The sequence below is a fragment of the Cupressus sempervirens genome, chromosome 7 (assembly GCF_028749045.1).
Source record: "Cupressus sempervirens isolate cs-2001-9-10 chromosome 7, ASM2874904v1, whole genome shotgun sequence".
In the NCBI taxonomy this organism is placed as follows: domain Eukaryota; kingdom Viridiplantae; phylum Streptophyta; class Pinopsida; order Cupressales; family Cupressaceae; genus Cupressus; species Cupressus sempervirens.
This window is the reverse complement of record NC_143124.1, coordinates 406,061,478-406,125,468: the sequence shown is the minus strand read 5'-3', so window position 1 is coordinate 406,125,468 and position 63,991 is coordinate 406,061,478. Positions and strand designations below refer to the sequence as shown.

At 32.2% G+C, this 63,991-nt stretch overlaps 2 pseudogenes; both read right to left on the bottom strand.

Moving 5' to 3' along the window:
• Positions 1-4,672: 4,672 nt before the first annotated feature.
• On the bottom strand, positions 4,673-6,390 carry LOC149547243 (G-type lectin S-receptor-like serine/threonine-protein kinase SD2-5; annotated as a pseudogene).
• Positions 6,391-13,428: 7,038 nt separating this feature from the next.
• Positions 13,429-16,304, bottom strand: LOC149547242 (pentatricopeptide repeat-containing protein At1g08070, chloroplastic-like; annotated as a pseudogene).
• Positions 16,305-63,991: the final 47,687 nt, after the last annotated feature.

Sequence of the window (63,991 nt, the reverse complement as noted above, 5' to 3'; positions counted from 1 at the left end):
CTTATTTATTTAAATGATATTCTAAAAGCATGTAATAAGTATTAGTGTTAAATATATTTAATGGGTGCGATATTAAATGATCAAACCATATCATATAAAAATGTGTATTAAAGGGGTCAAGTGATGGATGGATTAAAATTCAAAGCCACCTTTTATTAATACTCCTCCAGGTAGAAACTCCCAAATAGGATATTGGGATAGTCACATCGACACTATACAAGTTAGTTGTCTATACTATGTAATATGCACTACTTATAAATATTAATATGGTAATGTCAACCTATAAAGATGGCAAGTGGAAATAGATCATGGGTAATTATAGAAAATATAAAGAATTTTTTGTTGTGAAATTATCACAAATAATTATTAAATATTGAACTTATTTTAATAAATGCTATTAAAAATATTTTTCATATCATAAAGATTGTACTTGATCTTATGGTATTATGACCTCTAATATCATCACTATTTGAATTTTTATCATGTACGATGTTACTAAGGAGGGCTTGTATAAATCCAATATAGTGGATCTTTTCCCAATAGAGGGTAGGGGTCAGCATTTTGTTTGTGAAATGGGCTTGGACCTGTAAACTTTGAGGGAGTCCATAGATGGTGTCTAGGAAACTTGGATAACATTTGTATTCCTTTGATCATAAATCTAAATAAAGAACATCAATTGATAACCAAAAAAGACTATTAAGAACATTATAATTGATTTAGAAACAATAAACATGATAGACCCAGAAAGGGGACAATATAGTGACTGTCATATTCCCATTTTAAGAAAGAATTTTAATAATAATTAGATAATAAAATATTATTAAATAAATAATAATAATAAAGTTATATTTATAAAACTACAAAATAATATTTATTTAATCTTTATTATTAATGAAACAATATTTAGTATGATATTTTAAATAATTAAAAAATAATAAAATTTCAAATAAATAAAGATATAAAATTAAATACAAGAGACAATATTGTAGAAAGTATGTTAACTTTCTAAATAGAATTTCATAATAAATAATAATAAACACAAATATGTAAGTAAATAAATAATATAACATAGAATAATATAAATTAACTAAATTTAATGAAAAGTCAAGAGAGATTTAACAAATAGACATGACTCCTTAAAATTTAGATATAAAAGGGAGGAGAGTTTATTTTAGAGAGAAGAAAACGAAGAGGAGAAGAGAGGAGTTCAAAAAGGGAAAATCGAAGAGGAAAGTAATATGAAGAAAATAAGGAAGTTAATTTTTGAAAAGGTGTCAATGATATTGAAAGGATGTGAACCCAGTGTTATAATTATAAATAGTTGTGACTCTTCAAAAATATTGTGATTATAAAGTAGTGGGACTTTTCCATATGAAGTGTCATGACTTTTCAAAAGGATTATAATTATGAAGTGATGTGACTTTGCAAAGCATTTATAATATGAAAGGTTTTGACTCTTGAAAAAGAAGAAACAAAAAAAGTATAATCTTGTCCTTTCTTTATAATTAGACATTAAAGAACTTTGGAAATTAAATATAGAGTTGAGATAATCTAGAAGGAATAATTCATTGAAGGGCCAACTAAGGATAGAGCCACATGGACTAACAAAAGAAGAAGGTAAGAAAGGTATGTTTGAATTATATTTATGAATTTATTTATATTAATGAATCATAGTTGTGGATTATATTGTGTTAACCTATGAGGTTAATACCATGGATACTAATGAAACTTAAAGCATGAAGCATGTGAGATATTTAAGGTCTCCATTGTTTTCCATGGCCGATAATCGATGTACCAAAATATTCTGATGTTGTTAAACATATACATACATCATTGGCCTTTGATAGAGGATGCCCATCCAAGAAGAATCTTAAGGAGTGCACTCTCGGGATGAGGATGAGGTAGCTATGAGCTGAGAAGCCCGATATGGAGACGTCCTTAAGATTGGGGTTAACTTAGAGGGTAGAATAATATAGTTAGTTTTATTATTATTGTGATTCTAACATTTATTTTGCAAGTATTACTTGTCCCTAACTAACCCTATTAGGGGGGACATTACAATGGTTCAGAGGACGATCTTACCATCATGTTGGGTTAAAGGGGATTTAGAAAAATAATTTATATGAAAGACATATAGAAATTTAATGATTATTAGAAATTATTCAAACATATCCATGATAACAACCTAAGAATTTGGACTAAAAGAAATATATATTTCAACTAAACATAAGAAGTTATATAATTGGTTGAGGACAACCAATTTGAGAAAGGGCAGACTGTCATATCCCCATTTTAGGATAGAATTTTAATAATAATTAGATAATAAAATATTATTAAATAAATTATGATAATAAAGTTATATTTATAAAACTACGAAATAATATTTAGTATGATATTTTAAATAATCAAAAAATAATAAAATTTCAAATAAATAAAGATATAAAATTAAATACAAGAGACAATATTGTAGAAAGTATGTTAACTTTCTAAATAGAATTTGATAATAACTAATAATAAACACAAATAAGTAAGTAAATAAATAGTATAATATAGAATAATATAAATTAACTAAATCTAATGAAAAGTCAAGAGAGATTTAATAAATAGATGTGACTCCTTAGAATTTAGATACAAAAGGGAGCGGAGTTTATTTTAGAGAGAGACAAAAAAAAGGAAGAGGAGAAGAGAGGAGTTCAAAAAGAAAAAAATGGAACAGGAAAGTAATATGAAGAAAATAAGGAAGTGACATTTTGAAAAGGTGCCAATGATATTGAAAGGATGTGAATGAAGGGTCATAATTATGAATAGTTGTGACTCTTCAAAAATATTGTCATTATAAAGTAGTGGGGCTTTCCCAAAAGATTTTAGTTATGAAGTGTCATAACTTTTCGAAAGGATTATAATTATGCAGTGTTGTGACTTTGCAAAGTATTTGTATTATGAAAGGTTGTGACTCTCGAAAAAGAAGAAACAAAAAAGTATAATTTTGTCATTTCCTTATAATTAAAAAATGAGGAACTTTGGAAAGTAAATATATATTTGAGATAATCTAGAAGGAATAATTCATTGAAGACTCGACTAAGGATAGAGCCACATGGACCATGAAAAGAAGAAAGGAATAAAGCTATGTTTATGGATTATATTTGTTTAATTATATATTTATGAATGTATTTATATTAATGAATCATACTTGTGGATAATATTGTGTTAACCTATGAGGTTAATACCATGTATACTAATGAAACTCGAAGCATGGAGCATGTGAGATATTTAAGATCTCCATTGTCTACCATAGTTGGTAATCTACATACTAGAATATTATGATGTTGTCAAACATATGCATATGTCGTTGGCCTTGGATAGAGGATGCCCGTCCAAGAAGAATCTTAAGGGGTGCACTCCTGGGATGATGATGAGGTAGCTATGAGCTAAGAAGCCTGATCTAGACATGTCCTTAAGATTGGGGTTAACTTAGAGGGTAGAATAATATAGATAGTTTTATTATTATTGTGATTTTAACATTTATTTTGCAAGTATTACTTGTCCCTAACTAACCCTATTAGTGGGGACATTACAATATTTCTTTTATATCTAGATCCTAATCACCTCACTTATAAAAACATTCTATAGTCACTTATAAGGAATAGAGGAATAAATGCCCTGAGAGTATGAAATTGAATTGAACATCTTGAGAAAAGTGTTACCTACTCATACTTATCCCTTTTTGGCTTTGTAATCTAAATGTAATACAAGTAGGAGATAGGCCTCATCTCCTAGTTTACATGTATAAGCTAATTAACCCTATTTCCCTACATTACATTAACCACAAAAATATCCAACCAATTATTATTAAGAACATTAAATTTTAAACACTTTGGATGAAAACCTGTGGACTACATTAAACACATGAGACTCATGGAGACTTCTTGGAGTAGTGATTGAAATTATAAGCCAATACGTGATCAAAACATATAAAGTAGATGTAACTCAAGAAAAATTTGTAAAATTTAAATTGAGACACATATAATGCTACTTTGGTTAGAGTACAAGCCTTGATCAAGTTTAAAGATGATTTACATTTTAATTTAGTAAAGGTGATTTAGGTAGAATTTAGCTATCTTTCTTCCTTATTATTGAAGAAATAATCTTTTGTATAATCATACCAACTTATATTTAGAAAATTTGAAAATTTTAATTGATAAATAAAATAAACAAAAAATTTCCTAATTATAACGTACTATTTTAACAAAATTTCATTGAAAGAGTCTTATTGTTATACTCTTCGGATATAAGATAAGTCAGCCTACATTATTGAGGAATGATGATATAGAATACTTGAGTGTACTTCATATTGGAAAAAACATTGCCAACCTTCTCAAACGCCTAGAATAATTTCCAAATTTTTTTTCACGCAATAAAACTTGGAGGTGCCCTCACCCTCATGACCATTTGAAGCGAGTCGCTCGTTTGACAATGGGGAATATTTGTGTAGAATTTAGCAATGGTTATTTCTTTTCTTCCCAGCATCCTTCATTTTGGCTTTTACACAACATTAATTCTACGTGGAATAAAACTTCTCGTACATTGAATTGAAGGCAACTTTGTTCAACCGAAAACCATACGAGTTTCGTACTGGTAAGCGAAGACTCTGTGGAGCCATAGATATCGGATCTTATCTTTGATAGTAAGAGAGACTTTCAGCTTTAACAATTTCTATCACCATAACTCCAAAGCTAAATACATCTGCCTTCTCTGTGTAATGCATGTTCAACAACTCAGGTGCCATATACCCTCGTGTCCCTCTCATCATGGTTACCACTTTACTTTGCTCTCTGTTAACCAGCTTTGCCAAGCCAAATCTGACACCTTCGCATTGAAATTTCGGTCCAGGAGAATGTTTTGAGGCTTGATATCAAAATGAATTATACGTTCTTGACATTCTTCATGCAAATATGTTAATCCTTTTGCAACATCAAGAACTATTTTGGATCTAGTCTTCCAGTCCAGAAAATATTGATGGCTCTTGTTGGAAAATATCCATTTATCGAGAGATTCATTTGGTAAATGCTCATACACAAAAATTCGATGGGATTTTTCTGCACAGAAGCCCTCCAGTCTTACCAAGTTAAGATGATCAAATTTCCCTAGCATTTCCACTTCTGTCTTGAACCCCTTTTCTCCATGTCCTGCTCTTTCAAGGCGCTTCACCGCTATCTTTGAGCCGTCTGACAGATCACCCTCATAAACTGAACCAAATCCTCCGCTGCCCAAATGAATGCTGAAGCCATTTGTAGCGTCCTGCAATTCCTGAAAAGAGAACCGGATCGGTAAGCAGGCCGGCCAATCAACGTGATCATCATCATCCTCCTCTTCTTTCGGTTGTGCTCTATTTTGAGACTTGTTTATCCATGCCCATAATAAGATAAACAGAGCTATTGCTCCACCCACAGATGCACAGATGATGACAATAACCCGCAAGCGCTTAATGTGCTTGGACCTAGACCTAGGCTGGATTTTAATATAAGCAGTGGAATTGTAAAATCTATCGACTGGGCTGTTACTTTTCATAGAATATACATTGGGTTCAAGATACCAATAACCACTAGAATAATTTGCCCCGTACCTGAGAAAGGCAGCTTTGCAAGAGCAGCCTTAGAGGCAAAGTGTTTTACATTCATCTCTTGACACCAACCCTGGCATTCAAGAATTGTCATAAGCATAAGTAAAATAGGAAACGTGCTTCAGTTCCAAAAAGTGATGACCTTTGTGCATGCTGCTCTGAGAGCACAACAGAGGAACACGCGGAACACATCCGAAACTGAGTTGTGTGACATCACTCGGTACAAAAGCATTGCCTTGTGTTGAACAGCTGCACTTACCATTCGTACAAACTCCATAGTCTCCGCATGTTCTTCGATAATTGCACTCAGCCCCTGTTCTCATGAAGGATTGCAGAAAGTCAGAGGACGATCTTCCTGCTTTTTGTATGACCGAGCAGACCTTTATACGACCTTCTGAATCTGATTTGAAGTAAAGGGAGCCTTTCGGTGCTAGTATAACTATTGATAGCAAATGCCCTCCTTGAGAATATATGTTGAGAGACTCATTCTCGAACTGGATATAAGAAAACTCTAAGCCTAAATGTAGGTTGGGAAATCTAAGATACATTCTAGCCGGTGCAGTGGATGTAAACGGAGCAAAGCCATTGCGAAGCAAGGTAGAATAGAAAAGACCCTGGCTCGTGTTCTTTGGAGAAATGTTTGCAATTAGCTTCTGTCCCACCTTTAACTTCTGACCTCGCAGCAGGGTATCAGTGTGATAATCAAAAGACTGCCAGATGATCCAACCAGAGTTATAGAGAACAAGGTTCCCATATGCTTGCATCTCCATCCTTTGAAAAGCTTGGGTGGATGTGTTTGTAGATCACACGAGCGTGTCATCTGAGTTCCTTAAAAGTTCCCCTTTGGAGGTGAGTGTTAGGGCAGCATTTTCTTGCACCATCTGGTCTCTGTTTGAACTCCACACAATTTGTATATCGGACACCGTACCATAATGGTCGTCATGGACAACGAAGAATGTTCCAAATAGATAGCCCGTGTCACAAGGGACGCCATCGCAGAAGAATCCACATCTAAACTGCAGATTCATATTATTATATGAGATATTCCTAGTCAGAAGGATCGGGCGGACGAGTGCATCTTCGTAAACTGAAGGTGTCAGGAAATCTAGGGACTGGATATTGTTCTTCCAAGTTCTGCCACCATAAGCAGTTGTGGGAGTAAGATTGGCTGAGTAGGAAATTTAAAAGAGAGGACGAAAAACCGTCGGTCGTTCTCATTTTTAAAAAAAGCAGCAATGTCCAAAAGAGAGAGCGCAGGAAAATAACAATGGATGTTTTGAATTTGGAGAGCTTTAATGGCAACGTATAGTGAACGTATGGGTTAAAGCATATTTACCAAGTTCAAGACAGCAAATGATATTGCAGTCAGGGTGTGTTAGTTTCATATTGACTAAGAAACAAAATAAGATGTGAAAAATACGGCTGTGCAAAGTCTTCGAAAACCGTAAGGAAAGGGACCCAAATTGCATTTATTTCATTCATTTAAGTCAAGTGCATGTCCGATTTTTACGCCGTAGGCGTTTACCATATAAGAAATGGGCACTGGTCACCTACGTCAACTCCCTCAGTTCTCTATTTACTTCATTACATTTTGTCACGGCGAGATGCTTGTGCGGGCCTGATAATTTGGTTAAATAAATTTAAGTTTATGTTGCTTTCAATTTTTCACATTGCTTAAATAAAAAAATTAGGTCACAATATTGTAAATAATAAAATAATAAAATTTCTTTAAGGCCTCATTAAGAGACTGGTATTAATATTAGTAACAGTCAAATAAGAGAAATGTAAATTTAAATGAAGATATTTAATATTTAATATTAAACTAACTAAATGTTAATAAAAGCTTATACAATTTTCTTTTAATTCAGAATAGTTTCACTAAAAGAAATGTATTTCTTATAGTTAAATATTAAATTTGAAATAAATTTCAATATATATTTTTTAATAATAAATAATTGTTGCAATTTATTTTACAATTCAAATATTTTGTTGATTTAGTATAAATTTAGAATCTATTTTTATTTTGTTTTGTTTGATTCTTCTTGATTTAATAAATGTTCTAGCAAATCAAGTTTAAATTTAATAATTACAAAAATATCTCATAAAAAATTAAATAACAATAAACATGTTGCATATAAAAAATATTTTAAAAATATATAAAATAATAATATTATATTTTAAATTGATCATTTAAAAATAATATTATACTTTACAAATAATATATTATTTTAAATATATTCAAATATAAGAATCATTTAAAATAAAAAAATTAATGTAAGAGTGAACAAAATCTACATTTCATAAATATAAAAATATCTCATAAAAAATAAATAAATAAGTAAGATCTACATAAAGATATATAAAATAAAATAAATGAGATATTTTTAACAAGTTTAGATAAAAGAAATCTTCATATTATAAAATTGGAGACCATAATCATAAGATAAAAATGTCTTCATAACTAACTTTTGTCCTTATAAAAACACTCTATCCATATCCAACAATTTCTATTTGCATAGGTTACATGGACTGCTAGAAGTACATCCATTTTGTTCAAATTGATGGAGGTATTGGCACTAGCTAAATAACCAATGCAAATATTCGGTTATTTAGCTAGTGTCATTTTTTCACAGGGCAATATGTTGTCACTCGTATATAAAAATTGTGGCTCACCTAGTTAAGAGTGTCCTTTGGCAGTACCTAGATGGGTAGATCAAAGATATCTTTGGTGGTAGCCTACAGACAAGCGATAAGAGATTATGGGATGCCGTGATTGAGCAACTACATGGCACCTCACTCTGGGCTTGCATCTGCAACTTCCCACATTATTAGTTTCCTCTCCTCCTCGCCTTTTTCCCCAGCTAGAAAAGTCGACAACAGGAAGGTCGAGACCGTCTTTTCCATTTACAATATTTTAATGGAGAAGCAATATCACTACAACACTTCCAAACTTTAAAGTTAAGATAATTTATGCAAATTATAGGGTTGATATATTTCTAGGGAGATTACAATACATGTGGCGAGTAATGTCGTCAAATGAGATCATGTTCATAAGGGACACAACTAGTGATTTAGTAGATTCTACAAGTGGCGAGTTGAGTATCTTTCACCTAAAACATTGGATCTACAGGTAGATGTGAGTGCATTAACTTTATGAATAAGAGAAACCTGTATTAATCTAGTGTCGGCATTACAAATAGATCCATTTTACCCTTCCAATCTAAAACAAGATTGTAAAGTATTTGGAAACAATGATTTCATTGATGTGGAGGAACATAGAGCAATTCTTATGGAGAAGCCAAAATAATTGAAATCTCAGTTATTGTGATGTAAATTTCTTGTTTGTCTTAGTGTTATGGGATGTGCCTCTATAAAGAGGAGGTCTTAGGACGTATATAGTAGGTGTTGACCATTTCTCTATTAGGTTAATTTTAAGGTCAAAAAAGAAACGATTGAGTAGACTTATGTGCTTGGAGAGATAGAGTTTTCGAATTGAAGACATGGACTCCCTGTTTCTATGCTATTTGAAATGAACACATTGGATCGTTCTTTACACCAATGGTATTTATACAGATAGTTGGGCATTCTCATCTACAACTTTGATGAACGAACTACTCTTAGTCGATTGTCAACATGTATGAGCATAGGAAGTGATGAATCAAATCAAGTTTTTGTGAGAAGATTATTGTTGATTTAGTTTGTGCAAGGGATGACAACTAAATGCTTATAGGGAAAAAACACCAAATTAATGCTCAACTTTGAATGACTACCACGTCAAAAAATCCAATTATCTCTCATAAAAAGCCCCAAAAAATGATTACACATGTACTTAGAAATGTTTAGAATAACAGAGAGTGGGTGTTGAATCAATTACTCAAGGTCCATAAGTACCATTTCAACAATTCAACATAAACATTCAATGTTTTGCTTATCCTACTATTTTTGAAGTATTAGATAGTAGCCAAAAGAGACAGGGGGCTGGCCTCAAGTAACAAAAAGGCTCAAGAATCAGTCAGAGTTAACCTCCCAGTTATCTATCCTATGCCATCTTTAAACTTCAAAAAATAGAATATGTTCATAGTATATTTTACTATAATATCAGTCCTTAATCTAATGTGCATAAAAAACTATAATATTACTATGTCGATTCGTCATTCAGCTTCCATAAAGTCCATGCATGAAAGGTGAACAATTTCATATGGAAGTTTTAAAAACAACATTCAAATTACCTTGCAACCTGTTCAACACAATTATGGTTTGATGATTGACATTATTTCCCTCATATAGGAAATTCGATGTAGATAATAATAGATGTTTGTAATCTATTGGTACGACATTATATGTTATATTAGGAAGATCTATGATATCTTTGTTTATAAATATGTGCATTTAAACTTTCAGATGATGGCCTAGATAATTGGGTTTAGTTCTTGTATTAAGCCAATATTATTAGAGTAGTTTTCAGCTACAACTTACAAAAATGGAAAGTTGTTCAAACAAACTAGATGAATATTGTATTAAAAGGGAAGATTGACATTATACGGATCAGACCATTTGTATTTAGTGGTTTATTGTGTTAACTCATACAAGCTAGAGGCCTATTAATTAATCGCCCCTCTAATAATAATTAAGAAAGCAATATGTATCTATCATATTGATAGATTGGTTTTAAGATAGTTAAAATCTTTCAATTATACAGAGAATTATAGTTCTTCTCCATTAATATGTGGATTGATTAAAAGAAAAGGGAGAAACTTTTAGTTTTCATTTGAATGAGATTTGAAACTATTTAAAAAAAATTTAAACAAGGGAAATTCAAATATGGTTTTGAATAAAATGTGTTTTTTATCATGTGCAATTATGCATGCAATCTATTTTTCTCCAATTTGAGATGGGGAGATTTTCCAATGAGTTCTTATTATCTATACATATATTTAGTTAGTTGCATCACGATTTGAGACTAGGGCAAGATTGTAATGTTCATGTTGGTTGGAAAGTGAATATGATGTCCAAAGCTGACAACTTGAACACCATAAGAGTAAATAAAAGTGCAATGATAATCATTAAACTCAATAGATTTGTGATTTCTTTCTTAAAGGTTAGAAGTTAGAATGCTTCAATCTCAATTAAAAAAATAATGAAAAAAATATAAGAGAGGGAAGTAGATTGTTAACTAGGTCAAATTTGTATATATGTGAAGGAATATTTTAAAAAAGAAAAATACAAATAAAAATAGAAAGATAATAAAAATCTCAATTCTATTTTTTTTCTTGAAAAAATAGAAGATAAAATATTTTATATTCAATTTGGATTGAAGCTCAAATAAGTAGTAATCATAATCTAATCAAGGGATATTTATTCACTTTTTGACATTAAATGTTAATGGAAAAACTACAGATATTACCAATAATAGTTTTGCTAAAACAACTTTAAAATATCTAAATAAATGCAAATGGTTGATGTAAAAACATATCCATCAAAGTAAAGCATTTTCTCAAAACTATAGTTGGAAATGTTCTATTAGATCTATTTGAAAAACATGGACAATAGATTAAGGGTGTTAACTATCCAACAAAATGCTTCAAAAGGATGCATTGTTACACAAATATTAATAAAAATTCCTAGAATATCAACTAACTAGTACTTACCCAAAGTTCTATAACATCCTAGAACCTGAACAAAAATATTTTGAAATATTTGTATGTACAATTTAGTAATAATATTCTATATACAAATAATCTTTGGAAAGTAATGAATCAAATTTATCACATAAAAGTTTAATGATATTTGTCAATTTATAGTAATTTGTATTATTAGTAATTTGTAATATTAAGATACAAATTGCAATGGTTTGGAGAATTCAATAATGTTTAGGGATTTATAGATTATATAGATCCTCTTATAAATTTGATAAGTTTCTATTTAAATTAACAAATATTTCATAAAATTTGATGGAACATTTTAAAGGTATCTTAGAAAGTAATAATAATTCTTACATTTGAGGTAGACATAGAGACATATGGAGAGAGAGAGAGAGAGAGAGAGAGAGAGAGAGAGAGAGAGAGAGAGACGCAAATATAGCACAACATAACCACTTTGTCTATATAGTTATAGATTCACTCAAAGTTAAGATATATCATTCACTTGTTGATTCAAGGTCATTATTTGTAATGATTTGTCATTTTTTCCTATGAAAGTATTTATCACACAATCGTGTGTGTGTGTGTGTGTGTGTGAGAGAGAGAGAGAGAGAGAGAGATTATAATTATTGGTTTCAAATAGCTAGGTTGTCAATTTTGTAAAGGAAATAATATTTAGAGGGAAAGATAAATATAATGAGAGATAAGAGGAGAGTGGGTATGGGGTAGGAGGGGTGGGGTTAAGTAAAATGAATAATATAGACAAAAAAGAGGAGCAAAGAGGTGAAAAGATTGGTCGAGATAAAAATAGATAGGAAACATAGGGATAGAAATTGTGTAGATAGATGGACCAAAATCAAATATCAAAGTGTAGGATAGTTATGAAGGGGAGGGAGAGAGAGAGAGAGAGAGAAGGTGATAGATGCATACAATATAGATAGAGAAAATACAGCAAAGAGAAATAAAGGAATTAGGATATACATATAGAGGAGCAAAAGCTAAAGAGGGGTAAGATAAGATAGAGATAGGGAGGGAGAAAGGAATGTCTACATGCATAAATAAGAGATAAATAAGAGATATAAAAATGGAGGTGGGAAAGTAGATAGGGAGAGTTTATGAATAAGTTTTTAAGAACATCATCAATAGTATGCACTACTATTGGCTCAACTCTTGCACCCTTCAATGGTACAAGTAGTAATATAAGCTACTAGTGGAAGCTTTACTAGGAAATAATCCCAATGAGGCTGAGGCTGACTTTGCTTATAATAAATAAATGACTTAACAAGAATTATGGTAATTATAAATCAAATATCTGTATACAATCAATGGATTCAGGTCAGGTTACAGTTTCTCACTGGAATTCAATCGTGATAGCGTTAATTGGATTTGCAACTTATAACGATATCTAACTCTCCCTCTTAGCAAAGAAGCTTCCATCTACTTCTTAACCTAAGATTTTGTTGTACAAGTCCCTCCTCTTTCTGACATGCAGCCTTCTGATATTCGGTTGATCCTAAGCATATAGTCTATTCAACCTCTGGGAAATTGGAAGCAACGATAAATTCTCCAAAAATGTATGAAGCAAGGATAGATTCTCCCAATATATATTGCAGTTAGCTTCATCAGGAGAACAATATATTTTCATGTTCGTGGACAAATATAAATGTGCATGCATAGTCGAAATTTACTTCCAAGTGGAACAGCTGACAGATATATGCAATCAGATTAATCGAGATAAAGCATCAAAAAACTTGATAAAGACAATGACAAAGAGATGCTAGTCTCTCTTCATCGTATCCGAGCATTGGTTTGAAACTTCGACTATAAATTATAAATTAGAAGCTTCTCTCACATTCCTGCTGTCTGAGCACCTTTCCATTAACTTAACGCACTCTACTTTACCATTTCTCCTTCTCATGCCTTCATTTCCAGCTTTTCTGTCCAGAGATGTATAGGCTTTTTGAAAAAAGTTCAATGTTATAGAACCTCCACGGTTATCTAACGATTACCCCACCAGTATAGATAGACTGTGGCATATCATGCAATGCCATATCAAACAAAAGCATTGTCTATTTTTTCAAACATTCAGAAGCAACACTTTTACAGAAACTCAAACTAATACCTGATTCCATTTATCATTGCAGGTTTAACGACTTGCTTTGCATGGCATCACCAATAATCTCCGCAAGAGCACTCTCCATCTTTGAAATGATGAAAACGATTTGCATCTCTTACAACAATTTCTCTTGAAACATTCTTGGATATAACCTTGGTTGCATTGTGGCAATCACCACATACTCTGAGGTTTCTGACAACTCTAATAGTTGTTCCAGGGGATGTGTTTCACAACCCAAATGCAATTGCCAATTTCTCACTATGATGGCAGAGCAGTGATTCCTTCTCCTCCTCCTCCACATCATTCAACGCAGGTATTGTATCTGAAACGAACCCTTCTGCCCTCATCTGCCAAAATAGTTTTTCCATCTTTTCATATATTGCTTCTGTTTGTGGGTGTGATCTATCTCCTATGCAAAAGGCATGTACAATTTTATGGATTTCAATCCAACTACATCCAGGTATCTTTTTAATCCGTCTCTCCTTCATCAATCTCCATACCCTTTGAGCATCACTCCACCTGCCTACTTCTGCATAAATGTTTGACATAAGAACATAAGTCGCAGTATTTGTAGGATCCAAGTCAAAAAGGAGTGTTGCCACAAATTCTCCTGATCCCATTTTTTTGTGTGATTTACAAGGACCGAGTAAACTCATCCACACAACTGCAGTAGGCTTCATTGGCATTTTTATGATAAAGTTTAGGGTTTCCTCAAGATAGCCAACACGTCCAAGGAGATCAACCACACATATGTAGTGATCTATAGTCATTATGATGCAAGAAGAGTCGCTCATGCTGTTGAAGTATTTACATCCGGCATCGACAAGGCCTGCATGGATACATGCAAATAAAATACAAATTAAGCTCACATCGTCAGGACTACCTGCAGAATGCTTCATGATTTCAAAGAGTTCGAGGGCATCCATGGTATAGCCATGCATTGCATACCCTCCAATCACTGCATTCCATGAGGCCAAACGTGAACGATACCTTTTGTCAAACAGTTTAAGTGCCTTCTGTATGCTGCCACATTTTGTATACATGTCTATCAGGGCAGTCGTGACCACATCAATCAAAATCCCACTTTCAATTATTTTTCGATGTATCTCCACACCCTGTTCCAAAGCTTCAAGTTTGGCACAAGCTGGGAGGATGCTAGCAAAGGTTGATGAGTCTGGTTTTAAATCTGTCAGCTGCATTTCTTTAAAAAACTCCAATGCTTTATCGAAAACACCATTTTGTGGATATCCAGCAAGGATTGTAGTCCATGACACCACATCTGGTTGAGGCAACTTATGAAACAGTTCTAGTGCCTTCTGTAAATTGCCACATTTTGCATACATGTCTATCAGGGCAGTCACAACCACATTAGAGGAAAACTCTCTCTCAATTATTTTTTTATGGATATCCATACCCTCTTTTAAAACTCCAAGTTTCGCATAAGCTGGGAGGATGGAGGCAAAGGTCGATAAGTCTGGCCTTAAACCTGCCAATTTCAATTGCTCAAACTTCTCCAGGGCTTTATCATTTAACCCTCTTTGTACATAATCAGAAATGACTGCTGTCCAGGAGATCACATTAGGTTGAGGCATTTTCTCGAAAATCCTCAGAGCCTCATTAAGAACACCATTTTGTGCATATCCTGTTATCATAGCATTCCATGAAACAGCATTTCGTTGAGGCATTTTGTCAAATAATTTCTCCGCTTTCTCTATGCTCCCACATGTAGCATACATGTCTATCAAAGCAGTCACAACTGCAACACCTGATAAAAATCCGCTTTCAATTATTTTCTGATGCATTTCCATGCCCTCTTCCAAAGCTCTCATTTTGGCACATGATGGGAGAAAGCTGGCAAAGGTTGCTGAGTTTGGTTCTACATCTGCCAATTGCATCTGGCACCCTGGGGGGCCTAACAGCATAAGTTGCTAAGAATGTTTGCCGCTATCGATTGACCCCACAATATAGGGCTAAGATGGGCCCTTTTCCTTCCAAAGTTCCCCTACGATTCTATAGGCCATCGGTTCACATCTCATCGACGGGTGGGACGCAAAGTAAGAGCTTGGGTGGGAAGCCCAACCAAATAGTAGGGGGTATCGGGGTTAAGAGAAGGATTCAGTAGCGAAATAATTACTCAGGCCCCCCTTTATTCATTACCCCCAATATTGGTTAGGTTCTCTCTCTCCTCATGCTCACAGAGCAAAATTATAGGGCCCTATCCCTAGCCCTAGCCCTATAATTTTTAGTTGAAAACATCCAACGCTAATTCAACAAACCCATTATGTGCATGCCCAGCAATTATTGCAGTCCATGTTATAAACATCTCTTTGATGCATTTTGTCAAACAGTTCGCTTTCTTTCTGCATCCTTGTACATTTTGTATACATATCTATCAGGGTATTGGTAACACTAACATTAGATTGAAACCCATACCTACTGATTTTTTCCATGGATCTGCAAACCATGTTGTACAGATGCTACATTGGCACAAACACTAACTATAATTGTGAATGTAATGTGATCAGGCAGCACACCTGTTGGTTGCATTTTGTTAAAGACTGTAAATGCTTCTTGAGAAAACCTATGCCTTCTATAAGCTGCAATTATTATATTCCATGAGAAGACGTCTGCTTCGGTTATCTGATCAAATACTTTGAGAGCACAAACCAAACTTCCACACTATTCATACATGTTAATAAGTGTATTTTGTTAAAAAGTTTGTGATGCAAATGCCAAACCCCTGCATTTGATGTGAGCGGATTTGCTTACCCTCTAATAATGTCTTTTTCGCAATAGAGGCCTTCAAAAATTAAAGATATGTAGAAAAGCCTACAGAATAGTTATGTGTGGTAAGCAGAATGCGTTGTGTCTCTTTCAAGCAAACTTCTCCACAGAGTGCTCTCGGATTGAAAAGGGTACTGAATGGCATGGAAAATCAGTGTTGCTATGCATTCTACTACAACTCGTTGCCTCTGTTACCTACTCTGATAATACTGTGGCATTTTTTCAAATTCTGTCGATGCTTGTATCAATACCAATCAAAAGTAGGAGAATAGGCATGGAGGCAAACCCCATCTCCCTGTTTCAGATTCAAGTTGCACCTTCGCCTCCTCGAAAATACCATCGCGTGCAACGAACCCAATCATTACTTTTTACTTTTAAGCCACGCTATTGTATTATGGAATTTTGAATTACTACTATATTCCACGAGTTAAATATTTAAACATGGGGTTAAATTGATAATGACGAAGAGATGATTAGAAGTTGGGATGGTATATGTATATATTGAGACATGAGCTATGCTCTATTTAGGGTCAAAGGCACGCCTGTGTTTTTAATCTCGTTACTCGGCTTTTTGCACTCTATGTTTTGGGAAATTTTGTAACCTCACTAGGACTTTTTGCCAAATAGGTTAATCTATATCTTGTGTTGGTAATAGTTAAATCTTCATAGATTAATTTAGTTGTGTTCAAATATTATTTGAGACACGCTTCTAGGCATGTAACCTTAAGAATGACATTCATGTAATGATATTTTAAATGTTTGATCTTTAAAATGATTATATGTAATAATGATACTACAATGTCCTCTCATGATGTCTAAATGATCTTAAGACTTTGTTATTTTATTCAAAAAACCTATAATTCAACTTTTTGAATAGTTTGCATTTGAATAAATGGATAAAAGAAGTTAATATAGGTCATCTTGGACCACTAAAGTTTAAATTTAGAAGGCAAACATTTAGATAGATCTAATGCCCTTGATTGAAAGTCAAGGTAATGATCAAGAACAATAACATTAAGGATTGGACAGAACCCATTAGATAATAGGGCCTTAGGTTCTATATATATATATATATATATATATATATATATATATATATATATATATATATATATATATATATATATATATATATATATATATATATAATCTCGTTACTCGGCTTTTTGCACTCTATGTTTTGGGAAATTTTGTAACCTCACTAGGACTTTTTGCCAAATAGGTTAATCTATATCTTGTGTTGGTAATAGTTAAATCTTCATAGATTAATTTAGTTGTGTTCAAATATTATTTGAGACACGCTTCTAGGCATGTAACCTTAAGAATGACATTCATGTAATGATATTTTAAATGTTTGATCTTTAAAATGATTATATGTAATAATGATACTACAATGTCCTCTCATGATGTCTAAATGATCTTAAGACTTTGTTATTTTATTCAAAAAACCTATAATTCAACTTTTTGAATAGTTTGCATTTGAATAAATGGATAAAAGAAGTTAATATAGGTCATCTTGGACCACTAAAGTTTAAATTTAGAAGGCAAACATTTAGATAGATCTAATGCCCTTGATTGAAAGTCAAGGTAATGATCAAGAACAATAACATTAAGGATTGGACAGAACCCATCAGATAATAGGGCCTTAGGTTCTATATATATATATATATATATATATATAACCTAGAATACAATTAATAAAAACTATGTAGCAATGCCACTAATCAAAGGATAATCAAAGTATAAATAAAATAGATGTGGGAATCATTTGGAGTCATTATTACCTAAATAAATAACAAGAGATATTGATGTAGTGGTGCTTAGTTGTATTTGGGTGGGTAAAAAATACTTGTTGCTACAAGGTAATTATGTTTACCTTTTATCCTACATTGGTTGTGTTTGTAATATCTTGGCTAGCAAGTGTCTATATAGGCAAGGCATGTGAGAATTTGTAAGCAAGCTTTGAATGTGTAATCCTCTTGTGTAGATGCTTTGGACATGAAAGATCTCAGTGTTAAGAACTTGAGATGAAGGCTCTTCTTGGTGAAATTCTTCATGTGAAATCTCTTTGATTGTAAGCTCTTCTTGTGTAGAAGCTCTTGGTGTGCAAGCTAGTTGGAAGCTCTTAGTTTGTACACTCTCATAATGGAAGCTTTCTCATCTTATAATGATTTGGAGTTCTCCCATCTTGGAGAATTTGTAAGGATTTTCAAATATAGTAAAATCATGCTTTGTGAAGCATTTTTGTCTTCTCTTTGTCTCCATATTGTTATGTTTTTGTGGTGTGGCCCTTCATCAATGGTATCAAAGCGAGAGTTCGTGAGCATGTGGATAGATCACCGAATGTGAGGTAGATTGCACTAAGACCTTGGGTCTAGTGAAGTTTGTCAAGGATTTCTTGAGTGTGTGTATAGAATACTGTTTGCGAGGTAGTTTGTACGAGGTGCTTGCGTTGGTTAAACTTTTTCTTATCAAGACTTGATTATGAAGAAGACAAAGAAGAAGATGACTTTTGTGATTGGATGGATTCTGAGGATTCTTAGACTTGAGAAAATTAGAGCAAGAAATCAAGAGGCATTATGAGTTGCATTCTTTGATTTGTAGAAGCAAGTGAATGAATTAGAAGCAAAGTTGCCAAAGAGAAGAGCACTTCACTAGAAAAGAGATGTTCATAATCATTTGGATGAAGAAAGAAAGAAAAGCAAGTGGACGAAGATAAAAGATTTGTGAACCTGAATTTGAAGAAGATGAAAAAGAAGAGGAAGATCATGAAGATGACAAGATTTGGGAACACGAAGTAGATGAAAATGATTTGAAGATTGCAACACTAGAGGAAGAGTACAATACCTTGGTTGGAGGTCAAACAAGTAAACTGATTACATGCCTTGTTGATGACATGCAAGAAGCAAGTGAAGATGAATATGTGAAAGAGTTAAATTTATATGAAAAATATTATGGTGAATTTGAGATGAATTTGAAAGATAATGATGATAGTTTACATGAGGATCTTGTTAGTGATGTGTGGTATGTAAAGGAAGATTGGTATGGTGTTGCAAAGTTTATTACAAGTGTGTTTAATTCAACAAGAATGGAGGAGGATAAGAGATATACTTGGACAAAGATAATTGTAGAGGAGTTTTGTCAGTAGTAGATAATTGTTCCAGCTAGGTGTTGGAAGAGAAGAAAAAAATCAGTAGTGGCTACTTCATTTTGTGAATCCATATTCACAAAAAATTTCCTACCATCGGTGTCTTATGTGGGAGAATCTTGCATAAAAAAAAATTTAAGACCTGTGATAAAAAAATATATATAAAAAAATGGAGGAGAGAGAAAGTGACAAAAATTGAAGGATTTTTTTTTAAAAAAAATAAATAAAAGAGGTAAAAAAGGGGAAATGATATTTCATTTACCAAGGTGCATGGGTGGTAATAAAAGAAAATATATAAAAAAGCTTTTATTTCATCAATTGAGGTGTGTAGGTTGGATTTTAGAGGTTTGTGGAAAGTTCCTTAAATCATGCATTTATTATTTGTTGTGATCCACAAAGGCAATGTGATTTTCTAAGTGGACCACATGGTGGTGCTTAGTTGTATTTGGGTGGGTATTTAATAGTTGTTGTAACATACTTGTATTTACCTTTCATCCCATGTTGGTTGTGTTTGTAATAACTAGGTTGGTAAGTGCCTATATAAGAAAGGCATATAAGCATTTGTCAAGCTTTGAGGCTGTAATCTTCTTGTATAGAAGCTTTTGAGGTGAAAGATCTTAGTGTGTAAGATCTTGAGAGGAATTCTCTTCTTGGTGAAATTCTTCAAGTGAAATATCTTTGATTGTAAGCTCTTCTTGTGTAGAAGCTCTTAGTCTGCAGACTAGTTGGAAGCTCTTAGTTTGTAGGCTATCATATTGGAAGCTTTCTCATGTTGTAATGATTTCGAGTTCTTTCATCTTGGAGAATATGTAAGGGCTTTCAAATATAGTAAAATAATGCTTTATGAAGCATTTTTATCTTCTCTTTGTCTTCATATTATTATGTTTTTGGCAATGAGTTTGTAAGGGTGGTGTGGCCCTTCATCAATAGTATTAGAGCATACCTTCATTAGTGGTATCAGAGCATCCCTTCATCAGTGGTATCATAGCGGGAGTTCTTAAGCATGTAGATAGGTCATTGGATGTGAGGCAATTTTATTGCATGTGTGCTTAATTCAACAAGAATGGAGGAGGATAAGAGTTATACCTGGACAAAGTTAATTATAGCGGAGTATTGTCAACATCAGGTATGTGCTCCAACTAGGTGTTAGAAAAGAGGAAAGAAGGAAATATATCAACAACGAATACTTGTTCTAGCTAGGTGTTGGAAGAAAATAAAAAAATATCAGCAGTGGCTCCTTCATTTTGTGAATCTATATTCAGAAAATTTTTCCTACCATAGGTTTCTAATGCAGGAGCATCTTGCATAAAAAATAAAAGGGGGTGTCATTAAAAAAAATGAAAAAAACCTAGAGGAGAGAGAATGTCACAAAAATTGGAGGAAAAATAAATAAAAGTTGTAAGAAGGGAGGAAATGGTATTTTGTTTACCAAGGTGCATCAGTGGCAATAAAAGAAAAAATATAAAAAGGGTGTTATTTCATCAATCAAGGTGTGTAGGTGGGATTTTACAAGTTTGTGGAAAGCAACTCCTTAAATCATGCATTTATTATTTTTTGTGATCCACAAATGCAATATTATTTTCTGATTGGACCACATGGAGGTGCTTATTTGTATTTGGGTGGGTATTTAATACTTTTTGTAAGGTAGTTATATTTACCTTTTCTCCCACATTGGTTGTGTTTGTAATATCTTGGTTGGTAAGTGCCAGTATAAGCAAGGCATATGAGCATTTGTAAACAAGCTTTGAAGGTGTAATCTTCTTGTGTACAAGCTTTGGAGGTGACGGATCTTAGTTTGTAAGATCTTGAGAGAAAGGCTCTTCTTGGTGAAATTCTCAAGTGAAATCTATTTGATTGTAAGCTCTTCTTGTCTAGAAGCCCTTGGTGTGCAAACTAGTTGGAAGCTCTTAGTTTGTAGGCTCTCATATTGGAAGATTTCTCTTGTTGTAATGATTTGCAGTTCTCTCATTTTAGATAATTTGTAAGGATTTTCAAATATAGTAAAATCATGCTTTGTGAATCTTTTTGTCTTCTCTTTGTCTCCATATTCTTATGTTTTTGGAAATGAGTTTGTAAGGGTGATGTGGCCTTTCATGAGTGGTATTAGAGCATACCTTTATTATTGGTATCAAAGCATCCCTTCATCAGTGGTATCAGAGCGGGAGTTCCTGAGTGTGTTTAAAATTTTTTGAACGTGAGATAATTTATACCAAAAACTTGGGTTTGTTGAAGTTTGTCAAGAAGGAATTCTAGAGTGTGTGGACATATTGTTGATTGTGAGGTAGTTTGCATGACGTGCTTGTGTTGGTTGAAGTTTTTCTTATGAAGACTTGATTATGGAGAAGAGAAAGAAGAAGATGACTTTTGTTATTAGATGGATCCTGAAGATTCCTATACTTAAGAAAATTAGACCAAGAAATTAAGAGGCATTACAAGTTGCATTCTTTGATTTGAAGAAGCAAGTGACTAAATTAGAAGCAAAGTTGTGAAAGAGAAGAGTGCTTCACCAGAAAAGAGATGTTGATAATCATTTGGATGCACAAAAGAAAGAAGAGTAAGAGGATGAAAGTAAAAATATTTGTGAACCTAAATTTGAAGAAGATGAAAAAGAAGAGGATGATTGTGAAGATGAAAATATTTGTGAATGCAAAGTAGATGAAGATGATTTGAAGAATGCAATAATAGAGGAAGAGTATAATACCTTGGCTAGAGGTCAAACAAGTGAAGTGGTTACATACTTTGTTGATGATATGCAAGAAGCAAGCAAAGTTGAATATGTGAAAGAGGTAAATTTCTATGAATTATGGGATATTGAATTTGAGATGAATTTGAAAGATAATGATGATGGTTTACATTAGGATCTTCTTAGTGATGTGTGGTATGCAAATGAAGATTGTTATGGTGTTGCTAAGTTTATTACAGGTGTGGTTAATTAAATAAGAATGTAGGAGGATAAGAGTTATACTTGGATAGAGTTAGTTACAGAGGAGCATTGTTAGAAGCGTATACTTGTTCTAGCTAGGTATTGGAAAAGAAGAGAGAAGGAAATATATTAATAATGAATACTTGTTCTAGCTAGGTTTTGGAATAGAAGAAAAAAAATTAGTAGTGGGTACTTCATTTTGTGAATCCATACTCACAAAATTTATCCCACCAAGGGTGTCTAATGTACGAGCATCTTGCATAAAAATAAAAGGGGTTGTGATAAAAAAAAATGATTACAAAATTAAAAAGTTTGGAGAGGGAATGTGACAAAAATAGGAGGAAAAATAATTTTAAAAAAGAAGAAAAAAGGGGGAAATGGTATTTTTTTTACCAAGGTGCATGGGTGGCAATAAAAGAAAAAATATAAAAGGGCATTATTTCATCAATTGAGGTGTGTAGGAAGGATTTTGGAAGTTTGTGGAAAGTTCCTTAAATCATGTATTTAATATTTGTTGCTATCCACAAAGGCAGTGCGATTTTCTAATTAAAGAACATGGTGGTGCTTAGTTCTATTTGGGTGGGTAGTTAATACTTGTGGTAAGATAGTTTTATTTACCCTTTAGCCCACATATTTAGTGTTTGTGATATCTTGGGTGGTCAGTGTTATATGAGCAAGGCATATGAGCATTTGTAAGAAAGCTTTGAAGCTGTAATCTTCTTGTGTACAAGTTTTGGAGGTGAAAGATCTTAGTGTGTGAGATCTTGAGAGGAAGGCTCTTCCTAGTGAGATTCTTCAAGTGAAATATCTTTGATTGTAACCTCTTCTTGTGTTGAAGCTCTTGGTGTGTAAACTAGTTGGAAGCTCTTAGTTTGTAGGCTGTCATATTGGAAGATTTCTCATGTTGTAATGATTTGGAGTTCTCTCATGAATCTATAAGGATTTTCAAATAGTAAAATCATGCTTTTTGAATTATTTTGTCTACTCTTTGTCTCCATATTGTTATATTTTTGGAAATGAGTTTGTAAGGGTGGTGTGGCCCTTGATCAGTGGTATTAGAGTGTACCTTCATCAGTGGTATCAAATCATCCCTTCAATATAACCTTGGAGGCACATTTCAATTATAACCATAAAAATTCATATCACATTCATGGATTTATTTTGATTGGTCTTTTTAAGGCAATCTTGATTGTTGTGGGGGCTAGAGGTATCTTATTGTTCAATCCTAATCATTATATGGCCTTTATGGTTGGATATGAGAGTCATATGAATAATACTGTTGCAAAGAATGGCCTTGAAACTAATGTTGTCTTTGGTTGTGGATATAAAATTAGACAAAATTAAAGTTTATAGTGATTCTGAAGTCACCATTAAATGGATAAATAGGTCCATTAAGTGTAAAAAATGATTTTCTCACCTATTAAAGATGTAAAGGATATATTTTTTTTTTGGTGTAATATGATGACTCCTTTACATTTGGGAGATCTAGAGGAAGGGATCAAACCTAGAAAGTAGATATAAAGCCATTAAATAAGAAAGGGCTAGAGCATGAGACCTCAACCTTGCAAGCTTGATGAGCTCTCCTTAGTTGTGATTCCCAAGTTATCAAAATGTGTGCAAGATATATAAATTTGATCTAAATAAGGGAAAATAATAAGTAGAAATAAAAGGAGATAAGAAAAAATGACTGATTTAGAATATTTTCTTAGAAGCCCATAGAAATTATAAAATCTTAATTGGGTTGGAATTTGTTTCTAGGTTGGACAAAGATGATCTGGTGGGTTAATGATGACCTCATCCTTGACCTGAATTCTGGGATGGTTTGGTCCCTTAATTGGTCAAAAAATAAAGTCAGAAGCTCCAATTATGCACTTTGTGATGTCAAAACTACAATTTCTCCTATCATTGTAACTATAGGTTACAGACAACCTCATAATGTTTAATATTGAAGTAAAATATAAATATATATTTTTTTAATAGTGGTCGTCAGAGCCACACTTAAATCTCTTCTTGAAATCTACACCTGCACACGAGGGAAAATAGGTTGGTGAGGAAAGGCATGCCTCAATTAAGGCTCAATTAAGGGATCAAGCTTAAATAAAAATAAAAATAGATAAATGAATGCTAACATGTAGTAGAAGAAAATATTTAACAATGTAGAATATCATAGCAATGTAGTGTTCAAATGACTAGGGTTTTTGTTGCACCAAAAGGTTGACCTATCAATGCTCAATACGATCAATAGTGTTATAGAACTACTTGAGGAAGTTGAGCCATGTTGTAATCCCCATGAGGGATGCTAGACCCTTATAATAATCCCCCTCCTACTGCTTCACTTACTATGGCTTGTTCTGATTTGAACCTATGACTAAGCTTTGATACCCCTTGTGAGAGCGGTCAGGGTTGTCATTTCACCAAATGGTCGACTGATGAATGCCTGATACAACCAATAGTATTATAGAACCACATGAGGTAGTTAAGCCATGTTGTAATCTCCACAAGGGATTTTGGTCCACTGCCAACATGTAGATGCACTTATGTTTGAAATGCGATCAAGTGTGTTAGAGTGAGATCTTTTGACTCAACACCAAACAAAATTATAAATTATGTAACACAAAACCTCACATATGTAGATTCTTGCATATGCTTCAATGATGAATTCTTGCAAGAATGTAAATCCCCTCTTTGATGCCCAAACTTCATAAGGAACCTAAATATAAGAGGAAGAATGCATGATTATTGATAAAGATCTTGAATGCTTGAATGAAGAATGACTTGGTTACTTGAGAACTTCTTGAATGCACTTTGAGAGCTTGATAATGGATGTCATGTATGTATTGTGGATGTAGAATAGTTGGCAAAATGAGAACAAGGTTTTCTATCATATCAATTTTGGAGCAAATCCTGAGAAGGGATGTCTTAGGAGATTAAGAAAAATAAATATTTGAGACTGGGCCCCAAATTTATTTGGAAAAACACCTAGGTTAGGGATGAACTTGTCCTTTACTACCTAGGCAAGTGATGATCTCGTCCCTTACTTGAAGGTGATGGGGCCCAAAAAAGACCTCTAGACCTAAGAAACATTGTGGAAATAGAGGAAAAATGTGATATATGTGGTGGAAATGGTCAGAAATGAATTTAAAGCATGATTTATGTGGTTGAGAGAAGAAATTGAAAGCTATGCATAGAAATTTGTGCCAACATAGAGTTTTGAGAAAAGTTGAAAGAAGTAAGTACCTTGATTTATGTAAATAAATATGAAAGGAAGGTCCTAATCTACCATAACACACAAATGAGGGCTAACAAATATCAAATGAAAGTTATTCAATTGTATAATGGTACAATTAGCCTCCACTTTAGTAGTAATAAAAGGAAATTCATACTCATAGTAAAGAGAGAGAGAGAGAGAGAGAGAGAGAGAGAGAGAGAGAGAGAGAGAGAGAGAGAGAGAGAGAGAGAGAGAGAGAGAGAGAGAGAGAGAGAGAGAGAGAGAGAGAGAGAGAGTAGGGGGGAATCACCAGGGAACATAATCAAAACATAAAGAAAAGATAAAAACAAAAGATGCACAGAAAAGGGGTTAGTACTAAAACAATCTCCAATTCAACTAGTGAAAGGGACTTTAAAAAGGAATTCCTCATTTACTAATATCATGTTTGGATTTAGCTATTAGAAAATAGTAGATGCTTGCATAGGAAAGATAAGAACATCACCAAAGATGATATAAACTTCATGATCTAAATCTAATAGAAAGAAAAAGAGAGAGAAGTGATTTCCTCATGCAGTAAGATTTGTTTGTCCCATTATGAATCACCAAGGGGATAGGGTTGAATAGTCTATCCTAAGAGAGAGAATGCATATGTGCACACATGAACAAGTGTATTGTCAGTAATGGTAAAAAGCAAGTGAATACAAAACTAGGTCACAAGGGAACAAAAATGAGTTTGTGGGGTGTAGCTAAGATTGATAAAGGATTATTTGGATTGCCTACTACATGATCATATGAGGGGAATGAACAAGCCGAGGCCTAGTTATTATTTATGATCATAGTATAGTTTTTCTTTGTAGAGTATAGTATGGTAGAGCTAGTACTATTACTACTACTAACACTACTACTAAGTGACCCAACCTGTTGCTGCTCCTACTAGCCACTAATGTGGTTGTAAGTGAGAAAATTGTACTACACTATGCATAAAAGAAACTTCCTTTTCCTTTTCCCTTTCTTCCTTCTCCATTGAAAAATATTACTTCAAAGACATAAATCATGAGGGAACAAGAAGAGACAAAATATATATTCATTTATGAATCCTAAATGAATGAATGAATGGGAAAACTAGGTGGTGGCATAAGTTATAACGTAATCAATAAAAATTTAATGACCTTTAGTTTCCCTTCCATTCCTCCAACTCAACAAAAGATTCCATTATGTACCCTTATGGTTTCTCTTTATCATTGATTTGTGTATGTAAAGAGTAGAGAGAAAATATCTTATGTTCTGAACAACACATCAAATCCATGTACAACAAGGAATTAAACTATTCAGTGCCTAGTCATTCATGACTATTTATATTCTTCCCTACCTTAGTAAAATCCTTGCTACTTCACATCAAATCCTACCTAGCTTTATAAATCAAAACCCCACAAACTAGAATTAAAACAAATCACAATCAAGGCCAATGGATAATAAATAAATATATGAATTCCATAGGAATGGGCATATTGTATAGTTGGGCCAAAGGGTTACATTTTTTCTCAAAAATAGTAATAATAGGAAGTCATCTCAAACATATTGGTGCCACAAATTGTGATACTCAAATGCGACAATGGTTATAATGTTCTTAGGGCATAATTGATGTTTTTGCATGTATTTTTTTATAGTTTCAAGAAGTTTCATTTTGAAATACAATTAGGTTTCAAGATCGACGATTTTATTTTTCAAATAACCTAAATCACATTTCAAATAATTTGATTTTCAAATCACACAAATCAATTTTCAAGAAATTACATTTTCAAATCACATAATCTTGAAGATAAACATGTTTCAAGATACACAATTTCAAATCAAGTTTCAAGATACATGATTTTATTTTCAAATAACCTAAATCACATTTCAAATAATTTTATTTTCAAATCACACAAATTAAGTTTCAAGAAATTACACTTTCAAATAACATTATCTTGAAGCAAAACACATTACCCATGTAATTTTGATGATATGTCACCTTGCAGCATTGAGTCACTCACATGAAAATTTCATTCTTAAACCTTGGATTCAAATAGAGACTTTCAAATGCAGTTAATAGTGAAAATGATTTGGTGTTTCTCTCTTTTTTATTTTAACTCCTCATAACCTTCACAAATCCTATGGTATCAATCTAGGTAGTCAAAATTTTGATAATGTTGGGGTGCAATTGAAAAAAATACCACTAATTTCATGAAATGTATCCCCTTAGTTGGAAATTAATGTTGGAAAATAGGGCCAAATGTAGTAGTGGGTGTTCAATAAGATGAGGTTGAAGGAAGATAAAATGATGTGGAAGTTGATGTTCCTTAAATTAATCAAACATTTGTAGTTCAATAATAAAAATTTCTTATGAATTTAAACCATTTATTTCTTAATGTAGAAAATCCCCCTTTGCAAGAGTGAGCTCATCCTTGAACTAGGCATACAATGAGTACACTAGAAGATGAACTTGATGAAGAAAGGGATGGTCCACTTATTACTTTCACTAAGAATAAAAGGAAGAAAGAATAATAATAATTTTAATGTGCTTTATTTGACAATGACTAGATTTTTCAGTTTCACATAGATTTTCTTTGAATCTGGATGTGATCTGTTTGCTTTGAGGAATTGATTGACTTTGTTCTTGAGTTCAATCCAACTCCATCTGGGACCCTTTTCCAATCCCTTGTTTTTCCTCATTATACTCAATTTTTCTGCATCATCCCACCTACCGACCCAAGAATATATGTTAGATAGGAGTACATAATATTAGGTATGCTCAAGATCTAACTCAAACACCTATTTTGCTGCTAATTCTCCTAGCTCTTTGTTGCAATGAATTCTGCAAGAACCAAGCAATGCTCCTCATACCCTTGCATTAGCTCTGGAAGGCATATTTTGTATAAATAGCCTTGTTTACATTTATAAAAACTAATTATGTAAACAAAAACAAGAGACATGGAAATGTATAATGTAAATGTAGGAGGAGAAGTTATGGATAGAATAATGATTAGTGTTTGCATTACTTTGAACATGCTCAAATCTATATGAATTATCTTATGTTTTTTGATATAGACATTCTACCTAGAGAGAAGACACTTTTTATAGAAAATCTCATTGTATGTTATTAGATATACAATCAGAACATTTTTATAGAGATATGCCATTCTACATATCAGGTTTACCATACTTCTATTACATCTCTCTCTGATCTCTTCTTTGTTTTTTCTAAATACTAGATTTACATATTTGTGTTTACATCTATCTAACCAAATCAATTAGCAATTTGGGAGCTAATTATCTTCAGGGATCCTCCATAAATATAGAAATAGAATCCTTCATTTTCCAAAAGCCAAGAGAATAGCCCTATTTACACATATAAAAACTGTTAAGATTGAAAATCATAATAGTTACATTTAAGAGGAATGTAAAGAATGTATGGTTTGATTATTCATTATATATAGATTAGGAGTTTGATTCTCAATATTTATAAGAATTGTGAGGCACCAAATCCTTTTAGCATTAAGATGCAATGTTTTGTATAGAATACATTATTTGTGATTTGTGTTTTTGGCAGTGCTTCATTATATAAACATATTGGACTCAAAGTTATGAAGTTTAATTTTGATGATGTATAAATCACTAAGAGTAACAGAGAACTAATTACCTTCCATTATGTCTAATGGAAAATGTAGAAAGGTTTTCAACATCATTTAAAGAAACCACAAGGACAACTCGATAACACCTTGCCTATTTAATTTCCTTTTCCTTTTATATATTGAATATTCTTCTATTTAATTAGTTCTAAGTTAAATAAAGAATTTCAACACCAACAGTAAAGAAAGGCCAGGAAATTGAGAAAAAGAATGCCTAAGATGTGGACAATCCTAACTACGGTAGAGAATAGGACATCCTTGGCTCCACAAGACTTGACAACCCCTTGAATAATAGTATCTCACTGTGGAGTGATGGCAGGAAAAACAATATTTAACCTAATGAGATGCTTTATGATTTCTTGTTGGTGCTTGAAACAATTTATTGACATGATGTTTATTGTTCAATCTTCATTATTGCTTGTTTCTTCCAAGCATGAAGAAGTACTTCCATGTGAAATTCCAATAATATGTGTTATGATTATCATCTCTAATCTCATGATGCTTTGTGTACCCCTGATTCTCTGATATTAATCAACATAATCTTGGACCTGTAGGTACAAGTGCTAGTATTGATTAATTAAAAATTTACATATGAATGTCAAGTTATTAAAAAATACAAAAAAACTGGTTATGAAGGTGCATTTTGGCCCCTCCATAGCCAAAACCTCCTTTGACTCCTTCAAATGTACCAAAATAGAGTGATTTTAAAGACACTTTGTTTTCTTTTTTTTTAAAGAAACTTTGTTTTGTTTTCTTAAAAATTTTAATTTCAAATTGAAATTGGAAATGAAATGAAATGACCTTTTACAATTCTAGTTAAATAGGTTGAATTGGAATACATATTTCTATTCTAGTTTTTTTTATTTTAGAAAAAATAATTTTTTGGGTTTGTGAATTCTTCAACAAATAGTGGTTGAACCAAACACATAATAGGAATATGCACCCCCATTTTCTATTCCAAAAAGAAGTAGTGCTATTTCAAAATATGTGGAAGCGGAATAAAAAATGTGACATTTAAAATAAGTTAAAAACTTTAATAATTTGTCTTATCTCCACATTTTAATTTCTTCATGTCCTAGCATATTTTATCATAAACTTTATTTGCATCTTCTAATTTGAACCTAGGACCTCCCAAATAAGAGGTTCACAATTCACCATTGTATTATAGGCTCTTGCCTTATTCATTGAAATAAATATCAATTGATATATTATACTATGTCTTAAACTTATTTTTCCTTTCATTTCTTCGAATAACTTTCATTTTTTCAAATGTCAAAATACAATTTTTAAACTTTACAATATGAAATCTTTAATTATTATAAATATATATGAAGAAGAATGAAGAAGCTGAAATATGGGCATAGATAGTTGCATTGAAAATTTCAATGTTATGCATACAGTCTACATTGTAACAACTATCTATGCATACAGTTTGCATTGTAAGAAAAGGATTGTTTCATCGGCATGCTTGTAAATAAAGGAAAGAAAGAGTCTCATGTAAAAGGGATAGCTATTAATATGATGACAAAGTAGTGATTATGTAAATGAAGAATTTCTCCTTATTTTGATTTATGAATCAAAACCATAGATATGTTTTCATAGATTGCTTATGTGGAAGAGATTAATTACAATAGCTATTTTTGTTGAAGCTTAAGTGGTGTATATGTGTTTTGTGTATGTATTCATTTGAATTAATAATGACTAAATCTTTTATGTGCTAATGTTAATGAGTGTTATTTAATGTTATATGTTAATTAGTTTGGTATGTTAATGAATGAATGTTACATTTTATTAAAGATTAAAGAACGAAATAATGAATAAATATTAGATGTTAGCTTTGCGTATTATAAGATTTTAATTTATGGATGCTCATTTTTTTTTACTTCATGTGATGATGAATGAATGTTATATTTTATTAATGGATGAAAGAATGAATGAATGCTAGATGTTAACAAGGAATTTAGTGTTATGTTGGTGTTGGGGGGGGGTGGGAAGCAATTGAACTTTCACCTTTACATGATTGACCCTAATAAATTGAGAATAGTAAACTATTCTTGAAACATAATGAAGCTCAATAATATACTAGATCTAACCATTCTCATTCTTATACCTATTAATGGTCAAGTGCTCCTAGGATCTAGATGCCTAAAAGGTGGTATAGTTATATAGACCCTTATTCTTAGGAATACGTATGAAGGAGAACATCTTAAGAGGCAGCTTATAGCTCTTTATCTATGACATGAAAAGGTCCAACATGGCAATGGTAGCTATCAAATGAACCTAGATATGAAACCCTTGAAGGGTGCACCATATAACGAGAGATTCAAAGATGGAAGAAAGCACTATACTAAATTTTTGATGTGGATTGGTAAAATTTTCTATGCTAATTGGTCAAAATTTTGACCAAAGTCTTTATCATTAAGATTTGGTCAACATTTTGACTCATTGAAAAATAACACAAACTCTTGCAAAAGGAGGCGTAAAAAATGATTTGATTTGATGAGGATGCTATATCCTCAATGAGAGTCCTCACTGAAACTCCTACGAATTTTTATTGAAAATTATAGCGTATTGGGCATCAAAAAAGATTTTATTGATGAGGATGCTATGTCATTGACAATAGCCCTCATCAAATCTTCTACCAAATTAAAAAAAACTTTGATGAGTGCCCTGTACTTAAAAAATCAAATAAATTTCAGGAAAAGAGTTTATTGATAAGGATTCCATGTCATTTATGGTAGTCATCAATTCTTCTACCAAATTATGTCGAAACTTCAACGAGTTCCCATTATTTTAAATATTTTCTTTTTGTAAAAGAGTTTATCAACAAGGATGCCATGTCATTGATGATAATCCTCATCATATCTTCTATAAAATCACGTCAAAACTTTGATGAGTTCCTAACATTTTAATTGTGTTGTTGTTGAAAGGATCCACTGTCAAATGAATAGGTCACATTCATTTAATTATTAATGAAAGATTCATAGAACTTGAATAGTATAATTTAATATAGAGCTAGTGTTGAAGAAACTCTTAGAAAATGAAACTCAAAAGGAACTCTTACAAAATGAAGAAAAAGAGATCAAATTGAAGTACCTGAATACACTGCAAAAGTGAACATACTCTAGAAGTTTTTGTCTAGTCACCATATAGGTTGTTCTCCATCAGTTTTGTTGCACAAGCCCTATACTCTTCAATTATTGAGCCTATTGTTACAAGGCATATGAGAATTGGTTCTAATAGATGGGCTTATATTGGCTTAAAAATAATGAAGATTCAAAGACATGTATATGAATGCCAAGATGACTAACACTAGGAAAGCCACTTTGTTGATTGAGAACATGCTTTATCTTGTGATTCTATAGACAAATTTTATTCATTATCACCATTGGCTACTTTGGAATTATTAAACCATGCCTACAACCATAACATAAAGTAGAAACCATTTTCCAACTTATGGGGAAGGATACAATGCTTGTGGTATATTTGACTTCTCTCCATCAAATAATATTGTTGCATGAGGCCCTCCCTATTAGTGTATTCTTGGTAAATAAGGAGAATCTACAATGTCCACATGCTATAACATTCATTGAAAGAATAAAAACTACAAGTTTTAGCTTAGTTTCAAGTTAACTCCTATTAAGAAACCAAATCTAAGCTTCTAGTTGGAAGGTTCATACTCATGATAAAATATGGTAGATATGGGAAACATAAATTACATATGTTATAAGTTGAATTTAAATGTAGATAATTGATTAGCCAAGTTCTACTTTGGATAGTAATATTTTAAATTTTCATCATTGATAACAAGATTGTCTATTTGTTTCCAAATAGTACATTCTTAGCATAGGATAATGTGTTTTTAGAATTTCTATCAACATCACTGACCTTTGAAGATGAAACACCCACCGTATGAGTGTATATTTCATACTTGAAATGAATTTTAATAATTTGAAGTAGTGGAGAAAAGTTGAAATGGTTTCTAGAGAATATATTCCAATCCTGGCTTACTATATGCCTAAGACTTAGGTAACTACTCCCATCTTTTCTGGTGTACTAAACGACAAGAAACTTCATCTGTTATCTTTTTTTTAAAGAAGCAAAGAATTTAAAAATATGGCAAGGTGAGAGATGTTGGTTTAGTTGAATTAAGTTAAAATATACCTAATAGTTGGATTGAGAAAGCTTCCACAAAATTTCCGCTTGGTCATCAAAGGTTCTATTGCCAACATTAGTAATACCATTAAGTTTTAAAATATTTATCCAATTAAATAGTTTAGATGCCCATGCCCATGTCCATGCCTATATTTCTATCATACAACTTAAACATTTGATTCCTAGGCTAAAAGTGTTATTTTCTACTAATTACTATGTCTTGCATGCCTTAAAGAGGACTTTTGAATTGTAGGGTCCCAAGAAAGTGAGGGGACCAACCAGAAAGTCCTACCCAACTAGAATGTGAACTGTGACAAATTTCATCACATAAGCCACTTTCCAAGCTACAAGAAATGCCTAAGATTTTTTTTGTTGATTGCTATGAATAAGGAAAGTGTCAAAGCTAAATAATCCATCCACAAGGAAGATTTAATAATAACTATATAATATCCACCAATCCAATCATCATAAAATTAAACAAAAGAAGAGAATTTGATGAAACTTATCACATGAACATTTTCCTTTGTCAATATAACATGACTATATAAAAAGTTTTCTTCATCATTTTTTTGAATGATATCCCATCAGTTGAACCTATGAAAAAATGAGTCAAAATCTTTGTACTACTCATACACACTTTATGGTCTTCATTTATAACAATCATCTTACAATGAATATGATTAATCCACAAAATGAAAATAATGGAAGGTTGATACTTGTTGAAGAACTTACACTGTAACCACATAAGCTCCAACAATGTAAATAGTATTTGTGGCTCCAGTAAAGTAAAGAACCATTTTGGTTAGTGCAAAGTGTTTTAGATCTTCAACCTATATAATTGGAACACAAGTAGATATTCAAAAATTCAAATGAGGCATAGTCAAATCAATTGTCTAGAGAATCATTCATATAATAACACAATGTGGATATCTATTTCTGGAATTAATTAACTCATAAATTTTGAAAATTTAAACCTTTTTTTTGGATAGAAATTGCTACATCTTTTTTCTATTATGTAGGGTCCTTTTCCTATATATACAGCTACTCTTTTCCATAGAGATCTTCGGTGATTCAAATTTCTTGCTAGTGTAGTTTGAAAAGCGACTTCAGTCTGAAAAAGTAGAGGCTAATGAAAGAGTTTGAAACTGTGTGTGAGAAATGTGGATCAGGTATCTGCAAAATAAACATACTTCAATAAGACATTATATCATAGGGTTAGCACATATAATGAAACAAAATTAAGAATAAAACCTTATAAAATTATCATGTTTCTCTCTAACTAAGGAATGTGCATGTAAATGGAATTAATTGCTCTCAAAACTAAGACCAAATTTTTTACAATAACACCCCTAGAATGAGAGATTCAAGCTAGCATGAATGAAAAATTAAACTTAGAATTGAAATATTAAGCTAGCTTGGAGTAAAATCAAGCTAAGAAACAAAGCAATTAAGCTAGAATTGAATTAGAAAAGAAGTGAAATGAATTAGAATTGAAAGAAAGAATGCTTAATTTAATAGAGTTTCTTTGCTCTAAAATCTCCTCCCTTAGCTCTTAGAATGCCTTGTATTTATAGATTTTTCCAAGGGCTTGGGGTAGAGTTTGATCCAACCATGGCAAGGTTGGGGGTTGATTATTTTACTCATGGTGGATATCCCACTAGAATAAATAATGCAGAGTGGAGATCCTACTCAAAATAAACAATCTAAAGTGGAGATCCCACTCAAAATAAATAATATAAAGTGGAGATCCCACTCAAAATAAACAATCTAAAGTGGAGATCCCACTCAAAATAAACAATCTAAAGTGGAGATCCCACTCAGACTAAACAATCTAAAGTGGAGACCCCACTCAGAATTGTTTAAGAATATCCTTGGACCCCATAAAGAATAGAATATTCATTTATGGATAGGCACTCCCTTATCAATATTAAATTGATTTCCAGAATAATGACTCATTAATTCTTATTCTGAAATTAATATTCATGTGTCAAATTTCAAATGGGTTGTAATAGTTGATTTGAACCAATTCATTTTATTCTTTGATTCAATTAATTCAGTTTGAACCATCACCATGAGATATAATTCTGCAATTAAAGGATTGACCAATTTTGGGTGATTACATTTTCCCCTCTTTGAATTGATGTACAAGTAGTGCATTGATTCAAAGAATAGTTTGATTTGAAATGTAGAATGAGAATTGAGATCGGTTCCAATTTTGATTGTATGAAGATCGATTGATAAGATTTTTAGGACTATCTCAAGAACAAAGCTTAGTTCTCTAGAGTCTAGGTTAGAATTCCCCAATACTAGTCCATAAAATAGATTAAAAGATCTATCATAAGTCATAGAGATATCCCCAGAACGAGGCTTAATCCTCAAGAGTCTAGGTTAGAATGCCTCAATACTTGTCCATTGATCTATGATTTGAGTTGTCATAAGTTTGATTGAGATAACTGACATAAAGTCAGTGAGTAGAATGATTGATAGGATAGATAGAAGATGGTGTGAGATGTAGAGTAGAGATGCCCCTATTGAGATAATGGGCGTTGCACAAATTGCATAATATTGTTATATTTTATTATTTTATTTTATTATGTAATGTTGCATCTAGATGGATGTGCAACATGTAAAGATTCCCATGGGATATATTTGATGAGTTGTATTGTAACATTATGATAATATTTCATGTAATTATTTAATATTGGGAAAAAGAATTAAATGCCCAATATTAAATGTGGAGTCAGTGGGTTAGGTAGCACATAGTTTTAGCACATGGTTTATGTAATACCACTTAGTGGTTTTGTGGAACTTGCTACTATATAAGCAACCACAAGGGTAGTTGTTGTAGAGTAAGAGTGAAAATGGCAAGAGTCAAGCAGGACAAAGCTTGACAGGTTAGCCAAGGGAGCATTTGGGAAGGTTTGAAGCATGGCATGAGATGTGTGGATTCATGCTTGTTCACATAGTTTGCTCGATTGTGGCTATGGCCATGAAGGCTTCCATGGTTGTATTACAATGGTATTTTTTGCTGAATAATACATGGTGATGGATGCTTTTGGAGGTTGGTTTTTTTCCCTCAATGAGGGTTTCACAGGGTATATCTTGTGTCACAATTTTGTGGGTATGTTGTCTATTCTCTTGCATGTGTATGTTAATTCTGTGTTTATTTCAAATCTATTATGGGTTATGTGAAAATATTTATATTCTTTCTTGCCAAGTTTCCTTACAAGTGGTATCAAAGCTATGGTTTTATTATTGTAACCCTAGATTGAATCCATGGGAATGCATGAGAGGATAAAAGAAATGACAAGATATATGAGTTATTATTGCAAATTTGAGAGTTTTGGGTTTGCTATTATGATGGGATGTTAAAATATTTGGGCAAGTGAAATTTTTTGGACAAAAGGATTTTTCGGATATTTCATTCAAAATGAGGGTTTTGGGGGGTAGCTTGCAGAAATGACCTTTTGGGTAAAAACATACCTCACCATTGGATCCGGGTTGACATTTCCATAAATTTTGATATATAATATGCCCTAGTTTGCCCATGTTTAGAGGAAATAGAAGAGTTTTTTGGTTTCAACCCATTATGGTTGTCAAATTTAATCCCATTGGAATTTTTGTCAAAATAAAAGTAAAAAATGAAAAATCGTAGTGAAAATGGTAAAAAGATTGTTTTAGTAAAATGGCCATAACTTTCTCTCAGAATATCAGATTTCAGAGTTCTTATAGGCATTGGAAAGCTAATTTAGAGCATTACAACTTGGTATAGGTTTGGTTCTATGATTTTGACATTTTGTCAGGTTTTAAGAGTCCTAAACGCAGATGTTATTTATTTTGAGCACGGATTAGGGCATAACATGGGCATACGGAGTTAGATTTTGGACTTCGAGTAGTCAACATAAAGCTCTTGGAGAGCTCTACACATTGGTTCATATTTGATGCAAGTTTAGCATAATTTATTTGGTGATATATTGATCTAAACAGTTTAAAGGTATATTTTGACTATGGTAACATTGTGAGTTTATGGCATTGGAGATTTAAGATTTGATGTCATTGTATACTCAATTCATATTTCAGATTGGTCTCATGATGATATGGTTATCAGTGTTTGGTTTTGGATATGTATGATGACTTGTTGGGTCTACAAGTTGTGCAGTATTGTAAACGGTCTATACTTACAGGTTGCATTTATAGCTTGGTTATGGGTTGTCTTTGCCCATTGACATTTCATTATTGATGCATATTCAGATTGGTGGCTTGGATTTGGGTTGTCTATGCCCTAAGTCACATAATTTTTTAATTTTTTCTTCATGTAGAAGGGATGAGATGTTGTTACCAGGTACAATCATGGTGGAGGATTGTGGTTGACTATTTTATGCTAACAAGTTGGACACTTTGAGAGACAGATGCTCGGTTCATGGATGTGACCATGGTGTCATGAATCTTGGCATGACATGATTGGATATACAGGTACATCCTTGATGTTCATTAGCTTGAATTTTTTGATTTAGTTACGGTGGTATATCTTCTTGGTTCAGGATCATGGTTATTTGGTTCTTTTGAGGAGCTCATGATGTGCAGTTTGATTTCTTTGATGGTTTGATGCCTTGGTTGATTCTCATAGTTAGAGGATAGTTTTTTTCATCATATGTCATGGATAGCTTGCATACACAGTTTAGTGGGAGCTTGTGACAATGATGGGGTGACAATGCAGGATTAGTTCTTGGGTTGGTTTGGATCTTCATGTAGGAGATGGATTTTATGATGCCATAGGTGACTTGGTACCATGGTTGAGTGGGAGTTTTTGGCATTGATGTATTTATTGAGTGTTTGCAGATGTTGGTGGTTTTTCTTAGGTCCTATTGCTGTAGAAGAATCTTTGACATTTGCATGGTGCACTTGGTTCTTCATGGTATGTGGAGATGGTTTTCTTCATGGTGTATGGAGATGGTTGCATTTTGAGGACTCACAAGGTTCTTGATAAAGGTACAGTTTATGCTTTTATTTGGCATGTTATCCTTGGTGTGAGGATGGTTTCATTATTATGTCATGGTATACTCTTGATACGCGTTTAGAGTTGTGACATGTTATAGTATGTTCATGTGAAGCATGTTATCTCTTTGGTTGAGATGGTTATATCATGTTGTCATGTTTATGTTCCTGAGGCCATGGTTGGAACTTTGACATTGATCTTGGTTTAGTTTCTTGGTATTGAGTACATTGATCATAAGCTGGATACTTCATGATATTGTTATGTTGCATTTGAAGTTGGCATGGATTGATTGGTTACAGGTGCTCATGGATACTTTGAGACGGTGGTGATGCTGATTTCTCTTGGATTAGAGAAGTATTTGTTGGGATGGTTGATGGTTTCGACAGGAAGTCCGAGGGGCAGTCACCTGATATGGACTTGAGAGGAGATTTTTCTTAGATCAGTCTTGGTTGGAGACTTGGGTATCTTGATGAGCATTCTCATTCCCCACTCTTGGTCTACTTACCGGTCTACTTTAGAGGTATAGCCCATTGTGTTTTTTTCTCAAGTGCATTGTATTTATGCTTTTGTTTAATGGATATGGGTCTTGAGCTATGGTACATGAGTTAGTTCTGGAGAGTTTATTTGAGAGATCGTTAAACATTGGTTATCTCCATGTGCATATGTTGTTATGCTGGTTGAATTTGGGAGATGGTTTTATATTGGGCATATTCTTTGGTTTAGGAATGGTTTTATGAGTTTGATCTTCTTGTGAGAGGCTTACATCCATGATTAGTTATATGGTATGGTTTGGGTGTTGTTGAGGCCTCTTGTTGGGGTTTAATGGAGGAGATCATACTTGTACAATTTACATCTAGAGGTGTTTGTAGAAGGACATGATACAAGTTATGATTTGCATGGTTTCTCTGGTCTTGGTTATCTTCTTGGATGTTCAATTTTTGTTACATTGGATTTGAGATTGGTTGGAGATTGTGATCACTAGTTTGTGCTCATGTATGTCATGTGAGAGATGACATAGTTATTCCTTTATCTCTTTCCTCTGTTGGTTATGGAGAACTTGGGAGAGCATTGGAGACTTGTTATGAGAGTTGTTCATGTAGAATATTAGTTTATGTATTGTGGATATCCTTGATACTACATGGATTCACTTCTTTGAGATGTTGTGAGTGGATTGGTTATAGATTTGACATTATCTTTTGCAGTGGGAGCTTCTTGGTATATATGTGGTAGGTATTGCTCTTGAGGCTTGTGATTGTAGGTTATCGATTAGATATGTTGATGATATGAGATTCACTTGTTATACCTTTGAGGTATGGATAGTTGGATGGGTTTGGCACTTGTTGTGGGTGCTATTTCAGCTATGCATATTTTGACAACTATAGATACATGTGATTACCTCTGGATCATTTTTTTTTCTGCTTGGAATTTTAGTTGGTACAAGATTTTATGATCTTCTAATGCGATAGGTTGGGTGGCTTTCTCTTTGGATGGCTTCTATGTATGTCTAGTGGAAGTGGCATAATAGGAGGTGGGATCATTCATGTTTGAGATGTTGGATACTTTGATTTTGTTGTAGGTACCAGGATGGAGCACTTGGTGTATTTTGATCCATGATGGTGGATGTGCTAGGAGGGATTGTTTCCTTGTTCATTTATGTGGCTATAGATTGACCCTATGGAATGTATACAACAAATGAGAGATTTTTGAGATAGTGGGTGTTGCACACATTGTATAATATTGTTATATATTATTATTTTATTTTATTATGTAATGTTGCATCTAGATGGACGTGCAACATGTAAAGATTCCCATGGGATATAGTTGATGAGTTGTATCGTAACATTATGATAATATTTCATGTAATTATTTAATATTGGGGAAAAGAATTAAATGCCCAATATTAAATGTGGGGTCAGTGGGTTAGCTAGCACATGGTTTTAGCACATGGTTTATGTAATACCACTTAATGGTTTTGTGGGACTTGCTACTATATAAGCAACCACACAGGCAGTTTTTGCAGAGTAAGAGTGAAAAACGTAAGAGTCGAGTGAGATAAGGCTTGATAGATTAGCCAAGGGAGCATTTGTGAAGGTTTGAAGCATGGCATGGGATGTGTGGATTCAAGCTTGTTCACATAATTTGCTCAGTTGTGGCTATGGCCATGAAAGCTTTCATGGTTGTATTACAATGGTATTTTTTTCTCAATAATACATGGTGATGGATGCTTTTGGAGGTTGGGTTTTTTCCCTCAATGAGGGTTTTCCAGGGTATATCTTGTGTCACAATTTTGTAGCTATGTTGTCTATTCTCTGCTTGTGGATGTTAATTTTGTGTTTATTCAGATCTATTATGGGTTATGTGGAAACAATTATATTCTTTCTTGTTGAGTTTCCTTACAACCCCTTGCAATGAGGACTTTGACTTTAGATTTGGTTGACAAATTAAACTAAGATTTGAAGAAAAAAGCAAGATTTGGAGTAGAATTTTGAAGAAAATTTTTTGAAGAAAGATTTTGAAGTAGATTTTTGAAGAAGAAAGATTTGAAGTCAAATTCAATGATTTAATCATCTTGCCCCCTTGGGAGCAATATTGAAAGATGATACTTCAGGAAAAAAAAAGGTGATGTAGAGTAATAGATGTAGATATGATAAGTGATTTAGAAGAACGTAGAACAGATCAAGAATAGATTGTAGAAAGTGTAGAGTCCATTCAGAGTGATGTGAGGGTCTATATGACTAAGTTTGACCAAGTTTGACAATGGCTGTCTCAAAGTCAAAGAATATTAGATTTTGATTTTGACCTAAAAAATGGAATCATGCTTATCAAATTAAGGACAGAATGATGAAATGTAATTTGTGTTAAATAGGCTACCCCTTGTGTTGTCAAAGGCTAGTCAAAAGAGCTATGGGAGACATTTTGTAGTGCAAAGCTGAGCTGAAATGCAAACCTAGGACTTGGTCACTAAATCAACATGGTTTAATTTTCATCATTGAGTAGAAAAAAAATCGAAAATGGTATAGTACAATCACCACTAGTTCAACCATGGAAATATGAATACTTTATCATTCAGAGATAATAAATACATGAAAAAAAAAATATTTAAAATAATTAACAATATGTATACTAATTAAAAAATTGTCACAGTAAAACACCATAGTCAAAAAACAAAGAAAATGTTCATATTTTTCATCCTGGCTTCTCTAGTCTCAGATATGATCAAGTTGCTAGAAAAATCATGATTGAAAAAAGTAAGCATCACATAATCTTTGTGTGCATGTTTTTTTGAAGAACAATTATAAACAATAGTATGAAATTTGTCACCATGCAGAAAATAAAGCTAGTGATAGAACTGTGTGTGTTTGTCAACAAGTGTATATTTTTGGATGCTCATAGGATTGGACCAAGTAAAGATTGGATAAATCATTTTTATAAAGAATCTTACAATTTGCATTGCATGTGATGTGTTTGTCGAAGTGTATCAGTTTTGGCTTGTCTGGAGGACAAGCATGAGTGCACATGGGAAGCATCTATTGTAAGAAAAGAGTGCAATACAACTATTAAAAGCCATTATGTTTGATGTGATGGAAAGATGAGGTTGGTTGTTGTGTGATTTCTATGTGTCATGAGATGTACAAAAATCAATTAGAGTGGCTTTATTACATGTCATTTTGAAAGAGATGGTGGAAACTGTCCTACTCCTAAGAAGTTGGTAGCATGTAGCAGAAGATATTGAGATTTTTTTGCCATAAATAAGTGAGCGAGTCTTAATGAGTTGATTCAAAGTGTGTTGAAAGCATCAAAAGACTCCAAAAATCTATAAGAAGATAGTTGTATCTATTTGTGTGCAAAAATAGCCATGGAAGGATCACATGAAAAATTGCAACAAGAGTATCAGATGGGAGAAGCAAAGCTTGGAGGATGGTTGGATGATGATAGTGATAGCATGGTACATAGAATGCAGTGGAGTAGGCACAAAAGAGAAAAGTGTAGCCGATCAGAAGCAAGTAGAGCATCCTCTCATTGAAATGTGCATTAGTGTGAATGAGAAGCCATAGAGGCAAGTCAAGGTGAACTACCATAGGATCCAACAAAAGAAAATCAGGAGGATCCTACCTTGCTATAAATGTTAGCTAAAAATGCAATGCAGATTGCGGGGCAAAATGAGAAAGTGGATGAGACTAAATCTATAGGTGATGGGATGCAACTAGAAGATAACAACATGCATGTCTACTTTACTGATAGCCAAACAAAAGATCAAATTCCTTTAGAAAAGGCTACCCTAGTAATTGATCAAGGAATTATGGTGAAGCTAGTAGCATCACCATTTTGGCATGGAAAGAAAATCTTGGGGGGAATGATCGACTTATCTATAGAGAAGGTGAGTAGTTCTATTATGTCTTCATTTTGTCCTTTTAGAGAAGCACAACCTAGTATTGTCTTGCAACTAGTTCTTGATGCAGTCATGGTGATGGAAGTAGAGCTAAAGAAAGTGTTGGTGGTAGAGATAGTGGATTGATAACATAGAGAAAGATGCAAAATTCTTTCAAGCTTTGATTAAGAGAGCCCAAGAAGATGGATCATGCGAGGAAGATAAATGGGTGGAAGCAATGTTGGTAGTAGAATGAGGGCAAGAAGAGACTATAGAGGCATCTCTAGCAATAGAGTGGGTATCAGTGGAACAAATTTGCAATGAGATGATGTTGTTACAAGCTTAGGTGGAAGAATTTAGAGAAACTATGGCAAAGACTAATGTCATAACATATCAATCACAAGATCAATTAAATGCTACCAACACAAGGATCACCCACTTCATGAATCCGATGCATGAAATGAAGCATGAGAGGGAGTCCTAGAAAATGACTACAAATATTTATAAGGCAGAATAGGAAATCACTTAGTAGGAAACAATGCTACCTGGGGCAGCAAGACTACAGTTAGAAATGAATGAAGTCCAAGAGTGGTCAAAGAAGCTTGCATGAGAGGTAGCATAGTACATGGGATTGTATCATCAGGAAATCTCTCTAGAGCACGGGAGAGGAATATCCTTCTCAAATAGAATGTGTATAACATAGATGAATACTTTGTTGAGACATGGCCATATCCCAATTCCTATGGATACAATTTAGGAAGGTGAAAGACTGATGCCAGAAGCATCATCATCTAGAACTGTGCAAATTAGAGTGGGAATGCTACCTATTGGGAATCCAAATATCCAACCTCTTTGAGGAGGAGCTCAATGAGAATTTGTTTTATGTTTTGGCTTTCTGTGTTTGTAACTGATGCTTCAAATGCTTGTTAATAAAGTACATACTATTTTTGTTTCTAAACATTGTCTCAAATGTGTTTCACCTAATGAGATGATCTTAATTCAATATGAATGTTTAGAATTTTTGGAATTTTGTGAATTTTTTTTGGATTTTTGAAAAATTTTATTTTTAATTTTTTTTAATTTTGTTGATATATAGATGTTTTTGGTAGTAGACAAACCTAGTTGTTGGTGGCTTTGATTTTGCAACAATGGACCTTTGTGGTCTCTTTTTTTCATTTTCTTTCTTAGCATTCACATGTCAATTAGAGGAGACATAAAGTTTATTTTAAATGGATTCTTGTGTTTATTTTTAAGTTGATCATCCAAATTTCTTCCAAAAGACTTGGGACTTGTAGATGAAGAGGGTTGATATGGATGGTTTAGATGGAAAGATTTATGTGAAGGACTGAAGGATTTGTATCTTTGTTGATTTCGAGGTAGGGTTGGAGAAGTAAGTAATGAGCTAAGAGTGGAATTATGAGATGGAGGAACATAAGGTCCCAAAATAGATGGAAGGTTTGAAGGCTTTAGCTTAGATGGATAAGGACCAAGAATAGATTTAGAAGATACAAATGGATAGTGGATATGGACATTGGCATCCTTAGAGTGAGCAACATGACCTAGGCCATTAATAGACTCACATGTAACTTTAATAGGAGCAACACCTTTTATAGGAGCACTTATAGCTTGAGTGTAGATTTGAAGTGGATGTAGAGAATTAGAACAAGAGGGTGAGAGAATACTTTTATCTTCAAAAAAAAATTTAGGTAGAATAGGAAAAGTATCCTTCTCTTGATCTTCACTAATCTCATTAGGGATGGTGGAAGGAATATCATGATCTTTCCTAGTAGAGAGGCATGATATGGAAGATGGAGGACTATGTGGCTCTTGAGATGGAGGGATGGCATCTTGAGGGAGATGAGAGGGTTCTTGATCTTGATCTTTAAGTTTTTTAGAATCCTCTTGACATGGATCCACTTCTAAGGACAAGTTAGAATGTGGAGTTTGCATGGTAGGCTCTTGGAGAGATAGTGAAGGACTAGCTAGAGTGGCAGTAATAGGAGTAGTTGGGCATGTAGGTTTTGGATATTTAGTTTGAGTACTATGGGAGAGGTTTGCAGTTTGGTCAAGATTAGCTTAGCTTTTTTTTAGAGGCAGCCCTTGATGGTACACATAGTCAATAGAGAAAGTAGTGAGTTCTTTATTTAGTAGAGGTATGTTGGAAAGATTAGATGCTTTAGAAGGTGATGGCATGTTGGTAGAAGTAGAAGTCGCATTTGAACCATTACTAGACATGGTTTCATGATGTTGATCAAGCTTGAGAGTAGTATCTTTAAAAGATAATTTCTTAGGTTTTGGGATTATGCCTTCATCAAATAAATTTGGATCAAATAAATCTTGGATTTTATTTTTCAACTCCATGCAATGTGAAATTTTATGTAGATTATATCTATGATAGGCACAATAGTTACTCATAAAGTAGACTCCAGCTAAAATTACTTTAGGTAAAACAATGAGTTTGTTTTCAAGAAGTTCTTCCAAAGTTGATTCATAAGATTTTCCCAAAGGCGTGAAGTCACTCTTTGGTTTAGATCCCCAAGGTTTTCCTTCAAACATACTTCTAGATTTCTTGGGTGTTTGTGCATTGTTCTTAGATGGCTTGGATTCAACATTGTAAGAAGTTGATGGTTTGCTATCATTGGAGGAAGGAGAATAATCTTTCTAGGAGAATTTGTTTGATGATGTGTCATCTTCTTCCTTTAGACTTTGACTTTAGGCACTCACTTATTTGATTTTTTTCTTCATGTATACAATAAGTATGGCTTATTCCTAAGTAGGAATGTTGGATTTAGTGCATTTGTTGTTTGGCATTGTGATGTCTAGCTTTATGTGAAGCAAGAAAACTCTCTTCCACCTTAGCTGCAATAGTCATAGGTAGAAAAAATCTGACAAGTTTAGACTAAGATCCTGAAGGGGTCAAAGCACAATAACCCAAGGCACAAACAAGCTTCTAACAATGGGGTAAGTTGCCTAATTTGAATTGGATCAACCTAGGAAGACTGGAAATAACAGGATAGCAAAGTAGTTTGATCATAAAGTCTCGATTCAGGAACTCAAATTTTATTCATTTTAAATATCCAACTAGGTGTGATAAATTTTGAATCATAAACCAAGCACGCAAGACAACAATCAGCGATTTCAAGAAAACATCTTCAAAAAATGAGAAAAGGACAAAGCAACCTTGCACATAAACAAGAATACTGTCATATTACTAGTCTAATCCCTAGAACCACGATTGTATGTGTTCTCAAAATGTTTTCCAATTATGCACATAGTCCTAAAAAATAAAATTTGGTAGCACTATGGTTCTTAGTAATGTTGAACTCTCCAACTTTTGCAATCTAGAGTTGATCAAATCCAATCCTAGCACACCAAGGTTTTGACATGTTCTAAGAATTTAATCAATCAGAGATACTGAGGAGATCCGAAAACCCAACACAAGACTACACCCATGAGGATTTCCCTCACAAGGACATTTATATAGTAGTTGCTACTACTATGTCAAAAATGGCTATTATCGCTTGATGTTCCATCCACATGGTTGACCTAATAAAGGGAATTTCCACTACAGTTAACCCTCTCTAATCAAGGAAGACTCATAAAGTTGTACCATATAGGGACTTAGTTTGGATTCAAGGGTTCCAAGTTTTTGATGTACCCAAAAGGGAACATAGCATAATCCTTTAGCCTCTTCATCTTACCCAAACATAGCAAACAAGATTCTTTGACATGTTAATTTGAAATCACCCCACCATTTTTTTTGGAAAAGACAATAATAAACACCACCAATCTCAAAAGAGAAAGTAGTAATGGATGTTGAGGAAAAAACCAAGCAAAATAGTGAGATAATAACAAATATCTTTCCCTACCTATAGGGGGATCTATCATAAAGAAGAGCTTCCCATGTAAGGAAAGTTAATGAAGCACATTCCCTCAAGAACTCCACAAATAGTGTTCAAAGGGCCTAATTACTATGTGAAACACATATTCATGAAAGTAAATATAAATCCAATTTTAGAGCACCAAATGAGGTGTGAGTCTATGAAAGCATGTAAAAACACTCAAGCCAAACACATGAGAGGGTTAATTTCCTTTCCAAATAAAAATGTTATAGAGATCCAAAAAAATATCTACTAATCTTTGCAACACATCTTTTCTCTATTGTACCTTTCGTTTATGCTTGGACGCTTGCTTGCAATGAACAAAGCAACAGGCAAAACAAACAAACACATGATATGCAATATATATCCAACTTATGCAAAACTAGGATTAAATCTGAAAATTTGATTTTAAATAGTGATAATAAATAGAAAATAATCCAAATAAAAGATCACATCTTGCATTGATCCATGTGAAAATTAAATGCAAGCTATTCATCAAATGCCCTTTTTTTACTATTGGTTTTTGACCTAGTCAACAAGATTTAATTTATTTATTATGATTTTGGCTTCAAAAATAGAAGTAAAAGGAAGGAACCCCAACTAAAAATTAGAGAGGTTTCTAAAAATGTAAGAATTTTGGTCGTATCCACCCATTTGCTCCTATGGAACCCACTTTGTCAAAATAGACTAGTTTTGGTAAATTGACTATTTGAGTATTGATATAACATGTAAAATAAAAATAAAAAGAAAAAACCCCCTCTACAGCTTGTATACCTATCCAAAAATTCTAAGTTGATTGAAAAATTCAATGATTTGCACCTGAAAACCCATTTTTTCAAAAACAAAGTAATTGTTATAAATCATGAAAATTAATTCAAATAATTTTAAATTTTGGAATGGAGACTCTCTAGGCTGCCATCACCTTGTAAAAAATATTTTAGATTCATATCCCAAACGGTTTGTAAGATATGAGTAAATCTTTCAAAATGTAGAGTTGTAGCCTTCAAACCAATCTACATATGGGTTAGCCTTAAAACAAAAGAAACCTGCAAAACCAGTTGGTTTAAGAAAAACCAAACATGAGAATACAACTAAAATACCAGCAAGAAAATGGAGCTATAAACTTGTTTCTTGCTCCATGGTGGGCGCCAAAAAATGTGTGAGAAATGTGGACCATGTATCTGCAAAACCAACACAGTTCAATAAGACATTATATCATAGAATTAGAACATTTAATGAAACAAAATTAAGAATAAAACCCTATAAAAATATTGTATTGCTCTCTAACCAAGGAATGAGTATGTAAATGGAATTAATTGCTCTTAAAATGACGACCAAATTAGTGACAATAACACCCCTAGAATGAGAGATTCAAGCTAGCATGAATGCAAAATTCAAACTTAGAATTGAAATATTAAGCTAGCATGGAGTAAAATAAAGCTAAGAAACAAAGCAATTAAGCTAGAATTGAAATAGAAAAGAAGTGAAATGAATTAGAATTGAAAGAGAGAATGCTTAATTTAACAAAGTTTCTTTTCTCTAAAATTGGATCCCTTAGCTCTTAGATTTCCTTGTATTTATAGATTTTTCCAAGGGCTTGTGGTAGAGTTTTATCCAACCGTGGTGAGGTTGGCGGTTGATTATTTTATTAATGGTGGAGATCCCACTAGAATAAATAATGCTGAGTGGAGATCCCACTCAGAATAAACAATTTGAAGTGGAGATCCCACTCAAATAAACAATATGAAGTGGAGATCCCACTCAAAATAAACAATCTAAAGTGGAGGCCCCACTCAAAATTGTTTAAGAATGTCCTTGGACCCCATAAAGAATAAAATATTCATTTAAGGATAGGGGGTCCCTTATCAATATTAAATTGATTTCTAGAATAATGACTCATTAATGCTTATTCTGAAATTAATATTCATATGTCAAAATTCAAATGGGTTGTAATAGTTGATTTGAATCAATTAATTCAATTTGAACGATCACTGTGAGATATAATTCTACAATTAAAGGATTAACCAATTTTGGGTGATTACAGAAACAACTAGAGGCACTTTTATATGGGTCCATTAGCCTCTAGTTGTTCCAATAGAAGGCATTCTTTAAAGTGGGTTGCAAGTTGTACCTCTAATGAATGGGCCTTGGCCATCAGTACTTGTAAGGTTTTAATCTTGAGTATTCTAATACACTGTTAATTAATCGTGATATAGATCACACAACAATGTCTATGTCTTGTTCTATTTCATTTCAATACCAAATTCCAATCAAGGCACAAGTACATGTTGAGATCAAAATGTTCCATGGCAAGATATGGTATTGATGAATTGGATGATTAGTCTTGATAACTTATAAATTACCACACAATCAATAAGTTCACAAAAGTAAAAATAACCTTCCAGACCTCAAATATCTGTAGACCTACAATACACATGGAATTCTCTTAATGTGAAGAGAGATAAAAAACTAACTGATGCATCATAAAGTTCGCTTGACTAGTCCATGCTTAGTAACATATTTTCAAGTACTACCTCAATGTGCATAAGATATTTAAATTTTGACCTATTGAGAGTTGAATATAATATGGAATGTTAGATTTAAATATGGAACATGATAGATTTAAATATTAGTATAATAATATAATATTCACATTTTTGGTCCATTCTTTAATGATGAATTGTAAAAAGTGATTTGAAATATGAAAAAAGGATAAATGGACATAATAGCATATAGTATAGCAACAGATTTCCTAGAGCCTTCCATAAAAAAATCCTGGTGTTATTTTGGCCTATAGAATCAAATTCTTTGTTGGTTTGCAAGTGTATCAAATGAAAAAGGAAACCTACATCACACAATCAAAGTATATCAAGGAGATTTTTAAGACCTTAGGAAATGAATTCTCAAGACTAGTTAGTACACCTATGGCAACTAGACATAAACTTTCAAAGAGTGACGAGACTACTAAAGTAGATCAAACCCTTTATAGATCAATGATTGGTTTATTGTTTACAACAGACTAGATATTGGATTAGCTATTGATATTGTTGCTAATTTTTTTGGAACTCCTAAGGAGAGTCATATGATAATAGAGAAAAGAATATTGAGATACCTGAAAACAACAAAGCACTATGGATTGTATTACAAGAAAAGTGACAAGTTTTTATTGAAAGTCTACATCAATGTTGCTTGGGTTAGAAATATTGATGACATAAAGAGTATATGTGGTGGAGATTTGTTTTTGGGAAAGATATTAATTTCATGGATACTGAAGAAGCATAACTACATTTCTCAATCCATAATTGAGGTTGAGTACATTACGATAGTAGTTAATTATTCTAACATAGTGTGGATCAAGAAATTGTTGAAATGAATGAAGGAAGAGATCATTGAACTTATTGTAATATTTTTTGATAGAAAAAGTTCTATAAACATATCTAAAACATCGATGATGCACATCAAGACCAAGCACATTGCAATCAAGTATCATTAGTCAAGAGAGTTGGCACGAGAGAAAGAAGTGAGATTGGAGTATGTGAGTACAAAGGAACAAATAGCTAATATATCAACAAAGCCACTACATAAGGATTCTCATGAGTATCTAAGAGGTAAATTTGGAGTCATTCCCTTAGCTAAAGTTACCTAATCTAAGATGGAGCACTCAATCAAACATTTTAATCAGAATATCTTACACATTGATGTAGAAAGTCACACTTTAGGACCTACCTAAAGATTGTGAGGAGATACTTAGAAGTTTGGGCTATGAAGAGTAATAGAGTTACAATAATAAGCAAGATGCAAAAGGGAGAAACTACTACAGATAACTGAAAAGTAGATACTTACATGATGAATATGCATGACATATCTTTGGCATTATTTTTAGAGAGGAGGAGTTTATATAATGTTATCATTCACTACTATATATATATATATATGTGTGTGTGTGTGTGTGTGTGTGTGTGTGTGTGTGTAGAGAGAGAGAGAGAGAGAGAGAGAGAGAGAGAGAGCATGAGCAGTTACCATACACTAAATGAAGTATGTAGAAAGACAGAGAGTTTATGACAAAGAATAAAATCATGTTTTGATATGAAAGATGGAGTGGTTAAAATTGTTTAGTTACAACTAAAAGGTGTTACATATTAGAACTACATGAGATAATAATTAGAATGAAACTAAGAAGATGAGATAAGGGGGATTGTTGGAATAGTTGGAAGCTGAGAATAAAATCAAAATGAAACTAAGAATATTAATGAAGATTTGTTATAGAACAAAGAGGGAAAAAATAGAAGAAAGACAAGAATTTTTGGAATGCATAGTAACTAGTGGGGTTGCCATCAATGTCAAAGTGGGAGATTGTTGGAAAATATAATTGGAAGAATTGTTATTTTGTCATTTATGTCAAACCTTATTAGTGAGACAGTTCCTAATTGAGTGGAGTTTTGTATCAAGATGATTGATGTAGAGGATTTGAGAAGAAGAGATAATCGGAAGACCTAGTGCAAAGGTTGAGTTATGTGGAACTACAATGGGCACTTAATCACTTGGACATTGATAAGATAATGTGTTGTTAATTCATTACATTAAGAAGAGAAGAAAAATGAGTTGAAACCTTGAAGAGATCATCAATGGAATACATAATGCATAGGCTAAACTAATCAATAGAACAAAAGATCAAGGAATTTAAATAAGAAGTCGAACAGTCCTAGTGTCAACCTAGTGATGGGTAAAAGAACAAACTTGTGTGACCCTTTTGTAAAGGAAAAGGTTAACAACAGTATAATTGTTCAACTTCAATGATATAAAATTGGTATTATTATTTAGAATTTGAAAATGAAGTAAACTAATGAAATGTATAGAAATGGAAGAAGTTTAGGAATATAATTTTTAATAATTATTTGGAATAGGAATTGATGTATTTTCCTAATTTTTATAGGTGATTTTTTAGTTGTTGAAAAATGCTAAAAATTAGGGGTCTAGTTTGCACCACAAAACTATATGGAAATAAACTTATTTCCCTTTGATCTTAGACTATGTTATAGATAAAATATATAGCTAGAAGAATCAAAAATAAAAATTGGCTTTAGACCTATATTTTTTCTTTTATAATGATTCAAATTTTAGATCACCTAGAATCAATAGTTTTCATCTCACACCACATTTTTCAAAACAAATCTTTTCTAACCAAAAGAAAAGTGTTACAGATTCTAGAAGAGGACTCTCTCCATTAGAACGTAATATAAGTTATAATTTTTTTGATATTATTTAATATTTTTTTCTTTCTCAAAATTGACATCTTTTCAAGTTTTAAAATACATCCCTCTAGAATTTTTTATAGTATACTATATTTAACTAAAACACTATAAACTTTATATGAGAATCTCTTTTGACTTTGATATCTATAAAATAGTATTTATATGTTATTAAAAAAAATCATAAAAATAGAAAGAGTTATTGAAACTCCATTTTTCTGAAATAATTTTAATTTTTTAGTAATTGGATACAAACTAGTATAAAACATGCATTTAAGAGACATTTCCAATTGGAAAAGTGTGAGACCATATATAACTTTGCTAGAATAAATCTATCTAGATTATATGTTTGAAAAAATTGATTTTTAGATAGAAATACTCAAATTCATTCATTCTGATAAGTTAGCCTAAAAGGTGACACAACTTTGTACTTTTACCTTGATAGTTATGATCGAGCAAGATACAGTGTCGAATGAGCATCAATAATGATTGAGTGCAGATAGTATAAGTCCAGTTGTCTAGTGTTGACGAAGGCCAAGGAACAAAGTAATTACTAAGTTTCATTATTTTGATAGTTCATGAAGGAATTGAGATTCCTAGCTAACATAGTTAAATTTTTGGATTGGTCAAAGTATGTGAAGGATAACTATTGATGACTCGACACATTTAATAGATCACAAACTGTATTTGAATATTCCTAGGCATGGATTCAAAGAAAAGTTTTGAGAAGTATCTAGAAGGAGAAGGAGGAAAATAAATGATTGAAGGATTTGATGAATCTTACCTAACCTTGAGATCAACTATGATGTTCAAATGACAAAATATTAAAGCTACCTATTTAAGGAGGTACAAGGATTAACCTAGAGAAGTTAACAATTGTTGATTGGTGATTTTTAGCAGAAGGATGTGAAGAGAAGAGAAGAGGAGAAGTGTGATTCCTTGAAGGGTTTTTGAGAAGATCAATTATGGAGATGAAAAAGAATGCAAGATAATGAATTAGCATACGACTACATTGTGATATGTATTTGCAAGTGAGTTGTATTTTATAAGATCAACTTGTTGTTACTTTCTAACCTTTGTTTCAACAAAGGTCCTTTAATCAAGGTTGACCTAAAAGTCATTTGTAAATACTTTAATCAAGGTGGTATTCTAATGAGATCTTATCGAGACCTCTAACAAGGACACTTCAAAGAGGGTAATTAAATCCTTTAACAAGGTCACACCTAAAAGTGTTTATTTTAACCTTTAATCAAGTTGGCTCTTAATTGAGCTCACTTTCAAAGAGTAAATATTTGGTAGCATGTTACTAGTCAGTTACTATTAGGATAGTAAACTACATGTTTATGTTACTACTAAGATTCTATAGAGACTAAGTGGATTAATGAGTAGATCTAAGTTGTTTAATGTGGTTAAAAAATTAATTGGTACATCTAGATCAGAGGATAACTTATTCACCCCCACTCTCATTTATTCTAAATCATTCTTACAGCTTTATCCTATTTTTCCATGAGAAGAATTTCTCATTGTTCATCTTAGGTGACTATACTAAGCATAAAAAGTAGCTAACTAGCTTATACTGAGTTGCAACATGAAACATAAAACATAAAATAAGATTTTGAACACATAATAAATTACATAGTTAAACACATAATTTTTAATGTGGAAATCCTATAGTGAGATCTTCTAAAGTGATCTTTTCTAGAAGTCAACCTTGTTAAAGGTTTACATGCACATTTTTAGTGTGACCTAGATAGAGGATTTTAACTAGAGATTGTCTAGACCTTATTCACTTCTTGACATTTCTAAAGATTGGTCTAGTTAAAGGACTTACAAACATCACTAATCAATGTTACCATGTAGGATTTCATAGAATAGTTAGGTCCACTCAGTTAAGAGATTTTCTCTGCTACAATGGAAAAAATGTAATAGTTAATTATCTATTAGGTATAGTACTATCTTTCTTGTTTAGATCTCTATTTTTCTCAATCTCCTTCCTACTAATCTCCTTCTAGCTGATTTTCACACTCACACATCACTCTATTACTTCCTTAGCTAGATCTCTTCACCACTATTCTACATGATTTTATTTATCTTCTTTCACTTCACACAATTACCTTTCCACCATTATCTATCATCAGCCAAAACTAGTATTGATCATCTCCTTCAATATTAAACTTATATCATTCTACATCTTCTAAATTTTAATTCTTAATTACATCCAAAGATCTTCCTTTTGGTTTAGGTTCATCACATCTAGTCATTGTCAATACTAGTTCACCTCAAATTTTGTGCTCATTCTAAAAATAGAGAAACTTCTCTATACGATCATCTTTAAATTTTTCTAGCTATTAATCTTGCAAAAAATTTCATCCTTATCTTTTTTTCTTCTTGAACATTCTCAATTTCATCATTTGTTGAGCTCAGATCTCATCATTTTACTTTTTCTTCACTTTCTTCACTTGGTGAAAAATACCACTTCACTCAAGTAACACTGAATTTGATTAGTTCACTACCATTACTTAGTTAACATTGAACTTCAAATTAATATTTCTAGGTGGTCAATTACAGCTAACATAGTATCTTGAGTAATACTATATTCTTCCATTTACCTTTTTCATTTGCTACAAGTTGTAGTTTTTATATCTTTGAAATAATCAAACCAACATTACATTGTTAGGTTCCAAATAATTCAACATCATTCTCACTCATTATCATACTTTCTTCAAATTGTATTCATTAATCAAATGATATTATACTTTATTGGATTAGCATAATGTCTAACCAAGGCTTGACATCAATGACAACATAAAAATTGATATGAATCTTTCACATACAATAATCAACATTATTAGTTGGGGCTAACAATATTAACCCTTCCCTTTGATTACTTTGGCCTCTAACATAAGTATTGAATAAAGGACACAAAACCAAAAAAAATTAAAAAGTGTTAACTAGTAATTAATAAAAATTGTGCTTAGGAGAAAATTTAACACACATTCAATAATGGGTCCTTGATAGCATTCTTGCATTGGTCTCTTCTATTTAACTATTCCTATTGGTTAGATTGACATAATTACCATAGGATTTAGATTGAAATACCCAAAATTTCACAAAAATAACTTATTTGGCAATATTTTGAAGTTATACTAAAATCTATAAATTTTGGAAAGATGATTGATCTCAAATTTAATTCTTTGATCAACTTGATAAAGATAAACATATAATAAAGAAAGAAAGGTTTTGGAGAATTTTCCTATCATAATAGAATCTTTACTTGTCTAAAAATGTCCATAATTATAAATATTTTACCCATGTTTCTAGGATAGTGACATCATTTACACAATTTAAAACAAAAGATAAAACCATTTAAAAGGTGATATACTCATTCAAACCATTTTATCCATGAAGAGTGTATGAATACAGACTATTTACAAATTTAAAGGTTAAGTGCAAGAATTTGGGTCTCAATTCCATGGAAGTCTATTTCGCAGAATGGGACTTCTTTATAAATAGGCACCCAATTTTTAAGAACTGGGTATTCATTATGGTCCAGGTGCCCTATCCATATTCAAAAATTGGGCATCTAACTTTTGAATATGGATTGAACACTTGAACCCTATTTAGAAATTGGGCACTCAATTTTAAACAAATCGGGTGCTTAATTTGTAAAAATGTAAAACCTAATTTTTGTGGGTTTTTTTAAAAATCATTTTCACTCCTAATCACTATTTGGAGATGCGAGTCCAATTTGTGCTTGGAAATAGGAGCCCAATTTGATCTTTCTAGTGACCTCCCAACTATATTTTCATTCTTCCAGGTATTTTAATTTAGTTTATATTATTTTATTTCATTCCTTTTAGTTTTTTACTTTACAATTTTGTTAATTTTTTTCTTTTTTGTTCATGATTAGTAGTTTTATATATGTAAAATTCTAGATTTGCATTGTAAATTATTATTTTGTATGGATTATTATTCAAATTATATTTAGATTATGTTTCCTCTCCTCTCTTTTTTTATAGTTAGATGTTCATTTAAATTTGTGTTTTGTAGATATTTATTTAAAGATCAGTATTTTAGATGTTTCGATGTATATAATTTATGTGACATGTAATTGAAGTTAAAGTGATGGATGATTCTATCTGCATTAGATGTTTAGATTGTTTAAACGTGTATTTACATTGATGTTTTAGATTTATTTCAACTAAATAGTAATTGTAAATTATTTTGTTGTACATATTAAATATTAACCAAAGTTTATGGTTAAGATTTGTATAAACCCTATACTTGAACCTACACTTTACTCTTAAATACATGTTTATGGAATATTTTTCTAACTTTTTAATATATTGACTTATTACCCTATTTGTATCCCTAACTTTCAACTATAATCCAAATCTTAGGTATATATTAGACCTTGAATTTAAAAATCAAACTCTGATCATAATCTTGAACCATAACTATAATTCACCTTTTGACCTTAACTATAACTAGTTCATATTTCATTCTACTTGAACCATAACCCTATTCTAAGTCTAGTAAAAATTATGCTTCAACCATAAGAGCAATTGAACTATATAACTCTATCCTAATTTGAATTCTAACCATAATTCACCTAGCTAGATAACAAGTTAAATTTCAAACCTTATATTCCCAGCCCTACCATATAAACACTAAATTCTAAACTTAAATGTAAACCATGATGTTAGCCCATATCCATACCTTAACACTAAACCTAACCAAGTCTTATAGTCATACCCTAAAATGTTATTTCTAAAACTTAACCATGTAACCTAATCCTCTAAGCTTAATCCCTAAAAAAATTCTTTTATACCTCAACCTAAACCCCAACCCTATATTCCTAAACCATAATCTCCTACATAACTCTTATCATAATTTAGATATATATTAAATTCCAATTGTTTTAAAAATAACACTTCTTATCCTTAGCCTAATCTTGACCCTAATCTAAATATAATTTGAATCCTAATCCATACCTTAACCCTAGTCCTTTGTGTAACAATAATTTTAATTGTATTGTATAATCATAAGTTAACGTAAGTTGTAACCTTCATAATAATCCATTCTATAAATTTAATCTCTATCCTCCTCTTTTTGATATATTCATCTAGGTAAAGATGTATTAAATGTAAATACGTGGTTTAAAAAAAATGTAATTATATTGATCTATTCAGATTTATTTTAACTAAATAGTAATTGTAAATTAATTTTATGTTGTACATACTAAATACTAGCCAAAGGTAAGGGTTAGAATTTACTTAAACCTACACTTTATAGTTATGTACATGTTTATGATTTAATTTTTCTTTAACCCTAGTATATATATTATTTATCATTCTAGCATGAATATTCTATCCTTAATTTAGCTATATATATCAAATCATAGGTATAAATTAACCCTTCAATTTAATAACCAAACTAGATAACCATAATCTTGAATCATAACTACAATTCACTTCTTGACGCTAACTCTAACTACAATATTTTCCTTTACTTTACGTATCCATATTCCATCCTTAGGTCTACCACAAATTGCACTTCAACCATAAGAACATTGAACTATATAAGTCTATCCTAGTTTGAACCCTAACCATAATTCAATCCTAGAACTAGAGCCACAATAACCCTAATCGTAGTATGTACACTCTAACTAAACCTTGAATAATGCATAATCCCAATCCCTTAACCTAATTCCAAAATAAACTTTAAACATTATATGCATAACTAGATAATATAAGTTAAGTTTCAAACCTTATTTCTAGCAAAATTATAATTAATGTAAAAAATTAAGATTCAAGCCTAACCCTTAAATCCTAAATGCTAAATTGTAACCTTAATTCTAAATAGAAATTTTTTAATAAAAAATGTTAAATCCTAAATCTTAACAAACATATATTAATGCTCAATCTATTAAAACCTAATTTTGTAAATGTTAGCACTTTAGAAAAAAAAATTAATGTCTACGCACAATCATAACACTAACCTTTTTTAAGAACACTTCTAATCCTTAGCTTAATATTGACATAATCTAAATAAAATTTGAATCCTAATCCATACCCTAACCCTAGTCCTTTGTGTAACAATAATTTTAACTGTATTGCACAATCTTTAGTTAATGTAAGCCATAACCTTAATATTAATCCATTCTATAAATTTAATCCTAAATTTAGCTATAATGCAAATCATAGGCATAAATTAACCCTTAAATTTAATAACCAAACTAGATAACCATAATCTTGAATCACAACTATAATTCATTTCTTGAACTATATAACCACACATTTTTATTCAATTTAAGAACATTGAACTATATAAGTCTACCCTAATGCATAATCCCAAACCCTTAACCTAAACCATAAACTAACCCTAAATGTTATATTTATAACTATAATAACTTAGGTTTCAAACCTTATTCCTAAAAAAATTATAATTAATTGAAAAATTAAAGATTTAAGCCTAACCCTTAAATCATAAATGCTATTTATTGTAACCTTAATTCTAAATAGAATTTTTTTAATTAGAAATGTTAAATCTAAATCTTAACCAAGATATATTAATTATCAATCTAGTAAAGCCTAATTTTGTAAATGTTGACATTTTAGAACCCTAAAAGTCTAAGAAAAATCCTAACACTAACTACACCGCTAATTCAAATCATAAACATAATATAAATACATAAATTATATGAACAAAAAAATAATAAAATGTAATATATATATAAACCCTAACATAAGCATAATCATAACACTCACTATACTACTTAAAACTCAACAATAATAGTAATCCTCCAACCTTAACTCCTAAAATTCTTTTTTTATACCTCAACCTAGAAACCCTAATCCTATATTTCTAAACCATAATCTCTTACCTAACTCAAGTATCATAATTTAGATATATTATTCCAAAACCCTTTTTGAAAACACTCCTAATCGTTTGCCTGATATTGATAGTAATCTAAATATAATTTGAATCTTAATCCATATGCTAACCTTAGTACTTTTTGTAACAATAATTTTAACTATAAACTTTGTTGGACGAGCCACCAACCTTCCCCTTTAGGATTCATGACATAGCTTAACCACCTCCTATGTTCTATAAGTCTAGTGGTTGTATCAGGCATTAACATGTCTATCTTTTGGTGCAACAACAACTCTAGCTTGTAACAAGTGGTATCATACCTTGGTCACAAGTTTGAATCTCCTCAAGTAATGCTGAGGGGAGAATTCTTGGACTAACCACCCGCCTTCCCCTTCAAGATTTGTGACATGGCTTAACTACCTCCTATGTTCTATAAGTCTAGTGGTTGTATCAAGCATTAACAAGTCAATCTTTTGGTGCAACAACAACTCTAACTTGTAACAAACCTATATTTAAACTAGATACTTAAACCTGTACTTTACAGTTATGTATGTTTATGGTGGATAATGTTTCTTTAATCCTAATATATTAAATCATTAGAATGCATATTCTCTCCTCCTCTTTTTGATATATTCAAGTAGTTAAAGATTTATTAGATGTAAATATATGGTTTTAAAGATGTATTTATATTGATAATTTAGATTTATTTTAATTAAATAGTAATTTTGTGAATTTTTATGTTGTATAAATAAATAAAAATTATATATTTCATGGACCCACCCCCACCCCCACCTCCACCACTGCCTGTGCCCCCTCCATCTCCACCCCCACCTCCACCCCACCTCTATGACCACCTAGTCCTCCTTCATGACCTACCCTAGAGGAGCTATGCAAGAGCATGAGGCATAACCTTCATGCCCTCATGCAAGATATACAGACTATTAGGCATGAGACCCATTCCCCTCCCTCACCTACTTCACCTTAGACACAAGGTGTTGTACAGTCTATAGAGAACTTAGACAGTGACATAGATAACTTTAGAGCATGGAGGCAAAACATGCATGCCTTCTATTCTAATGACCTCTCTTATAGACAAGTCTATTATCTGAAAATAGCTAAAGGATATTTTTAATTATATTTTTGTAAACCTAGAGATAGGTTATGAGATAAGTGAGAAGAAGCCTCATATATCTATTAGATGGTGCATACATCCCCACATATCATAACACTTTTGGGAGTGGTGGTGGATGGTATTTGACCATCCACTACACACTAATCATGAGGTGCCCATGTATTTTCTTAAGAAATTATGGGTAGAGTTTGAATTGTGCTTGGAACCCAATTATTTTGATATGAGATCATTTCAGGAGGTTGGTGGAGGGATGCCTTAAGATAGGCCAGGGGAAAAGCTCAGTGATAATGCGAGGAATCATTAATGTTCTCAGCCTTTTGTTCCTCTTCCTACACCAATTGTTCTAGTGCCTCTCCATGATTGAGTATTATCATCTGATCTTACTTCATTGAGTTCCCTTTCGGGAAATTTAGTAGACCAATGGATGTAGGTGACAAATATTCATCCCCATGGACACGTTTGTAATAGTTGTGGGAGGATATTGAGAGGCCCCCAAAGCAATGGTGATGTAGCACATGATAGCCATGATGCCGAGGGTGGTGATTTTGATGATGAGGCATACATTGCTTATGGTGGTACTAGTGATGATATTTACGTGTCATCATTTGTTGACCTTCTTTGTGGGGAAGGAGATAATTTTGAGCAATAGGTAAAAATTTAACTAAAATTTATAAAATAAATTATTTTTTACTTTTTACATATATGCATAATTGTATTAACCATATTAATGTATGATGATTTTTAATTAATAGAGGATGGATGATACTATTTCTCCTAGGAGACAATATAGTCTTATTTTGAGACCTTCAGATGTTGGCATCCCTCATATGGTATGCACTTTGAATTAAACTTTAAATAATGTATGTTGGAACTTGAATTTAATAACATGTTCCTCATATATTCTTTTTATTTGGTTTTATAGGGATTTTGATCCGTTACATAGTTAGATGCTTGTATAGGTCTCTATCCGCCCACTACTAAGGAAAAAAATCAAATACTTACGGTATGAACTTTTCAAGAAAAATATTTTTTACTGGTTTTATGTACACATTGTTATTAACTTATCTTCAAGTTTGATTCATGTCTAATAATGTATGTTGGTTTTATGAATAGGAGATGGATCATACTTTCCCATGTAGGCTTTAGTATAGTCTATTTTTGACTCCTTCATCTTTTGGCCATTTTAGAAATGTCAATGATCATCATGGTAGCATATCTCTAGACACATCTATGACATTGGCTAGTACACATGTATAATATATATGCTTTTATTTCAAAGAAAATGTAGTGTAAATTATGTACTTTTTAATTAAGTACTTTTTAATTCATGTTTATATAATTTTGAGTCAAGGTTTATGTAACCATTATTTTAGGATGATTTCACCATGAGTGTTGGTGGGACTATAGGACTAACCTGGATGGAGGTAGAAACATCATACTTTTAGGTCAGTATTCTTATTTATATAGTGTTCATTATGATCTTTATCAATTTTTTAAAATGTATGTATTCTATTACAAGACCTCACCACTGCCACATTTGGTAGCTATTGCACTGCACCTCCCCCTGTTATAGAGGGGTACCTATCTCGAGGGGTATTATTTTAAATAAGTACTAAATATTTAATTTTATTTGCAAGCTATATTTTGAAACCCATTTGAATGAAGTATGTACATATTTTCTTCTCAGAATGTGACACACGATGCCCCAGATGATGTGACACATGATGAGACATATCATGTTGTTGAGATCTGATTGGAAAGATCATTATTGAAAAAGGGAGACTATTGCAAAGAGGGAGATTGTTGATAAAGAATGTTTTCAATCATTGTTTTGTCACCGATGTCAAACCTGCTCTTTGTTGGAATGGAAATTGCTTATAAGATCCAAGTGCTATCACTTAGTTGATTGATGAAAAGGATTTAATAAATAAGATGTAACAAACACACCTAAGGGAAATGTTGAGTTATGGTTTTGTAATCAAGTACAAGGATTAGTTAAGACAATGATAAAATGATGTATCGATAATATACTTAAAGACACAGAGGTTGGCTACACATAGAAACTTTGGAAGAATAAGTTGTAACAAAGCTACTTACAAATCTTGACTAAGTTCATTAGTGGATGCCAAGAAAGCTAGTTCATGCCAAGTAGATTATTAGTAAGAGTCGATAAAATGCAAAATCTAGTGTGTGCTGAGTGAAATAGTGATGCAGAGCCCTCTGTATTTATCTTCAAAGAATCTTAGTTCAACTCAAGGGATTTACAATAGGCTGGTACACCCTCAAGGAACCAAGAACATCTCAAAGATTACAACAAAGAACCCTGACATTATACACCAATAAAGACAACATCTTCACTCACACAATCAGATTGCTATGTTTGATTGCATTGTTCATAACTTCAGTTCTAAATATCTTCTTGAAAAACCCTTGGGATTAATTGTTCCAAATCAGTAATTCTAAAACATACCCAAAGATGAGATCAATCCAATAAGTAGATTATAAATTATGTACTCTGAACCAAGACCCATATTTTCTGTCATAAATCAGGAGCCAAACCATTAACCCTTCCTAGGGAATCAAATAACTTTCTCAAAATAAATTTAAATAATACCAAACCAATTCTGCAGTATCCATTTCTAAGTCTAGTTTCCAAATATATAAGTTATTTTCTTTTGTCATTCATAAATCATTGTATAATATCAAATCTTTTTCTGCAACACCATTGAAGGCATTTAAAAACTAGTTTTCACTCAAATCTTCATAACTTTCCCAAATCTAAGTGAAAATGATTCAAACCAGTTGGAAATAAAATTTAGTTCATATATCTTTCCAATGAATATTATTATAGGTCCTGAGTCTCCAAAATTTGTCCGTAACACATGCTGCAACATGACTGTATGCAGGAAATCTTAAATCTGCAAATACCCATTATCACCAAAATGCCCATAACTTATTCATTTCTTCATAAAATAAATTCAAACCAAATAAAAAAGAATGTTTATTCACTGATATATCAAAATATACAAATTTTACATGGTTTACAGGCTGTACATGTCTGTACAAGACCTGGAACCAACACTAAAACTGAAAACCAATCAAAATAACAACTCAGAATATTACCAAATTTGTTTCAAAATGTATCTATTCATTTCTTTATCTTCAAGGAATATTAGTTCAACTCAAGGGATTCAAAATAGGCTGGTACACCCTCAAGGAACCAAGAACATCTCAAAGATTACAACAAAGAACCCTAACATTATACACCAATAAAGACAACATCTTGACTCACACAATCAGATTGCTATGTCTGATTGCATTATTCATAACTTCAATTCTAAATATCTTCTTGAAAAAAGCTTTGGATAAATTGTTGAAAACTAGGTATAGTCAAACATATTAAAATATGGTACCCATCCAATGAACCAATTACAAGTTATGGTCTTTTTATCAAGACCCATATTTTCTGTCATAAATCAGGAGCCAAACTATTAACCCTTCCTAGGGAATCAAATAAATTTCTCAAAATAAATTTAAATAATACCAAACCAATTCTGAAATATCCATTTCTAAGTCTAGTTTACAAATATATAAGTTATTTTATTTTCTCATTCATAAATCATTTTATAATATCAAATCATTTTCTGCAACACCATTGAAGGCATTTAAAAACCAGTTTTCACTCAAATCTTCATAACTTTCCCAAATCTAAGTGAAAATGATTCAAACTAGTTGGAAATGAAATTTAGTTCACATATATTTCCAATGAATATTATTAGAGGTCCTGAGTCTCCAAAATTTGTCCGTAACACATGCTGCAACATAACTGTATTCAGGAAATCTTAAATCTGCAAATACCCATTATCACCAAAATACCCATAACTTATTCATTTCTTCATAAAATAAATTCAAACCAAAACAAAAAGAAAATTTATTCACTGCTCTATACAAATATACAAAGTTTACATGGATTTTAGGCTGTACATTTCCGTACAAGACCTAGAACCAACACTAAAACTTAAAACCAATCAAAATAACAACTCAAAATATTACCAAATTTGTTTCAAAATGTATCTATTCCTTTCCTTAATGCTTTGGTTCGACCTTACATCCCTTTTTATAGATTTTTTAGTTGGTTATAACTTCCAAACCACCCTTTAAACTAACCCTTCACATTCTTTTGACCCTTTTGCATTCTTGACAATGTTTTATGCATTTTATGCATTT